General features: G+C 32.7%; 1 protein-coding gene across 1 annotated transcript; it reads left to right on the top strand.

Moving 5' to 3' along the window:
- The first annotated feature begins 34,932 nt into the window (after window positions 1-34,932).
- Lamtor2 (Late endosomal/lysosomal adaptor, MAPK and MTOR activator 2) lies at window positions 34,933-61,294 on the top strand. The gene is made up of 3 exons (XM_035354148.2): window positions 34,933-35,094; window positions 49,291-49,453; window positions 61,045-61,294. The coding sequence occupies exons 1-3, from the start codon at window positions 35,027-35,029 to the stop codon at window positions 61,192-61,194; spliced, it is 381 nt and encodes a 126-aa protein (XP_035210039.1). The 5' UTR covers window positions 34,933-35,026; the 3' UTR covers window positions 61,195-61,294.
- Window positions 61,295-72,089: the final 10,795 nt, after the last annotated feature.

Genomic DNA, 72,089 nt, shown 5'->3' with positions numbered 1-72,089 from the left:
AAACTTTTCATCTGCAGCAAAAGTTGACTTGGTTTATAATCTCCGAGACCTAATCCACTTATCAAACGCTGAATTCGCTTATTTTCACTTTCTTTGAAAACATTTAAAAGTCTTTATTTAGCCATAGAATATTTATTAGGCTTAGCGTCTTTAATAATGTCCCATATACACTGACTACCAATAAGTATTTGGACACCTATGCAAATGACGATATCTGCGGTCCTAAGGTACGTCACGGACTCCGCCGGTATATATCGTGTAGGAAACAGCATCGGCTTTAGTTGCATGCAAGATGCCTTGCAGTTCGGAGCTCTCTGATTTCGAGAAAGGTATAATTATCGGGTATCACAGATGTGGCCGATCCTTAAGGGACATATCTAGGCATCTGAAGTACCCAAAATCGACAGTGGCCTATGTAATTAAGAAGTGGAAGGTGAGCGGTGATTGTCGGAATGTGCCCAGAGTCGGCAGACCAACGAAACTGGGAGATAGAGACCGACGAGTGCTGTTCAGAGAAATTCGGAAGAACCGCACCCAACCGAGGGCCCTTACCCGCGAGGAGTTTCAACAGGCATCCGGGAGTATTGTTTCAATGAATACCATCCGTAAGGAAGCACATCTGCTTGTTTTCATGGTCGTGCTGCTGCCCATAAGCCTTTGATCACAAAGTCCAACCGCGCTGCTCGGTTAATGTGGTGCAAAGCATATCGAAATTTGACCGTAGATCAGTGGAAACGGGTTCTTTGGAGTGACGAATCAAGGTTCACCCTTTACTGTTCGGACGGCAGGGCCTGGGTCTGGCGTCTACCTGGAGAACGTCTGCTGCCAAAATGCATTGTGCCAACAGTCAAGTTCGGCGGAGGTTGAATTATGGTCTGGGGGTGTTTCTCCTGGTATGGGCTGGGACCCTTGGTCCCCATTCATGGTAACCTCAACTCCGATGCCTACTGCACTATTTTGGATGACAATGTGCTTCCTACGTTGTGGCAGTTTTACGGGTTGGACCCCTGTTACTTTCAGGACGACAATGCCAGTTGTCATGTTTTGACGTTAACCAAAGGTTGGTATGGTGCCAATGGATTTCATCAAATGGACTGGCCTGCCCAGAGTCCAGACCTGAAACCTATCGAGAACCTCTGAGACGAGTTGCATCGCCGAATTCAGGGGTGCACTACCCGTGCAAAATCGGTGAAGGAACTTCTATGTCTTCTCCAAGCCGAGTGGAAGAAAATACCACTAGCTGTCATAAGTATGCCTCGGAGGGTCCACACTGTAATTACCTCTTGTGGAGGCTCTACCAACTATTGATTTTGAATAAAGTTAGTTTTTCTTTTCTATCACAGGTGTCCAAATACTTATTTGTAGTCAGTGTATTTTCAACATACTTCGGTTCAAGCTGGGATATCAAATAGTTAAATTTAGTCTCTTCAGTCGTGATTTTATTTATTTCAAATTGGGCTTCCACTTGGAAAAACCAAATGTCGGGTTTTTCACGCCAAAACGGTAGAATTTTAATGCTTACTTTATTCGCTTCTGTTACTTTTTCTGTAGTCATGTTAAATAAACAAGTCGAACGCTCCTGAGTCACCAAATATAACAAATATAAACAGTACGCCTTTATGGATCTTCAGTTGGTACAATATAATACAATGCAAATAAATTCTTACTATAAAATAAAAAAATTACCATATCAACATCAAATATAATTTTTTATTCACCAGCTCAGTAGTCAAAAATCTCATCTTCTGTATTTTTAATAAACAAATCGAATTCTAAAGATTAAAAACTGTTACCAAAACGATAATACAATAATATGCAAAGTAAACATTTATAATTATTAAAGTATTATGAGTATTAAAATATTGTGAGTTACTTTCAAACTAATTATTTATATTTTATGCCGTTACAAACCCATTTTCCTTTCTAAACTTTCTAAACTTTTGAAAATCGCCAACGCTTAAAAAATGATAAACTACGCCAAGGTTACGCCCGACTTTTTTTTAAAAAAAGATTCACTACAGCGATTAGCGATTATCTAAAGTGATAATATTTGTAATGTGTGGGTTCCATGTAAGAGATTTAGTGAGGATCACCCCAAGAAAAGGGACCTGCTTGACGCAGGGAATGCTTTCTCCATACATCTGCAGGCAGACTGGAAATTTCTTTTTTGTTGTAAACAATATAGGATATGTTTTCTCAACATTAACCTTAATTCTCCACTTGACAAGCAAAGCCTCTAATGCCTGGATATGTTCTTGTAAGTGTTGTATAGCTGAACCAACAAATACTCTTTGTGTAAGGATCGCAGTGTCGTCTGCATACATTGCGAGTGTCGTGTTGGGTGTAGTGGGTATGTCGTTCAAATAAATGTTGAATAGAGTGGGGCCCAAAAGGGACCCTTGTGGTACGCCAGCCCTTATATGGCGGCTGCTGGATAATGTGCCAGAAACGTGAACGACAAAGTGTCTACCCGTTAGGTAGGATTTGATAGGAGTGATGTAGGAGTTAGGTAGGAGTGATGTAGCCTGGTAACCCCAGGTTGTATAACTTGTATGTGAGGGCATCTAGCCACACACGGTCGAAGGCCTTAGCAATGTCTAGAAACAGACCTCCAGTCACTCTGCTTCTTTGTAAGCCATCACTGATCATCTCCACAACTCTATAAACCTGGTGGGTGGTTGAGTGTTTCTGACGAAAACCGAATTGGTATGGAATGATGACCTTATGCTCCTCCAGATATTTATTCAATCTGCTCATTATAATTGCCTCCATTAGTTTACTGACAGAGCTCCGGAGACTGATGGGACGAAAGTACTCAGGTGCAGTGGCTGGTTTGTGAGGTTTCAAAATGATCAAAATTCTTGATCATCTGATTGGAAATACCATCCAACCCAGGGCTCTTTTTCCTTCTTAGCCTTTTGATGTAACTGCAGACCTCCGACGGCATGACTAAGATTATGTTGTCGGTGTATGAGCTTGTTGTGTAATTGTGATGAAACTCAGCAATAAGCTGATCTGTGTTGTTGTCTGAAATGTTGTTCATACAGAACTGAGATTCCTGATGCTGCGCTAGAAGTTCTGCCTTCTCAGCTTCAAGGTAGTGGATCCCTTGAGGCCCGTTAAGGGGCGGTATGGACTTGTAGCATTTTTTATACCTTTTCACAGCTTTCCATAATGAGCTATCCTCACAGGAAAGTGATCCCAGGTAGCTGGTCCAGTGATCTTGTGCAAGTTTGTTTGTTAGAGACTTGACTGCCTCACACAGTTGGTTGAAGTGCCGTTTGTCTTGTGGGTGCCTTGTTCTCTGGTATTGCCTTCTGGCTGCATTCCTTTGTTTTAACAATAGACGTAACTCTAATGGTTTGAAGGCTTTCTCAGGTTTAACCTCTATCCTTGCTTTCTCATAAGCAGATTGAACTTCGCAGGTGAATTCCTTAACCAAACTATCAATGCCATCCCCCGAATGTATCGTTGGAATCGTGTACTGAATGTTGGTTAGAGCTTTGGCAAAAATTTGCCAGTCGGTGCGAAAGGCTCTTCTGTCTGTTGTAGTAAAACTGAGGTCCAGAATAATTCTGACCGGATTATGATCAGATGACAATTCATCCAGCATAGAAACATCCAGCGGACTGCTGGTGTTTCTGAGCAGGAAGAAGTCAATTATTGCAGCTGACCCAGCAGCATACCGTGTTGGGGTTTTTGGAACTACTATATTAAATCTAGCCGAACCGGCTAAACTGTAAATTAATTTGCCTGTAGTATTTGAAGTGTAACAGTTCCACGCGCGGTGTCGTGTATTTAAGTCTCCACCTATGACAATATGTGTTCCAAGTGTCAGTAACGTCTCAAGGTCTGCCTGAACAGCAGCCACTGGTTTCATTGTTGGTATATAGATGGAAACAAACGTATATGTTATGTTAGTGTCTGTTGTGATGCAGATAGCTGTGGCCTCAACGACCGAAAGCTGTGGTATTGTTACATGATTATGGGGGATGCAGCGTTTGATAAGGAGCGCTGTTCTTCCTCCTCTTGGTCGTAAAGCATTGGCACTTCTATTAGATCTGTAGGTGCTATAATTCGCAACATTAATTGGTATTTTTGGGTCAAACATGTGTTCCTGTAGGAAAAGTAAGTCGGGGGCGTGCTCATTTACAAACTCCCTGAGTTCATTGATTTTACGATACAATCCGTTCGCATTCCAAGTAATTATGTTTAAATATCTATATACAGTACAATTCATAATTAAGCAGTTAAGAAGAACTGAAAACATCATCTAACACGTTAAACAAGATGAACAGTTTATCAATAGTGTTCTCCGTTGCCCTTAACTCAGGCATTACTGCGGAGATTTTTGCTAAAACAGTAACAAAGGAAGTTCCTTTGAACATGTCAAAAATTTCTTTAAACACTTTAAAAATATCCGTAAAAGCATTAACATTGCTGCTACTTGTAGACACATCAGTCCTGTTGTTATTTACAGTCCTAGTACTAACATGATTAACACTATTTACATTTTTTACATCTTGCTTTGCTACGGAAGCCGCAGCAGAATTAACAGTTGAACCTTTGGCAACACTGGCGTAGCTTCGGCCGGGGGCCACCATAGCAGACTGAGGCGCACTGGGTGCCTTGACATCAGCATTTTTAACATTATTTGTACTAGCTGACTTAACGCCAGCCGTGCGTCGTACTAGAAATTTAGGACAACCACGGTAATTTGCCGTGTGCCCTGATTGTAAACAATTACAGCAAACTGGCGCTTATAATTTTTTAACATTACACATTGAAGTTTTATGTGCATCGGCGCATTTTACGCAGCGGGGCTGCAATTTGCAATTCTCACTAGAGTGGTGGAAGTGTTGGCAGTTGTGACACTGCACAACACCTCCACGCACCTTGTATGGATGTACTTCTACATAAAAGCATAATATTTTATTTACATCATAACTGCTTTGTACCCCTGGTATGTTATCGAGGTGAGCCTGAAATAACGGCATTGGGGTCCTAGATCTATTTTTTCTCATTTGAACCTCTTTTCGTGGTTTATACTTCATATGCTCTAATTCTTCAAAAATGTCCTCAGGGGGACAATCTATTGGCAGTCCTCTTATGACTACTTTAACTGAAAAACATTTCGTACACTGACATATTTTTGGATAAAATCAAAATCAGAATTATCGTTTGCCGTTTTTTTTTTAATTTTTGCATTGTGGTGGCATTTAAAAAATCGTTTGCTTTAATTTTTTATTGTTTGCTTCATAATATTCTATTTATTATGGAAAAATGTGTTGCAGTCGTAAAGAAATTACAAACAGCATTCGAAAATTTATAATTTTTCACCATAGTAGTGGTAAATCAATTCGAAATATCGCTAAATCAGTTAATTTATCCTATTCTACAGTGCAGTATGTGATAAAACACTTTAAAGAAGAAAATCGGATTGAAAACAAGGTAAGAAAAGGTCTACCGAGAACGTTAACTAAACGTGATGAGAGATTTATGATTAGAAAATTTGTGAAAAACCCAAGTTTGAGTGCTGTAAAAGTTTCTGCAGAATTTAATGCAAAGTTTTCTATTTCAATTTCACCTGAAACTGTTCGACGAGGTCTCGGAAAAGCTGGATTACATGGGCGTTCTGCCCGTAAAAAATTTTTTGTTAACAGAAAAGCTTTCATTCGCAAAATCAATGATAAATACACCCGAAACGTACTGGAATAATGTCTTATTTGCTGACAAAAGCAAATTTAACATTTTTGGTTCCGATGGTCGAATAACCGTATGGTGAAAAAAAAAATGAGGAACTTCATTCTAAGAACTTGGTTAGAACAGTTAAGCATGGCGGTGGAGGTGTTCTTGTGTGTGGGAGGGGGCATGACAGCATCAGGATTAGGTAATTTGTTATTTATTGATGGCATAATGAATCATTTCTTTATTTAAATGTTTTAAGAGACAATTTAAAATTATGAGCCCAAAATTTGAGCATTGGAAACGACTTTATTTTTAATCATGATAAAGATCCTAAGTATACGGCTCTCAACGTTTGCCTGTCTCTATAATTGTCCACAGGTTTTGAAAATACCCCCTCAGTAGCCAGATTTAAACCCCATACAATATATTTGGAAAGAGTTGGAGGTTAAAGTATGAAAACACAACATCAGAACGAAAAGCGAACTCAAATCAGCCATGATGGAAGAATGGATGAACAATGATAACAGAAATTACAAAAAAAAAAAAATTAGTAAAATCTATTTCCAGACGTTTAAAAGCTGTTGTGGATGCTAAAGGATATCCTACTAATATTAATTTAACGAAAAATTAAAATATTTACTAATATGTCAAGTTTTTTTGAAGTGTACAAAGACTTTGGTGAGATAAAATGTTTGCATTTTTTGATTATTAATTTCTTAAAAATAAAGTTTCGCTATATTTTAAAAATATTTCATGTAATTTTGTTGCGAATAGATTATAGATCTTAAAATTAAAATCTCATTTACAAAGTTTACTTTTAATTAATGGATAGAGCCCTATTTCAATGAAATTCATAAGTGTACGAACACTTTTGGGAGCCACCGTATATATATATATATACAGTCAAAAGTCGTTAATCCGGACTCGTCAGGACTTCGGCGATTCCGGATTATCGATTTTTCCGGATTATAGATCATCAGTTTAAATCTGGTAAGATGGCACGCAGAAATTATAAAATTAAGAATATGAAACTGTAATTTATGAAATAAAGAACAATTATGATCTAAAGGGTATCAAAATTTACAGAAAATTGCTTAATATTTATTTGTTTACTTTATTAAACATTTCTTTCAATGTAAGTTGTTTAAGTTGCTTCGTTTTATGTGATACTACTTTCTCTTTAATTCTATAAACAGACATAATTTCTTCTTCAGTTACAAAGTTCCACTGTTCAAGTCCTATAATTGCTGTGTCGAGAATACCGACTAATTTGTCAATCGAAATTTTTTCATTTTCAATAACCTCTGGGTCACTTTCTTCACGATCGGAAGCGAATTATAATGACGAGGAATGTGATTTAAATCATATCAAAGACGGAGTACATCGAGATGAAATACTACATTTAGTAAGGAATTATAAGCCAAATAAAATAAAAGCATCTGCCCTGAAGATAAGGATAGTGCTGACAGATCAACTTCCAATTCATTGCGCGCCGCGGCGTTCCTCTCCCCCCCCTCCGCAGAGCAGCGTGAAATTGATAAACAGATTTCGGAATGGTAAGAGAAGCAAATCACCTCTCTGTCACTTTCTTCATGCCTTTATCAATTTTTTGCAACAATTTCACTTTTTGTTTAATGGACTTCGAAACATTCTTTGGCTTTGTAGATCCTTTACATATTACTAAATAGATATCGGAAATTCTATTTGACATACTCGAAAGTTCAAGCTTACTTTTATAAAATTGCTCTAACAGTCTGCAAAAAATAATAAGCCGGATCCAATTCGAAGATTAAGGAACAACGCAATCTGCAACATTAACTGAATTAGATAATTTTAGCTTAGCTTATACCGTCCGTTATACATTAAACGCGCATGCGTAAACGTATTATGTGCATGCGCACACGCATATTCGCAGCCGTAAAGGTCTTACGCGCATGCGTCAAAGCGACGCATGCGCAGAAAGTTTGTAGCTTTGAGGTCCGGATTAGATCATTCCGGATTATGGGTGTCAGAATTAACGACTTTTGACAGTACATGGGGACATATCATGAGTGGCATTTATATTTAAAATATGTATTTAAGTTTTAAAGTAAAATTCAATCTGAGAAATATTTTATCATGTAAGAAATGTCAGTCAGAAGTAACATAATTAGGTAATAGTATATTTTGAAAGATCATGTTAAGTAATTATTACATTTATAAGTGTTAGGTTTATTTTAGATTTTAACATATACTTGAATAATTGATTATTACTATTCCTTTAATAACAGATTTAAATAAATTATAAATATATATTTTCTTACTTAGACACAAGTAATTATCAATTCAGTAACTTTTTCTTCATTAAGAGACTGTTAGTTTTCACACTTTAAAAAATTCTATAATTTATAATTTAATAACTTGCTCTAATAAGACATAAAAAGTATATTTTATAACTCATAATGATAGTGTTCCATTTAAAAACTGTTATTAGAAGTGTAGGTACTTTTTTCTGTTATATGGGCACTGCAAAAACACAGTGTTAAAATATGTGATAACTTGCTGAAGATAGCAACAATGTGATCAGCTAAGTCATCTTGGTTTTGAGTGAAGTGAGCCAAATATTCATGTGTTATTATTTGTTTATTACACTTTCTTATTTTCATTAAATAAATATAATTTACATAACGTACAGCTTAGGTTGTGCATTTTTCCAGTACTAACCGTACTCTTTACTTTTTTTTTTTTTTTAATCCTTGTTATGATTTTATTGTATTGTTGAAAACTGATGATATTACTTATTATTTTGCCTTTTTTACTTATGATTTGTAAGTCTCGTGTGATACATTGTGGTGCACGAGAATTTCTTTTTCTTTAAATAAAAATAAAATAAAATAAAATAAAATAATAATAATAATAAAAAAAAAAAAAACGTACTCTTTGTGCATTGGACTGCAATACATAAAGCATTTGTAATGAAATCTAGAAATTTTTCCTTTCGATGTAATTTCAAAACAGAAGATGCATTTCCACGTCCTCTATGAAAGCATGCAGAACCTATTTATCGGGCCCTGTTTCACATTCTCATTCTGAGCATATGCCACAGAAAGTGAAAAAATTATGCACGATGTTCCATCGATTTACTTTAATGCCTGCTGAACTTGTTTTTGGCTGTGCTAAGCAGCATTTCCGAAACAACAAAATGTTGTTCAGACCATGAACATCCTTGAAAAAGAAACTGTCACCGCAATTTTTTATATCCTGTATAGCATGGCTTAATACTGGCTGCTGTTAGAGATATACAAGTAGTACAAAGTCAAAGATCTAGAATATTCGTGACATTGGCAATTTCAGTTTTGGGATTTTGCTGCATACTAGATCTTAAGTTTAAATCCATAAAGATGTTAATTATAAAATTAAAAATATGAAATGGTGATTTATGAAATACTAAAATATGTATGACCTAAAGGGAATCAAAATGTACAAAAAAGAAAAGTTCATTTATTTGTTTCCTTTATTAAGCATTTATTTCAATGTAACTTGTTTAATTTTTTGTGCTAACACTTTCTCTTTAATTCTATAGATAGAAATTCTTGTTCAATAGCAAACTTGCCTGGGATTTACAAAAAAAAAAAAAAAAAAAAAAAAAAAAAAAAAAAAAGAGAGAGGAAGAAGTAGTGAAATTACTACAGAAAAAAGGGATTCCTCATAGCTGAAAATTTTGTAAAAATAATCCTGAAATGATGTGTTTTACCAATTACGATACACCAAAATAACGTTTCAATCTTAGATCTTGCCCAGAAAAAAGTCTCAGATCTCGCACTTGATTTGAAGGATCGCTTCTAAATTTCCTTAGAGCTGTAAATTTATGTACCATTGGTACCATGGACTGACCTCAGTTGAGTTTTTAATATGCAATGCAGTTGTTGATTGGAACAATTATATGTGGAAATTTTTTATCCATTTTATATCTAGGTATGTCTCATGCTTGTTTCTGAAGTCTGTTAATAAATATTATTTTATCAAATCCTAGTTGATTTCTCATTTAAACTACAACAGTGCACAATTCTAAATGTTGGAAATTATTTCTTACAAATTTTAATTCTTATGAAAATTGTTAAAAAATATATAGAAGCATTTATCATGCCAGCAAATTGGAGTCAATGGCAATTGTATCGTTATTGAACAGGTTAAGAGAATTCTTAATCGACATAAGATTTACAATATAGAAGCATTTACTGCAAGAGAAAAATTATTTCTAATGTGTTAGCTAAGTAATTTGACAATTGTAGTGTTTAAATATGAATTATATTAGCAAAATGACAATTTTATGTGCTACCTCTCTTGCAAGACATATACAGTCAAAAGTCTTTAATCCGGACTCGTCGGGACTTCGGCGATTCCGGATTATCGATTTTACCAGATTATAGATCATCAGTTTAAATCTAGTAAGATGACATGCAAAAATTATAAAATTAAAAATATGAAACCGTAATTTATGAAATAAAGAGCAATTATGATCTAAAGGGTATCAAAGTTTACAAAAGAAAAGCTTAATATTTATTTGTTTACTTTATCAGGTTCCGTGCTTCTCCTTACTTGCTTGGGGAACATTCAATGACCTGACTCGGAACAGGGAGCTTACTAAAGCTATGTTCAATAAATGTGGGAAGTAGACAAGATACACAGGAAGGGTATACGAAACCCTTTATTTTACACTCTTTAAAATAATTTCCGTACTTCGGAATACAGAGACCAACTACTTGTGGTCTGAACGTAAGAATATAAAAATATTTAACTAAACTCTAACTTAACTTTGGAATAATAAACGTGGAAGATTGGCCGTATATTAACAGAAAGGCCGTATGTAGTACAGAGAACTGTTAACACTACAATACGTTTAAAATTATCAAGAGGATTAAACCTCTGGCCTGGAAGGCAACGAGCAACCGAGTAAAACTTCTAAGGCAAGCGGGCTGCTTCTACTAAATCCTTCCTCTCTCTCTTGCTTGGCAAAAAGCCACAAGTTAAGTACTTGGCGTTCGCAAGACAAATTTGCATAAATAAGTTAAAGCTTTTAATTCTGGCCGGAAGTAGAAAATAAGAAGTGATAGTAAAGATTTAAAATAAAATAAACGTTAGTAAAACTTAAGATCCTTACATACCTCACGCCAGAGTTAATTAATTTGAAACTGAGGTCTAACACGACCTTGTTGAAAAATTTTAGCTCTAGAATCTAACGCGAGGCCAATCTTTTACAAACAGTTCTCACTAGAAACTAGAAATTTAAAAAAAAATCGCTTTTTACATTATCAACTCCATGGACAATTACTTTTCATCTGTACTGCATCTAAACAGGAGTTTCTAGTTGAAATCTGGTTCCTTCCAGAGATCTGGAAGGAAAACTAGTTTAATGAAATGTTACACAATTAAATGGCAAGTAACATGAATATTTATATTTCTCTTAGATTCTTATTTCATTCATGACTTTATTTAATTCTCTCCCCGTGCTCTCTGACATGTGTTGTAAAAGAAAACACCAAACAAGAATGTGTTTATGTACAAGTGTTCAACACTACCGCCTGCAATCAAAACACTAACGTGTTAAAATTCAACATAACAAGACCTCATAACACACCTTATATTCATCTCTAAACCCTGAGGTACTATTCTGAAAGTGGCTAACTCTGAAGTGTAGCGTCAGAGAGCCTAACTACATTCATTCAACCTTTAACACATATTCACAATAATTTTCTCTTTTTTACAGTCACAAGAATAAGTTTAAAATTTTTGGCATTACTTTCACTTTTAACATATCACAGTATTTCTTAACGCTTAAAATAACAGTTCACATTGTATATAAGAACATATTAACATGCCGTTAATTTTACGCAATTTAAAACATACATTAGTAGTACATTGTTAACTTCTATTCTTTTCCAAGCAAGTGCCAATTCTTCTACATTGAAATACTACATTTCAAAAGTCTTTCAGACTAAAACTTCTTTCTTGCCAGAATCTTTTAAATAGAATTTTATACAATAACTTTTACAATATTCAAGTATTTACACATTCCTATTATATATTAATTTTAGTTTTACTCGCGAGTAATTGAAAAACATAATACCAAAATAGGTAACCACTCATTTCTCGCCTTTTTGGCGATAAAGGTAGACCTCACATGAGGTAAAACTTCTTGAATCCTGCCACTTGCAGTAAGAATGAAAGATTAACTTAAGTTTGCAAAGTAACATAAAATTTTACTTATCTTTGTGATATTCGGACATTCTTTTCTGAGCCCAGTCTTGGAAAGTAGCGTAAATTCGTGTTTGATTTATCCTCCTTCGTGTGCGGGCTCGCCCTTCAGCGCCTTCCTCTAGAAGCTTTCTTTTTTTCCCAGTTCGGTCACCCTTGAATACCTTCTTTTTCGCCTCTGCCTGTGGTCTTGGCCGTTTGATGGCAGCTGGTCTTGGCGGAACCGGGAAACTTGTTTCGTGTTCCTGCTTGGACCTCGTTGCTGGCCGTTCAAATTTCCCTTGTAACTTTTCCTCCGCCGCTGGTGGCCCTTCCGCAGTTCGGCGACATTTGCTGCGGAGAGTCCTGTCGGATGAGTAGATCTTCCGTTTTAGAGCCGGGTTATAGTTGCCGTCATTTCTCCTGGCTCTCTTTGCATTCGTCGTCCTTCTCCTTTCTTCATTCTGGGGGTGGTCGTGTTCTCTCTTTTCTGGTCGGTGGAACGGCTTCTTTTTCTTGTTACCTTCAATTTTCCCGCGGGGAAACTTTCTTTTCACTTGCTCCTGCCTCTTAATGGCTTGCCCTTGTACTTGTCGTTGTTCCACCTCTGGAGCTTGTGCCTGCGGTGTCTGCCGTGCCGGATCCTGCAAAAGATCTTTAAATATTTGCATTTTATTACGGTCATAGTATGGTTTTATCTGGTCAATGTTTGCGAAACATGTTTCACCATTCCTGGCTTTTAACACCACTACAGCCTGAGTTATTTTTTCTATGACATATGGTCCTTCAAATCGTGGAAAAAATTTGGCGGTTTTATCTTCTGGTGCTGAAGAAAGTGAATGCTTAATTTTTAGTACTTCATCTCTTACTTTATAAGTTACTCCTCGTCGTTTCAAATCGTAATAAAGTTTTTGTTTTCTCTGTGCTACTTCAGTGTTCTTTTTTGCTTCTTTAATTAATTTTTCTATATCACCCATTTTAAATTCTGGGGCTCTTTGTTGAACATAAAATAATTTATCTAACGCCGTTATAATATTTCTGCTTAAAATAACTCAGCAGGAGTTTTGCCCGTTGTATCATGTTTTGCGGTCCTAAGGGCGAAAGCTAATTCATTGACATACTTATCCCAGTTCAGAAGTCAAACAACAAAAATCAGCGTTATATTTACCAAATTTTCACAGGACTAGTTTCGATGGTTTTACCGAACCACCATCTTCAGCTGCAAAACCGCAAATGAACCAGATAGGAAATAATGATTAGATAAGAAAAGAAAGCCTGGACAAGAATAAGCAAGTGGCGCCATCTGTTGGTAAAACCAGAACTAAAACATAATTTCTTTAAAGGCCGAAGGCAAATTTGGATTGGAATTAGGATCGTTAACTAGAACAGAAAGATTTTTATGAATGTGAAATGCCTCTAGAAAATCCAGTTCTCCAATGGAAGATGTTTTTTGAATAATTTTGGCAGCAGAAAAACTGAAAGTGTGGTTTTCGGACCAACAATGTTGAGCAACAGAAGACTTCTGTGTTTCCTTTTTTCTAACATATGCCTCATGTTCCTTGACGCGAAATTTTAAGGCTCTCTTAGTTTGGCCAATGTAAATTAAACCACACTGGCAAGGAATCCTATAAATACCCCAGGAATTCATATCCGGAATGGGGTCCTTGAGTATGGAACTCGGAATTTTATTGATGAGAGAATAAACAACCCGAAAGTTAAATTTCTGCAAAATATGTGCAACTTTATAGCTAATTGATGGAAAGAAGGGAATGACAACAGAATTTTTATAATCTCCTAAAACAAGAGTGTGCCTTTTAGTGTGTTGAGATGAGAATTTTTTAACTGCTTGATTAACAATGTTGGGTGGAAAGCCCCTGTCAATAGCTATTGCTTTTAAATAATTTAGTTCTTCATCAAGGGCTAGTTTGGAGGAGCAAACTTGAAGAGCACGGAAAACATAGGAATAAAATGAAGCTAACTTTTGTTTAGTCGGATGACATGATTTAAAGTGTGGTGGAAGGCAAACCGATGAAGGTTTACGGTAAACCGTAGTACTGAAGTTGGATGTGTTACGTGTGACCAGAATGTCGAGAAACGGAAGAGAATTGCAAGTCTCAAGTTCAAAAGTGAACTGAATAGCAGGATCAATAGAATTCATTGTTGAAAGAACTTTATTTAAATCATCTTTATTACCTTCAAACAGAGTAAAAGTATCGTCTACGTAGCGGAACCATGCCGAGAAGTTTAAAGTTTCAAACAATTTTGATTCATAATAATGCATGTAGATATCAGCCAGGATGGGACTGAGGGGGCTTCCCATGGCTAATCCCTCAGTTTGCTTGTAATATTTATTTTGGAAAACAAAATGTGTTTGTTTCAAACAGAGTTGAGTGAGAGAAATTAGCTCATCAATTTCGATGCAAGAGAAATGAAATTCGCGAAGTCTGGTTTCTAGACATCTTAATGCGGATAATATTATTTCAAAGGCCGACAAAGGTGGCCAGATAGTCGTCATGGATAGGAACACTTACATCGATGGTGTCACTAAACTCTTAAACGAAGGACCATATAATCCGATCCCTAAGGATCCTTCACCTTCGGACTTGTCAAAAATAAAAACTGAGATCAAATCTTCGCAAATCATTTCAGGCAACTTAAAACATTCACTTATGCCATCTGTTGCGAATTGTGCCAGATTATATGCTCTTCCCAAAATTCATAAAAGTGGTATTCCTTTCCGTCCTATTGTATCAAATTTAGGTACTGCCTCGTATCCATTAGCTAAATATTTAGTTTCTAGATTTTCAACTCTATTAGACAATAACATTTACACCATAAAAAATTCAATAGAGTTTGTAAAAAAAGTTAAAAACATTTCTCCTAGTAATTTACTCATGGTTTCTTTTGATGTAAAATCATTATTCACCAATGTCCCAGTGGAGGGTGCATTAAGATGTCTAGAAACCAGACTTCGCGAATTTCATTTCTCTTGCATCGAAATTGATGAGCTAATTTCTCTCACTCAACTCTGTTTGAAACAAACACATTTTGTTTTCCAAAATAAATATTACAAGCAAACTGAGGGATTAGCCATGGGAAGCCCCCTCAGTCCCATCCTGGCTGATATCTACATGCATTATTATGAATCAAAATTATTTGAAACTTTAAACTTCTCGGCATGGTTCCGCTACGTAGACGATACTTTTACTCTGTTTGAAGGTAATAAAGATGATTTAAATAAAGTTCTTTCAACAATGAATTCTATTGATCCTGCTATTCAGTTCACTTTTGAACTTGAGACTTGCAATTCTCTTCCGTTTCTCGACATTCTGGTCACACGTAACACATCCAACTTCAGTACTACGGTTTACCGTAAACCTTCATCGGTTTGCCTTCCACCACACTTTAAATCATGTCATCCGACTAAACAAAAGTTAGCTTCATTTTATTCCTATGTTTTCCGCGCTCTTCAAGTTTGCTCCTCCAAACTAGCCCTTGATGAAGAACTAAATTATTTAAAAGCAATAGCTATTGACAGGGGCTTTCCACCCAACATTGTTAATCAAGCAGTTAAAAAATTTTCATCTCAACACACTAAAAGGCACACTCTTGTTTTAGGAGATTATAAAAATTCTGTTGTCATTCCCTTCTTTCCATCAATTAGCTATAAAGTTGCACATATTTTGCAGAAATTTAACTTTCGGGTTGTTTATTCTCCCATCAATAAAATTCCGAGTTCCATACTCAAGGACCCCATTCCGGATATGAATTCCTGGGGTATTTATAGGATTCCTTGCCAGTGTGGTTTAATTTACATTGGCCAAACTAAGAGAGCCTTAAAATTTCGCGTCAAGGAACATGAGGCATATGTTAGAAAAAAGGAAACACAGAAGTCTTCTGTTGCTCAACATTGTTGGTCCGAAAACCACACTTTCAGTTTTTCTGCTGCCAAAATTATTCAAAAAACATCTTCCATTGGAGAACTGGATTTTCTAGAGGCATTTCACATTCATAAAAATCTTTCTGTTCTAGTTAACGATCCTAATTCCAATCCAAATTTACCTTCGGCCTTTAAAGAAATTATGTTTTAGTTCTGGTTTTACCAACAGATGGCGCCACTTGCTTATTCTTGTCCAGGCTTTCTTATCTTATCTAATCATTATTTCCTATCTGGTTCATTTGCGGTTTTGCAGCTGAAGATGGTGGTTTGGTAAAACCATCGAAACTAGTCCTGTGAAAATTTGGTAAATATAACGCTGATTTTTGTTGTTTGACTTCTGAATTAGTATTTATTCGGCGTGTTATTGTGTCTTAATTATAGTTATCCCAGCTTTTATGAAAATTTTTAACATAACTATGGATAATTTTCACTATATTTCTATTGACCCTTTCCGCTATATTTGATTGCTGCCGATACGGGACCATTTTTAAACGACGTATGCCCAGTTTTTGGCACGTCTTCAAATATATTACTTACAATTTGAGGACCATTATACGATATAACTTTTAGGGGCGCCCGTATTTTAAAATATATTTATTTAAAATAGAATCAGTAACTAATTTCGCGGAGGCGCGTTTTAAGGGAACAATTTCGGTCCACTTACTAAAATGATCAACCATAACAAGGAGATAGCGACTTTTATTTAACTGACTTTTTGGGAAAGGGCCCAATAAATCGATGCCAATTATTTCATTTGGAAATTCGGATTTAATACTATTTAGAAACCCGGCCGGGCGGAAATTAATATAATTAACTGCTTGACATGTTGGGCAGGACTGGAGATACGCCCTTGTTAACGTTTGCAGTTCAGGAAAATACACTGCTTCGCATACGCGTGGATAGTTTTTCGAATACCGGCATGAGAAGCTAAAGGGCTGTCGTGTAACTCCCGCAGGATATTTAATCTAAGACTAGCTGGGATAACAGGTCGAAATTCGTTGTTGGAATTTGTAGTTTTTGTATAAAATAATAGACCATCTATTAGTTCGTAATGGGCCGCCCTATTTCTTATCGCCACAATATCTTGGTGGCTAAAATTTTCAGGATCCTCTAAATACTCATAAATGTTTCTAAATTGAGGATCCTTACCCAGTTCGGTTATTACAGTTTCTCGGGAATTTATTGTACATGCTGTGAGCATTGCCACATTTACAGTATTACCTTCTTTATCTATTTTTATTCTAGATAGGGCATCTGCTACAATATTTTCCTTTCCGGGGGTGTGCTTGATTACCAGATTATACTCTTGTAACTTGAGTGCCCATCTTATTAACCTTGGGGATAAGTTTTTCCCTGAGTACAATCTAGTTACCGCAGCATGATCCGAATACACTGTTATTGGCGCCCTTCCAAAATAGACTCGGAACTTTTGCACTGCTAACAGAACTGCAAGTGCCTCTCTCTCGGTCGCGGAATAATTTCTTTGTGTTTGATTCAAAGTTCGACTAAAAAATGCCAGGGGCTACTGATTTTGCGAAAGTACCGCTCCTACCGCATAATCCGAAGCATCCGCTGAAATTTCTAAATTTTCATCCTTTTCAGGAAATTTCAAAACCGGGGCTTGCGTTAATGCTTGCTTTAATTTTTCGAAAGCACTATTGGCTTCGGACGTCCACGAGAATCTTTCCTTTTTCCTTTTTAATTTTAACAATGGTTCAGCAATAGCTGCAAAATCTTTTATAAAGGACCTATAATATGAACAAAGTCCTAGAAAAGAAGAGAGCTTCTTCGCCGTATTTGGCGGCGGATACTTTTGCACAGCGATTATTTTTGATTCGTCTGTCTCGATTCCTTTCTGAGATATTTTGTAACCTAAGTATTTTAATTCGGAGGCTGCAAATTTGCACTTTTCGACATTAACATTTAGACCGGCCTCATTTAATAATGAAAATACCTGTTTTAAATCCTGTACATGTTGGTCCAGATTATCAATAGTAATAATGATATCGTCTAAATAGATAAATGTGGACTTTCCAAGAACACGCCTTAGCACAATGTCCATACATCGCTGAAATGTTGCCGGTGCCCCTGAAAGGCCAAACGGCATACGCAGGAATGCATAAGTGCCAGACTTGGTTATAAAAGCAGTCTTAGGCACGTCTTCCGGTCTAACCCCTATTTGAAAATAACCAGTCGTTAAGTCTAAAGTCGTCATGTATTTGGTAGACGTTATGTTCCTTAGAAATTTTTCAATAATAGGTAACGGATATACCGGATATTTAGTCATGGAGTTTAATTTACGATAGTCAATCGCAAAACGCCACCTTTTTGGATGTGTTCCTGGAAGTCATTGTTTTTCTTACATAAAACAACCGGGCTAGCATAAGTACTTGAGATGGGCGTTATGATCTTTTTACGTAACATATCTCTAATGTGCCACTCTATAATTTTTTTCTTTATTCTTATCATACCGGTATGGTTTGTGGCGAACTTGCAGTGAATCTCCGGTGTCGATACTATGGTTAGTAACTCGAGTAAATCCTGGAATATCACTAAATAACGAAGCAAATTCACTTACCACTTGTCGGATTTTTTGTTGCTCTTCCTTAGGCAGGTGGTCAAGGTTTAACATTGGTGGTTCTGTTTTCTCTTCTCGAACTGGTTTCATCGTCAGCTTAAGGGACGCTTCGTTAAAATCCAATGTTGCTTCTGCCTCTGAAAGAAAATCTATTCCTAAGATGATATGTGCTTGCAGATTCTTTACTATAAAAAACGTAATCTTTACTTGTTCGTCCTTGATACGAACGTATAGCGGTAATTTACATATACACTTGCATCTTTCTCCCTGCGCAGCTAACACTGTCGTATTATCCAAATTATATATTTGTTTTATTTATATATTTGTTATTTTGTTTTGAAGTATTTTCGGGGAAAAAAAAAAAAAAAAAAAAAAAAAAAAAAAAAACTTCTGCCACACAGGAACACTGCGCGCCTGTATCCAGGAGTGCGGTGGCTGGGATGTTATTCACCAACACTTCAATCTTTGGAAGAGTCAAATTTTTCACCATTACTGTATTTAACTTGAAGGAAGAGGGGTTTTCTTGGCCTTCGGATTTCCGCACCCTCCCGTCAGCAGAAATCCGTTTCAGTTTAAATCTTGTTTTTTCCTTTCCATGCTTTCCTTCTTTTTCCATTGGTCTTCAGACTTTTTTCCTGGATTGCTATTGAACTGTCGACGTTCGCCGGCTGTTTTTGAATACTCGGGTTTCCTTGCCCACTGATTCGCTTTGCTTCCGTAGCCGTGTGCTTGACATTGCTGTGGTCTTGGCGCACCAAATTGGTTTCGTTGCTCATATTGGCGTCTTCTTTCAGTGTCCGCCGTTCTTCTACTTTCAAACTGGATTGCTAGCTCAAATAACTTTTCCAGTGTAGTCGGATTCCTTAATTCAATAAAGTCTTGTACTTGGGGAAGTAACCTCGGCAAAATCACTTGAATTATCTCAGGATCCAGACGGCTTCCATACAAGAGTTTGAAGACGTGAATTTTTCTTAAAATAAAGGTGGAAAGATTTTCGATTCGTTGCTGATATATGCTGAAAAGTTTCGTTTTTAATTTTGCACGATCCCTTACGACAGGGAAGGCTTTTACTAGGGCAGTCTTGAAATTTTCGTAAGTATAGGTGGGACTTCCCGCTTGACCCAAGAGACTTCTGCCTATACATTTGAACCAATTAAGCGCTTGGCCGCTCAAAGCGCTGGTAGCTAAGGTGACTTTCTGGAACTCGTGCACGGGATACATCATGAAGTGGTCCTCCAATTTTTCCAAAAAACTGGTTACCGGTGAGTTTCCATTAAATGTTGCTTCTGGTTTCATCGATGCGCGGATGGTCTGGACGATGTAACCAAATCCTTCCAGGGCGGCAGCTGGCATTTCTGGATTCTGAGCCGCTTCTGCAGGCAGCACAGGTTCTTCTTGAAACTCGGCCATGGTTAATTCTTCTTCGTCGGGGGCCACTATCAGGTTCAGTGTTCCTCCTTACTTGCTTGGGGAACATTCAATGATCTGACTCGGAACAGGGAGCTTACTAAAGCTATGTTCAATAAATGTGGGAAGTAGACAAGATACACAGGAAGGGTATACGAAACCCTTTATTTTTCTCTCTTTACAATGATTTCCGTACTTCGGAATACAGAGACCAACTACTTGTGGTCTGAACGTAAGAATATAAAAATATTTAACTAAACTCTAACTTAACTTTGGAATAATAAACGTGGAAGTTTGGCCGTATATTAACAGAAAGGCCGTATGTAGTACAGAGAACTGTTAACACTACAATACGTTTAAAATTATCAAGAGGATTAAACCTCTGGCCTGGAAGGCAACCAGCAACTGAGTAAAACTTCTAAGGTAAGCGGCCTGCTTCGACTAACTGCTTCCTCTCTCTCGCTTGGCAAAAAGCCACAACTTAAATACTTGGTGTTCGCCAGACAAACTTTGCATAAATACGTTAACGCTTATAATTCTGGCCGGAAGTAGAAAATAAGAAGCGATAGTAAAGATTTAAAATAAAATAAACGTTAGTAAAACTTAAGATCCTTACAACTTTATTAAACATTTCTTTCAACGCACGCATGCGTAAAGCATACATTACGCATAGTCGAAATTAGAAAATTGCAACCAGAAAACTATTTGATTTGTATTCGTGATATTTATAATGACGAGGGATTTGATTTAAATCATATCAAAGACTGAGTACATCGAGATGAAATACTACATTTAGTAAGGAATTATAAGCGGAATAAAATAAAAATATCTGCTCTGAAGATAAGGATAGTGCTGACAGATCAACTTCCAGTTCATTTCCCCCACCCAACCCCCGCGCGCAGAGCACATGGAGGTAGGAAGTAAGAAGGAGTCGCCCTAAACAAGTTTCTCCGTACCCTGCTCTGAAGCACCGGCGATCCCTACGTGGTGACCAAAACATTGGGTCATTTACCATTGAGTTTATTTTGTAATTACGTCGCAAATATACATATAAATGTATATATTTTCTTTTTCTACAACACTTCAGAGTCCTAAGTATGTGAAAACAACATATTCTTAAACAACATTTCATTCTGAACGGAATTAAATGCTATACTTTTCTCAGAATGGTTTAATTTGAATGAAATATTTTCACAAGTTTTCGTTAATTACATTAGAAAAAAAAAATTAAGGTAATTCGATTTTATTCGGTTAAGGTACAAAAATTAAGATCAAAGTTTATTGTATTATTAATATTAAAATTATGCATTATTTCTTTTCTATTTATAGAGCTTCTTCCTAAAATACTTTCTTAAATATGACATGATTTTTTGGCTTCTTTTAAATCGAAAAATGTAAGTCAATTTATAATTAATGCTCTATTCGGTTCATTTTAAATTAGAGAATTATTAGGAAAATAGTATTTGACTTTCTCTGAACATTTCTGAAAGAGAATAAAATAAGTTTTTTTTTTTTTAGTATTATTTAAAACTTGTAACTGAGTTATTATAAAATATAAAGGGAATAATTCTTTTAATTATACTTATCAGATTTTTTTTTTACCCTTCATTTCAACAATACATATTTCAAAACTCTTTATTACGTTCTTAAGTGCGCATCTCATAGCATTTGCTTTACAATACCTTTTAACAGATTGCTTTCCAATACGAACAATTCTTGCTTAAATAGTTTTATAACGTATTTGTCAACAGGATTTCAATTAATGTTTACAATTCAATATTAAGGTTATTATATATTTAGATAACATTTATAATCATTATAAATTAGATACATTTAATCATTAGATTTCTTCACAGTACTATCACAGTTGTTTATAAGTGAATAAATTCTTCATTTCAAATACATTTATAAATAATTTAATGAATATTTAAGTATTTTTTCAAAGGCAGATACATGCTTTTTGCAAGCACATGCATAAATACCCATACATATTTCCTATTTATCATTTCCGGCATGTGCAAATCTTTAATTTCTGTGCATTCACTATATTTTTCGTGTAAAGTAATTTACACTAATTTAGCATACACCCGAAAGTTTTACATAAAATATATATATGAATATAATTTGAATGAAAATTATAAGTATTATTTTTAATACCCACTCAAAGGTCAGTTTTTCTTCAAAATTCCACCACGATGGCATCTCTCTCTTTAGGCAGATAGCCCTTGCATGCGTTACTCTATTTAATAAAAACTTAATCTGACCTATGTGCCTAATTACAAATATTTTAACATACATAATTTTATTTAATTTATTACATACATAATTTTGTTATAACATTTAGCCATCAAGTTTCAAACTTTTCAAATCTTCTAGAAAATAAATTTTGGCAGATCTCTTTTAGCAATTTTCTTAAAATCTATATTTTTGTAGTGCAACAGCTTAGAATTTTATAAAACAAATTCATAATCAAAATCGCTGTTGTTAGTTATCGAAAAATAACCAAGATGTGATTTTTGCGTTAATGTCAGTAAATTATACAAATTGTTATTATCCATCACACTATGAATGTTTCTTTCATGCGAGAGTGTCCCTTTTTCGATTTCTATGGAACTGTCGTGTGTCGAAATACTGTCAGAGTCAAGCGAGCTTCTGAATGTAAACAAAAAACACCCCGTCTGTTGACCCAAGCTTCAAAGCAGTGCTTCACTTCTAGCGCGGAATGGCCCCTCCACCCTTTCCTACCTCCATGGCAGAGCAGCGTGAAATTGATAAACACATTTCGGAATGGTTAGAGAAACAAAAGATATGCCTTTATCCATTTTTTTCAGCAATTCCATTTTTTGATTGATGGACATCGAAACATGCTTTCCCTTTGTAGATCCTTTTGCAGCTCCAGCATCGGAAATTCTATTTGACATAATCGTAAGTTCCAACTTACTTTTATAAAATTGCTCTAACAGTCTGCAAAATAATAAGCCAGATCCAATTAGAAGATTAAGGAACAACGGAATCTACAACATTAACTGAATTAGATAATTTTAGCTTAGCTTATACCGTCCGTTATACATTAAACGCGCATGCGTACACACATACATATGTGCATGCGTAAACGTATTACATGAATGCGTTTACGCATGCGCAGAAAGTTTGTAGCTTTGAGGTCCGGATTAACGACTTTTGACTCTATCTCATTTTAAAAGCATGAAAATATTTTAAGACTTGTTTTTAATATTTTTTTCCTTCTTATTATACAGCAAGGATAAGTTTCGCGTATTGTTGCTATTTTAGGTTATGTGTTATTAATATGCACTACGCACTTACAAGAAATAACTATCTTGAAATTTAAAGTTTGAAAATTATGGAAATTATTTTAATAGTGTCAAGCTGATATAATTACAGAACAAATTTTAAATTTTAATTAAAATCAGATTTTTTAATACATAATGAAAGCAATCTTTCATTGAACATTTATAAACTAAATGGTATATATCAAAGAACTATTTACCATTAATTTAAATGGAAAAATGTTCTCGGATTAGAAAGAAAAAAAAAAAAAAAAAACAACAACAACTCTGATTCAAATTAAACAAATTAAAATTACTAAAATATAAATCGGTGTAATAAATATATAGTCTAATTAATAAGATATATATTATTAATTAGCCTTTAAAAGGCCAGCAAGTGCATTATAATTACAGGTGGTTGAGTAATGATTATGTTTGGTATCCTGAGTTGTCAAAGATCTGATAGTAAGAGATGCAATTTTTTTTTTTTTTTTTTTTTTTTTTTTTTTTTGCAGAGAGAAGAACGAGAATCATTTAGTAGTATCTTAACCATTTCTTGATTGTGTACTGTTCCTATGATTTCTATGCCTGTCTGCTCACAGCACTGGCAATTCAGGTTAATATTGTGTTATGGTTAGCATAAAATATTAAAATTAATATATTCAATAAACAAAATTTTGTTTTATACATGATGAAAGCATTTTGAAAAAATTGTGTTAGATCAGTATACTTTCTTAAAATTAAGGCATACATTTTTGCAGTCATTACATTAAATAAAAATATTAAATAATAATTTCACTTTTTCATTCTAGAATAATGAAAATTCATGCTTTCTTTTATAACCCTTAGTTCTTTCTGAGAGTAAATTTAAGACCTTTGTAAAAGAGAAGTGGCATAAAGGATTTAGTTATTATAGTCATATAATTCGGGAATAATAAATTTCCAAGAGTGGGCTTTCTACTAAAATACAGAACTTGCCGTTGTTCAGATATAATTTCATTTTTTCTTTCAAATTATTGAGGTCACATAAGAGATTTTTGAAGAATGAATAAAAGAAAAATTGAGAACCACATATATTTTTGTTTTGATGCACTGTATTCATATGATAAATCTGTATTTATTTTGAAAAGTTTAGAATGAGAATTAAAGGGGTGCAGGTTGGTGGCATTTAAATTTCTCTTCCCTTTGTGGCATTTGTGTATAAGCAGAGCTTATATTGCGTCGGAGCCTGGCTCCGCTACTTTTCAGTTTTCGGGTAAAATTATGATTTCAGCCGATGCCCTAAATAAAAGGTCTGTTTATGTGAGTATCGTTTGCTTCATTTTATTGTTGCAAACAGCGTAAATTCCTTTTGCTTTTCTTTCTTTAGTTTTGAACTTTATGTGTGGTAACAAGATAATTGATTGATAGAATTGTGTTTGTGATAGCCATGTAGAATGGCTCGCTTATTTTGTATCAATTATTTTGCATCGCTGACAAGTGTAATTTAATAAAAGTGTAGGAATACAGTCCATTTGTTGATTGATTATAGTTTGTGAAACAGATTAAGTGTAAAGAACACATATTGTTGGTCAAAAGTCTAGCCGGAGAGCTAGTGAAGATAGTGACTGTTCTAAGTGTATTCTAACAACGCAAATATGCAGATGGTTTGTGAAAATTATCCACTTTGTGAGGTAAGTGGATTTTGAACAAAAATTCGTTTAATTTGTTGTTAAATTTTAAGAACAATGTTGTAATACAACATAGAATTCGATTTCATTTTAATAATAGTGTTAAGTGATTTAAGAACAATTTCTGTTTTTGAATTGATCAATTATGAGTGAACTTATAACTTTTAAAACAAAAAGAGCGGTCTTACGCAGGAGTGTTACTAATTATGTAAAGAAAATTGAAACTATTTTAACTGCAGATGAAATTAATTTAATAGAACTAGAGGAATGTGTCGAATTATTGAAACAAAAAGAAACTGAGTTAAGGAAGCTTGATTCTGAAATCGAAAGTTTAATTACAGATACTAAAGAATTAGAAAACGAAATAGATAATGTTCAGGAGTACACAGATAAAATTTCTTTGTGGAAATTTAAAGGTGAAAAAATATTAAAAAATCAAAATAATAAAAATAATTCTAATAGTGTAATTTCAGAACAGGTTCTTGACAATATTAAATTACCCAAGTTAACATTCCCGACTTTTGGTGGTAATATTACAGAATGGATAGCTTTTAAAGATCTTTTCAGTGCTTGTGTAAGAAATAATACAAATTTATCTAATGCTCAAAAATTGCAGTATTTGAAGGCTTCGTTGAAAGGTGAAGCATATCGCATTATTCAAACCATTCAAATTTCGGATTGTAATTTTGAAATAGCATGGAATCTGTTAGAAGAAAGATATTCAAATAAGAGAGAACAAATTTTTGCATATATTAAACGTTTTTTAAGTTTACCAACTATTCAAAATGAATTAGCATTTGCTATTTTAAATTTAGTTGACAATATTAATGAAATAATTCGTTCTTTAGAAGTATTGAATCAAACCATTGATAATTTTGGTGACACTTTAATGACTTATTTAACTTCGCAAAAATTAGACCCTGCTACAAAATTATGGTGGGAACGTCAGTTAAAATGTAATGAAATTCCAAAACTTACGACTTTAATTGAATTCCTAAAAAACTATGCAAGAACACTTCAAAATAGCAAATCAACAAGTAATAAGGTACCTAAATCTGTGTTTCAAAATAAGAATAATGTTCTGGTTGCTACTTTGGGTTGTGGTTATTGTAAAGAAGATCATAGTTTAGCCAAATGTTCGAAATTTCTAAATTTATCGGTTCAGCAAAGGATAGATTTTGTAAAATCTAATCGTTACTGTTTTAATTGTTTATCTAATATGCACTTGCTCAAAAAATGCAAGAGTTTAAATACATGTCAACATTGCTTTAAGAAGCATCACAGTATTTTGCACATTGTAAATAATTCAAAGAATAAAACTCAGTTAAACAGTATATCTCCGCCTACGCAATCTATCCCTAAAAGAGATGAATTAACGAGTCCTAAGGACATTTCAGCCACAGTTTGTGCCTCTCATTATGATTCGAATGCAAAAGGTAATCAAACCAGTCACATTTTATTGTGTACTGCTTTAATAAAAGTTCAAAATTCTAAGCAACAATTTGTGAAGTGTAGATGTTTGTGTGACACTGGATCTCAGAGATCATTTATTTCAAGGGATTGTGTGAAGAAATTAGGATTACGAGTGAAAGATAATTCCATTTCTGTATCATGTTTAGGAGAATTTAATACTATAAGTAATGGGGAAGTCGATTTAGTATTCACTTCTCATTTTAAAAGTGATATTCGTGTATCAACATCAGCGTTTGTACTGGACAAGGTGACAGATAACATTCCCTATGTATCTTTGCCATCAACCATCTTCGATAACTTCAGTGATTTACAATTAGCTGATCCATTATTTTACAAGTCACAACTAGTTGACATTTTATTTGGAGTAAATGTATTTCTGCATTTAATGACGGGAGAAATTGTCAAACGTGGTCCTGATCTACCATTTGCTCTAAATTCGAGGTTGGGATGGATAATTTCGGGTACTACAAATTTTGAATCTACAAATTTTGAGCCGGTATATGTAAATCATTTGAATACAAACACAGATGAGTTAGTAAATTCTTTCTGGGAGTTAGAAAAGTTTCCAAATGTACAACCTTTAACAAATGAAGAAAAACTTTGTGAAGAACATTTTAAAAACTCGCATTTTAGAGACACATCAGGTCATTATTCAGTTGCATTACCATTCAAACATAATAGAGATATTCTAGGTGACTCCCGTGAAATGGCGTACAGAAGATTTCAATACTTGGAGAAGAGACTGTTATCTATGAAAGAAATTTACAACCAGTATATTCAGTTTATGAAAGAGTACTTTTCACTAGAACACGTAGAATTAGTGCCAGACACAGATTATGAATTAGAGAATAAACACTATTATATCCCACATCACTTTGTGTTGAAGGACTCTAGCTTAACAACAAAATTGAGAGTTGTTTTCGATGCGAGCGCTAAAACAACCACAGGTGTTTCTTTAAATGATACACTAATGATAGGCCCAAAAATACAAGATGACTTAATTTGTATTTTACTAAGATTTAGACTTCATAACATTGCAATAACCGCTGATATTAAAATGATGTACAGACAGATAAAGGTTCATGAAAAAGATAGAGATTTTCAGAGAATATTATGGAGAGATAGCCCATATAAGCAAATACAAGTTTGTCGTTTGAAAACAGTTACATATGGAACTGCAGCTGCTCCATATCTTGCAACCAAAGTTTTGAGTCAGTTAGCGATTGATGAAGGATTGAACTTTCCAAAGGCAAAGAATATAGTTTTAAGAGATTTTTATGTTAATGATATGTTAACTGGTGTAAAAGATAGTTCGGAAGGTATTGCATTGATAGACGAATTGCAACATCTGCTAAAAAGTGGTGGCTTTGAGCTTCACAAATGGTCGACAAGTGAACTGTCATTGTTAAAAACCTCTGGCTTAACAAACACAGATAGTGACAATGTTCATCATGTAATAAAAGACAAACCATTGAAAGTTCTGGGATTAGAATGGCATCCGGACAATGATGAATTCAAATGTAATGTCGGTGTAATAGAGTATCAAAGTGTTCCGACTAAAAGAATTATTTTGTCATTCGTAGCAAAACTATTCGATCCATTGGGGTGGATAGCTCCGTTTGTAATTCTCGTTAAAATGATCCTTCAGCAATTGTGGAAATTACAGTTATCATGGGATGATCCTGTAACAGAAGAGATTGATCGAAATTGGAGAAATCTATGTACAGAAATTAAATTTTTGAATTCTATAAATATACCTAGGAAAATTCTGCCACCTGATTATTTTCGATGTGAACTTCACGGATTTTGTGATGCGTCTGAAAGAGGTTATGCAGCAGTTATTTATATCAAAACTTGCAATAACTCTGACATTAATGTTAAACTCGTAACAGCTAAAACTCGTGTAGCACCATTAAAATCTATTACGATTCCAAGACTGGAATTATGTGCAGCAGTGTTATTGGCACGCTTAATTCAGTCTGTAAAAGCTGCATTAGTTATAAATTTTGATTTAGTGCAAGCTTGGAGTGATTCACAAATCGTGTTGTCATGGCTAAGGTCAGATCCTAAAAAATGGCAAGTATTCGTATCCAATAGAGTTTCAGAAATACAATCCATCTTACCACCTGAGAACTGGAGTCATGTTGATGGAAAGGAAAATCCAGCTGATTGTGCTTCACGTGGATTATTTCCTGCAGAACTATTATCTCATCAATTGTGGTGGAATGGTCCTTCTTGGTTAAAGTGCAGTGAGATTGCCTTATCTAAAAATATTCTTATAGATGAAGAGGCATTACCAGATGCACGTAAAACAGTCTCATTTGTAGTTTCTGAACCTGTACAGGAACTTTCTATTATATCAAATATATCTTCATTTCCAAAGTTACAACGCATATTTGCTTGGATATTAAGATTCATATCGAATTCTAAAGTAGCATATCTAGAAAGAAATACGTCTTTTTTATCTAGTAATGAAATTCGAGCTGCAACTTTCTGTATTGTCCGAATAATACAGCGATTTCACTTTTTTAAAGAAATTCAATGTTTGGAGTTGGGAAAGGACTTACCTACAAACAGCAACCTCCTTAGCTTGTGTCCAATTTTAGATGACAACAAAGTGTTACGTGTAGGAGGAAGACTGAAAAATGCGCAACTATCAGAAAATGAAAAACATGCAATCTTATTACCTTCAAAACACAATCTGACAGAAATCATAATTAGACACTTTCATGTCAAATATCTGCATGCAGCACCGGAACTTCTTCTATCTTTAATTAGACAGCAATTTTGGATCATAGCTGCTAGCTCTGCTATCCGAAAAGTAGTAAAATCTTGTATCACGTGTTGCAAACTTAGAGCTAAAACTGCAAGTCAAATAATGGCTGATCTACCGGAATCTAGAGTAACACAATCACGACCATTTCATCGAACTGGAATAGATTTTTCTGGACCGTTCATGATTAAACATCGTGCAGGACGTGGACAAAAATCATTTAAATATTACGTATGCTTATTTGTGTGTTTTGTAATCAAGGCAGTACATCTTGAAGTGGTAGAAGATTTGTCAACAAGGGCATTTTTAAGTGCATTGAAACGATTTATTGCAAGAAGAGGGAAACCATTTGAGATTTATAGTGACTGCGGTACTAACTTTAAAGGTGCAGACAAAGAAATCAGAAAATGTTTTTTGCAATGTAAGCAAAATCAAGAAATTCACAAATTTTTGTCTTTAGAGAAAATAAAATGGATATTCAACCCGCCATCATCTCCCCATTTTGGTGGACTATGGGAATCGGCAGTAAAGTCAATGAAATTACATCTAAAAAGGACTGTTGGTGATACTGTGCTGACCTATCCGGAATTTCAGACCTTGATAGCGCAGGTTGAGGCTTGTCTCAACTCTAGGCCATTGTGTCCAACATCGGCTGATCAAAATGATTTAACTGCATTAACACCTGGTCATTTCCTAATAGGAACGTCTTTAACTGCCATACCTGAACCAGACCTAAATTATAGTTCCTTCAATCACATTGACAGATGGCATGTGAGACAGTTTATTTTTCAGCACTTCTGGAAAAGATGCAGTCGAGAATACCTGTCTCAGCTTCAACAAAGACCTAAATGGCAAAAAAGTCAAAACAATTTAGAAGTCAATGACTTAGTCCTCATCAAAGAAGACAACCTTCCGCCTCTTAAATGGAGGTTAGGGAGAATAATTGCTGTTCATCCGGGCTCAGATCAAAGAGTCAGAGTTGCTAGTATTAAAACTGGTCATGGTGTCATAAAACGACCAATCGTGAAATTGTGTCCTCTTCCTATTCAGACTAAAAAACTATGAACTGCTTCGCATATAATATTTTGTATTATTTTTTCTTATGTTTATCTTTATTACAGACTAAGAAGTTTCAAAATGCTCCAACTGTTGAAATCCCCTGGGATTTCAACGAGGGCCAGGATGTTTATGTGAGTATCGTTTGCTTCATTTTATTGTTGCAAACAGCGTAAATTCCTTTTGCTTTTCTTTCTTTAGTTTTGAACTTTATGTGTGGCAACAAGATAATTGATTGATAGAATTGTGTTTGTGACAGCCATGTATAATGGCTCGCTTATTTTGTATCAATTATTTTGCATCGCTGACAAGTGTAATTTAATAAAAGTGTCGGAATACAGTCCATTTGTTGATCGATTATAGTTTGTGAAACATATTAATTTAATAGAAAACAAGGTCTCAGGCACTTTTTTTATGCAAGTGAACCACAATTTTAACAGAGAAATTTTGTTTTAATAGTAAACATGTCTTAAAAATCCGATTCTAACTTCTGAATGCGAGCCTGTCTTTCCATCGCACTCAAGCCTTGCACAGAGGTTGAGACTTTTGATTTTCCAGGATATGCAATGAATTTATGAGAGCGGATAAATTGTGTATTCCTCAAAGAACTAAAAGTGATACCCTGGTCGTGCACGTTCCATGCTAGTAACTTCCTTCTGCAGAGCTGTAGACTTTCTGAGTGATGTAACCAAACGGGAGGACCACTGTTGCCACTTGTACTGAGAAGTCTTATATTTATTCTCACGTTGTATTCAGGAAAAGTAATCAGGGAAAATTTCTGCTTGACGGCTAGAATTATATCGACAGGGCATCGCGATCAGGTAGTCTTGAACTCTTCCCTCTTTATCTTCAAAACTACACTTTTCAGTTAAATTTCTTTCTATACTCTCATACTCTTTCTAGAATTCTCACTATTCTCCTTAGTGGAGCTTTAATCGTTTTATCTTTTTTCCTTGGTGTGCTGCAAAAAGAGACTGATACTTGTCATCCCTTGGAATAGTACATTTTATGTATAATCAGGGCTTAAACTCAGACGGAGATTGGCTGAGCTGCTTCTTAATATCTAAGTGGAATTGTAATTCCGGAAAATGCCTCAAATAAGACGAGGTCAGATACTTTTTTTTTCTATTTAACGATTCAAAATTAATTTAATTAATTAAATTAGTTAATTTAACCAAATTAATTTATATTAATTTTAAAATTATTATTTAATTATTAGCTATTTTAATTATTTATTTTTTTTTCTTTCCTTCCTCACAGTCTTCCATAGGGCTCCGAAACTTCTAATTTTAGAAATTAAGCCCTGGTATATAGCATGGAACAATAAGTCCTCAAGAGTTAATAGGAACGGAAGAGGATAATCCAAAGAAATAATCTTTGGATCTATCTTCTGGTCATTGTTTCAAAATGAGATAGAGCTGGCCAAATTCATATTGTCACCTATAATGTGTCCAAGGTTTAAACTAATGACAGACATAACCAAGTGCACTCTTGGTCAATGATTTCGTAGACATTTTTGATGTTACTATCAGAGGAGTCTGTGATTATATTTAGAATTTAACTAATCAAAAGTTACTATGTGTTATTAATTACTTCAACATCCAATTAATTTATTATTAAATAATCAATTAGTTTAGTGATTTTTCCTTCTATCGTGTCTGAATAATTTTATATTCTGAAGCTGTCATTTCATACATATAGAAACTATAAATTTATTCATTATTCCATAATGTAATGGATGAATTAATATGCTTAACAACTGCAATCTATGGTGCTTTCAGCTTGTAGGGTTTATATTTATTTTAACTAACATTTATTTTAAGTTTAAACTATCTTTCCTGTCCAGCCTTACTTTGCCCTGGAACTGACAATGCCAGAGTATGTAAATTTTAGTAGAACGTGCAAGGATTCAAATTATCAGCGGAAGTATTCTGGGTTAAATAGAAAGGAAACGAGTTCGAAGTGTGCTTTCTTGCTTCACGAGTGTGGAGGTGGCTAGTTAGAAATTGAAGAACCACGCGTTTCGGCCTGTGTGCTTGCCTCGGCAAAGTGTTAATCTTTCAACGTGGTATTCAGAGTTTGCTGAATTATCAGCGGTATTTTAGAACGCGGGGAGGTTAGTTACGTTTAGAGAGCCTCGTAGTTAGTTACTTGTTAGTATCTCTTTTTAGTTTCTTATTTTTATTTTACCGCCGGGTCGGCGTAGTTTGTGAGTGTCAAGAGCACGCATTTGTAATTTCTAAAGTTGAATAAAAAGGGACTTAAACCCTTCTCAAGATTCTGTCTAATTTCCAGTTTCAGCAGTCACTACTTAGTTGCGTGCAGGTTGGAAGCGCGCAACATTACATTGGCGCCCGAACACTTGTCGAACTTAAATGGCCGAAAATCGGATGGAAGCCGCGGGACAACAACAAGAAATGGCAAACCAACTGGAAGGATTTGGATACCTGGTCCAGACGTTGAAAGCGTCAATCAAGCCAAACGTCAATTTCGACGGAAAAAATTCGGTTGCGAAATTTCTAGAAAACCTCGACAATCACTTTCAGCTCTACCCTGTGCCTGAAAGACAAAATGTTGCCATCGCCACATCTGCACTAAGAGGACAGGACGCGCTATGGTGGAAGAATATAGGCAAATTTTTATTAGGGGAATTTGGAGGCCAGACATATACATTTGAAAATTTCAAAAAATCGTTATTAAAGACCTTCCCCATAGTGAAAGATCGAGCAAGGCTAGAAGCCGAACTATATAGTTTCTATCAACGGGATATAGAAGAGTTGACGGACTTTATTCTGCGAAAAATTAAGCTGACGGATATGCTGTATGGGAAGAAAGCCGACGCGGAGATTATTGAAATAATCTTACCAAGATTGTTACCTGCTGTTCAAGACTACTTCGAAATTAGAAACCCAAGCACATTGCAGGAGCTCTTCGAATTGGCGGTTAAGTTTCAAAGTCGCAGAATAGCGGAAAAAGCTAGAGGGGCATCGTATTGTCAAACTACCAGAAGGCAATCTTCAAATGAGCAGACCAGAAATGCAAACCGCTCTTATGGGGGAAAGAGCTATCAAGCTAACTCATCGAACCTCGAAGGTCAAGGCCCAAAAAGGAAATTTGAAAACAAACGTCCGCGTATTCAGAAGGCAGAGGTTGAAAGGAAAGCTTTAAACCAGTAGAGGGGCCTGTGAAAGCGAGGGTCCAGATCCCGGAAGTTTTAAAAAACCCCTCAAAAAGACACTTAAATACGGTCACCGTAAAGAACTCCCATCTACCAATTATACAAGTCCTGGTTGGCGATGTACCAGTAGAAGCCCTCATCGATACAGGAGCAGAAGGTAATTTTATGAGCGATACATTCTTCAAAAAAAATTTTTATAGGTTACGATTATTTAAAAACAAAAACACAGAAATTATAGCGGCGCAGGGAAAAACCTGTCACTGCATCGGGAAATTATCATTAAACATACAGGTAAAAGAGGAAAGCCTCAAAGTATTAATTTTTGTAGTAAAACATTTGCAAAATCCTCTTATTTTAGGTATGGAGTTTTTAAGGGCCGCGAGGGCCAAATTGAATTTTCAGGACAGTTCTATTGTGCTGGAGATGGACCAGAGGGTGGTGGAACCTGTGGAACAACCGCTTAGCCATTTGAATGACCATGAAAGTCAAGCCATCCAACAAGTGGTGAGTACTTTTTCAAATTTGTTTTCAGAAAGGCCTGGTAGCTGTCATATAGTTACGCATGAGATACAGTTAACTGCCGACAAACCTTGTAGGACTTAACCGTATCGTTATGATGAACAAAAAGACCTAATCATCGAAGAACATATTCAGGAAATGTTAAAGAACAAAATAATAACGCCCATAAATAGTGAGTACGCGAGTCCAGTCGTACTATGTAGGAAAAAGAACGAGTTTCCTCCTTCGGATAAAAGGGCTTGGAGGTTTGCTATCGATTACAGAAAACTGAATAGTATTACTAAATTCCCAGTTTACCCTTTGCCGGTTATAGAAGAAATTATTAGAAACATTAAATCTACGAGACTTAGGAAAGCCAAGCTGGCGAAAATAAGGTCTCAAAGGACAATTTTTTGATTCCGAAACCAAAAATTCTTGGTACTTATCAAAAACATTCATCTTTGAAGGAGACATTTTTGAAGGAATTCGAAGATATGAATTAAATTTTAAAATGGCGCTGTAATGCACAAATTTTCAGCAACCTATCAGGGAGCTGATTACAGCTCATTAATGCACAAATATTCTATAACCAATCAGAGAGCTGATTATATCACGCCTAGAATTATTATTATTTTAATAGTCATACATAATAAAATCATTTTAAAAAAGAAATGTAAAATTAAATTGTATTTTAATATTTAACAGCCATAAATAATGTTTAAAACATTAGATTAAATTTTAATATTTATAAATTAATTGCTATTAATATTTATAAATATTAATAGCAATTAATTTATAAATATTAAAAGCAATTACTTTTAAAGTAAGGTGACGTCACTGATTACATCATCCACAGCATAAAATTTCATAAAATATGATAAAGAATAAAATTTTTATTTCAAATAAAAGTGCAAAATTAAATTGATTTTTAATATTTAGAAGCCATAAATAATATTTAAAACACGAAATTTATGCATAATAACACGCATTATTTTTTAAATAAAATGTCAACAAAGTATCGGTTACCATAAATAACTTATCCAGCAATGGGTTTACCATAAGTCGTATTACTCGCCAAAAGAAAAATTGCCAAAAACTTGCCAAATCCGTGCAACCGTCTACCAAAGTAGCACCTCTTCAACACGATAAATTTTCTAACTGCAACCGAAGTGTTTTGTCATGTGATTGTCTGTTTGTGGCTTTTAAAAGTGAAGTGTGTGATATGTTGTTTTGATTTTCTGGGTATTTAAAAATTTAAATTTGTGATGTTGAAACCGAAAGCGCTAACTCAAGTCCTTAGCCAGGCCAATACCGGAGGCGTTTCCAGTACATTGTAATCGCGGATGATTTTGATATTATAAATCTATATAGCGAAGTATTGTAATGTATTGCAAAATGTTGTAGTATGTTATGAATTTGGAAAGAGATTTAGCTTTATGCGTTTAGAATATCACTGTAATGTTAATGCAGTTACGAAGGATGTATTGTTATTTAGCAGCAATGTGAAGTTGCTATTGAGATGAACTTTAAATCTCTTCCCATAAATTCGTAATTTTGGGGAAAGTTTTAATTATTCAAAATTTTTGTAACAGTTATTTAAAAATATAACGGTCCTAAATTTTTTATCCTAAATTAAATTTTAGTGGGAAGACTAATTTAAGGATTTTGTTTCAAATATTTATTTAATAAAATTTATAGTTATGCAAAGTTTAGTATCTTCAAATAAATGCTTATAAATGGATAATTGTATGCCGTGACAAAATAAGTCATTGTATCTAAAAATGAAATGACCATTATTTAAGTTTTAAATGTTTCTGTACTTTACATGTTCAGTATTAAAAGAATAAAGGTGTTAGTGGTGAACTTAATAAAGGTGTTGCTTTGTAAAAACGGCCACTAAACTTAGTCATTTAAACTGGGAACATAATTACCCAGTCTGTAGTATGAAAATTTAAAATGACATATGTTAATGTAATGATTTTTTTAGTAATGCAGTACCAACGTTTTGTATCCAAATGTCGTTGTTTAAGATACAAGCTTATCTAATTTTCTGCTTTCCATTAAATAATTTGTTAATAGATGATCTAGAACAGAGGTTCTTAACCTTATTCCCTGTCTGGGCACATCTAAAAAACAGAAAATGCTGGCGGGTGCAGTAAAAAAAAAAAAAAAAAAAAAAATATATATATATATATATATATATTTAAATATATATATATTAAAAAATATATATATATATATACATTATATATATATATATATATAATGTTGTATGATCTTTATATATGTAATGTTTTCAGTTATTCCAACACATTGTGGGTGAATGGTAAGGCTATTCCATTACACATTCTGGCATATGGTTGACGAAGCTGGGATGATTGAAACATGGAGAAAAATGACGACTCAGGACTTTTCACTTTTAACAACAAGCATATCTTTATTTTAATTTATAGCAGATGACTTTTTCCAGATGGAGTTAATCAAATAACTTATTCAGTAACTGAACTATTAGATATGACTGATTTTAAACTTTAATACGTCATTACGTTCTAACAAAGAAAGAGGAGCATTGAGGAAGCGTTAGCAGAACGAAGGTGAGAGGGCATCTGGTGTAGGAGAACTTATGACGCAGCATTTATATGAGGAGGTTATGTAATAGGTGCGAACGTTCTAGAAGGTATTGGTTTAGGGGATGATCCTGAATTGCAGAAAATTAATTAAAGGTTGCTGCTTTGCAAAGAGCAAAGCCATCGTATTTTTTTAATATTTTACATCTCCCCCCCCCCCGTCAAAAGGAAAGGCCGGGGTGAGAAAAGCATTAGTACAGGAGTAAAGCAAAAGTATGAGATAAGACATGAAAACATCCAGGACATAGCGTACAAGCTTTAACTATGATCTATCATAGTTCATGACTTTCTCATATAAAATTTTGACTTTATAGTATATGAAATTTTGAACATTAAAACTATGAGTTATAAATAAATATACAATATATGACTAATTTTAAAACTATAACATAATAAATATGTAATACTGATAAATAAATAAGTTATAATTACAAAAGTCCTCAACTTTGTTAAAAATGCCCATTTTGTTTTTTGAAAGTCCTTTTCATAAAGAGTTCGAATAAAATGAAAATATCTGGTAAAATCTCTAAATGCCAGATAGTCCACAACTATGATGCATGTTGATAGTTCACAAATATGATGCATTTTTTTTTGCGCTGAATATGTTTTCATAATAATAAGCTTTGATTAGAAAATATGTTAAATTTTTCTTCCTTCAGATAAAACTTAGAAAAGAAATGGATTATACAATTTATGAATAATATATTATGTGCATTTTTCCCTCTCATTGTAGGCAATTAAAGATTGACATATTTTACACTTCAATATAAAATATTATAATTATTCAAAAAACAATTCAATATAAATAATACAATTATACACTAGAACATGAACACTTTGACTTTAAAACTATGGCATGTCCTCGCCAACAGATCAGCGTGATTACTTGCTGATGGTTGGGAGGTGCTAGGTACAAATATAAAAAAATCTCCGTTGCCTAATACAAGGTAACTGGTTTTTGGCATTGTACATTACCTCAAAGTGGTTTTAGAAAAATAAAAATCATATAAAATCAAAATTATAAGACAGATAACTTGTATAATCAAGTTAGTCTTTTCTATAATTTTGTAAATTACAAATAAATATTATCCTACAATAAGAAGAAAATTTTTGCTACAAAATAATTCAAATTATGTGAAAAATATAAAAGGTCAAGATCGGGAGAATAATTTGTCATAGTCGGGAAAATAACTTGTCATAGTTAGGGTTTAAGTCTAAATCAGGTATTAAAAGTCGTAATCAGGAAGATTTTTAGTAGAGAATTTTGAAAAAATTTATTTTAATTTTGAACAGAGATAGGAATTCTACTATTTCTGACAGTTAACTTAAACTCACTTGCTGGATTAAAAGGTCTTAATCTAGTTAAATGAACAATTTCTGATTTCTTTTTAGTTAAAGGATTAGATTTATCTATTTCATAAGGAACTTCAGAATATTGTTTTAAAATTTTATAAGGTCCTGAGAATGGAGGAGATAATTTACGTGTATTAGGGTATTGAAATTCTTCATACATTACTAAATCACCAATTTTAAAATTACTAGGTTTAAAATGAATATCATATCTTTCTTTATTTACAGTATGATAATCATCAGATCTCTTTTGAGCTATTTTTCTAGGTTCTTCTATTGACGGATACAATTCTTGATTTTGAATTAAGGAATCATAAGGTAATTTTCCATACATTAAATATGATGGAGGGAATTTTGTTACAGAATGAGGGGTATTATTATACTCTTCAGTTACTTGGGGTAATAATTTTGTCCATGCTATATTACCTTGATAAGAATTTAGTTTACATTTTAATCTAGTTATAATAGTTTGATTAACACGTTCAATTTTACCATTAGTTTGGGGTCTATTTGCAGTAGTTAGCAATTGTTTTACATTATGATTCCTTAAAAAGTGCTTAAATTTTGAATATGTAAAAGCAGCGTTCCTATCACTTAAAATCTTTTTAGGTACCTGAATTTGGAAAATTTGTTTTAAGCAATTTATATAAGTATCTGTAGTTACACTTTTAGAAGCAAAAGTCGAGATATATCTAGCTGCATGATCAATAATTATGTGAATATACTTTTTAGTAGAATTATAATAATTTAAACCACCTACAGTATCAATAGATAATATTTCAAAAGGTTCACTAACTGATGGTAAATTTTGCATTAAACCAAATTTCTTTTGTTTACTTTTCTTATTAAACTGACATACTTCACAATGTTTACAATAATTTCTAACTTCTTGAACAATTCCTGGCCAATAATATTGTGGAGATAATAAATTTAGCATAGATGATATGCCAATATGACCAAATTGTATATGGGCCTTTTCAAGTAATTTCGCACGTAGAGACATGGGTATCACAATTTTGTACAATCCCTGTTTTTTTTGATAGTTAAGACATCATTCATTTTCCTATACTTAGTATTACAAACATTATTTAAATTTTTATATTCTTTTATTTCTTCTAATGATAATAAATTAACTTGCAATCTTAAATGTTGACGCATAGGATTTCTAGAGAGCATGTCAGCTTCAACATTAGTAGATCCTTTTTTATATTTTATATCAAAATCATACATAGATAATTTTAAAGACCACATAAATAGACGACCTGTAGGGTGTTTTATATTTTTAAGCCAAACTAAAGCAGCATGATCAGTATGTACAGTAAAATGGTTACCATGTAAATAATAATAAAATTTATCAATTGCATCAATAATAGATAAACATTCCAGCTCAGTAATGGCATAATTTTGTTCATAAGATCTTAATTTTCTAGAACGAAAAGCAATTGGATGTAAACTACTATCAGGATGTTCTTGTTTTAAAAGAGCACCAACAGCTTCTTTGGATGCATCCACAAATACATGACAGGGATATTTAGGATTATACAAAGTTAAAATAGGTCTAGAAATCAATGCATCTTTTAATTTTTGAAAAGCTTTTTGACATTCATCAGTCCAATTATAAGGAGTATCTTTCTTAAGTAAATTAGTTAATGGGGCTCTAATTTTAGCATAATTTTGAATAAATTTATGATAAACATTAATACTTCCTAAAAATCTTTGTAATTCTTTGATACTTTTAGGGGGTTGCAATTTCTTAATAACCTCTATATTTGCATTTCTGGGCTGGTATTTACTTGCTTGAATTTCATATCCTAGAAAATTTATTTTTTCTTTAGCAAAATTACATTTAGATTGTTTTAATTTTATATTCTCTTTCTTACATATATCAAATATTATTTTAAGATGATTTAAATGTTCACCAACATTTGGAGAGAATACTATAATATCATCAAAATAATTTAAAGCAAATTGAAACTGATATTTGTTTAAAATTTCTCTAAGAGCTCGTTGGAAAACAGCTTTTTCCAACCAAAAGGTAATCTAGTAAACTCATACAGTCCAAAATTTGTAGTGAATGCCAATTTTTCATTATCCTTTTCATTTAATTTTATATGCCAATACCCTGATGCCAAATGCAATGTAGAAAAGATTTTTGCATTTGTTAATTGATCTAATACAGCATCAATTCTAGGAATAGGTTCAGAATCAGTTTTAGTAATTTGGTTAAGCTTCCTGAAATCAATACACAATCTGCTTCTGAACTGCTCATCTCGCTTATAAGCTAAAGTTACAGGAGCAGCATAAGAACTATAAGAAGGTTTAATAATTCCAGCTTTTAACAATTCATCTATTTGTTTTTACATTTCACTATTATCTTTAGGAGATGGTCTATAGGCTATCGGTAATTCAGAAGTTAATATAACTCTGGGAAGTTCAACTCTTATACAACCAACATCATATTTACTTTTTGCAAATATATGATTATAATCATTCAACAATTTCTGTAATTTACTATCAGAATTTTTACTATTTTCAAAATAATTACCACTATTTTTAGTATTAAGATCATTTTTACATACAAAATTTTCGCTCTTATCAAAATATTTACTAGATTGTTCAGCACTGATATCATTTTTACATACATAATTATTTTGGAAAAACTTCTCTACTTTAACATTTTTACTTACCTGTTTTCCAAGTTGATACACTTCATAATTATGAAAATTCAATTGTAATTTCAATAATGAAACACATGGTGATGAAAGCAATAAATAATTCAAATTTGAATCTACTACATAAAACATCACATTATTGTCTATTTTACCTACTTTACACTTTACTTTGATTATTTTCTCTATATGAACTTGACTAGATATTGAAAATATTTTATCAAGGGATTTCACTGAAATTTCTCTAAATTTATCACCAATTTTGTTAAAAATTTTTAACGGTAAAACGTTAATTTGCGATCCCGTATCAATAATACTGGGAATTTTTTCCTGTCCAGTTTGGACATTCACTTTAAAGTAATATCATTTTTTAACTTCTCTTTTAGGAACCGTGTTATAATTAATAGCAGGTAATTGTGGATATCGAATTGGCCGATACGCATACTGTAGAGGTCGGTATTGCACTTGTTGATAATTGAAAGGTCTCACACTACGAAAACTTTGATAAGGAGTGGCTTGCACTGGTCTGGGATAATAGCACCTCGGAACAGTTTGCCTTGGAGGAACAAATTGGTAATTACTATTTCCTAGACCATCCTACGGTATCTGAACTGGAAACAGTTTCCTAGCAAGAGTAATCCAGTCTTTCGGTGTTTCTATTTTTTGCACTGTTAACAGCATTCTTTGAGACTCAGGAAGTCCTTCCATAAGTGCTTCCACCATTGTGGAATCTGTTAGTTTAAAGCTGGCTCCTAATTCCAACTTATTGCGAAAATAAACATCAATATTATTAAATTTCTCGTATTTTAAAGACACAAAATCACTAAAAGTAACAGATTCCGATGTTGTGAAATATGTCTCGAAAATATCCTTGATGTTGTTCCAGTCTTTATCTAAACAATCACGTAAATAGAGGGCTAAAGCCTCTCCTCTAATACACTCCGAGAAAACAAATTTCTTTTCCTTTTCTGGAATGTTCTTTGCGGCACATTTCTCTTCAAACAATAGAAGATATTTGTCTATTGGAAAATTTGTACTTGTGCCATCAAAAATAGGGAATTGAAATTTCACTGTATCCACAATAGGTACGGATTCTTGCTTATAAGTTGACATTTTTGCCGTTTTTGAGCGTGTTAGCATTCCAATCACAAAATCTTGAATTTAAGAGTTCACATACACATCAATTTGAACACTAAAATCAATCACTTTAGAAGCACTTGATAAAACGCATAACTTTGGAGACGAGGGAAAGCACTTAATAATCGCCGGAAAAGAAGCAAAAGCATCACACGATCACACACTGTCCTTGACCAACTGTTGAATTTAGAAGCGCGTTAGAAATAAATCCAGGAGCTTTTTTTCCCACGTAGAGGAAATATCCTACCGGCTAATTAATAACTGTAATGTTTTCAGTTATTCAACACATCGTGGGCAAATGATGAGGCTATTCCATTACACGTTCTGGCATATGGTTGACGAAGCTGGGATGATTGAAACATGGAGAAAAATGACGACTCATGACTTTTCACTTTTAACATCAAGCATATCTTTATTTTAATTTATAGCAGATGACTTTTTCCAGATGGAGTTAATCAAATAACTTATTCAGTAACTGAACTATTAGATACGACTGTAAACTTTTTTACGTCATTACGTTCTAACAAAGAAAGAGGAGCATTGAGGAAGCGTTAGCAGAATGAAGACGAGAGAGCATCTGGTGTAGGAGATCTTATGACGCAGCATTTATATGAAAGGTTATGTAACAGAGTAGCTTCTAGAAAAATGTAGAAAAACTTATGATGCAGCATTTATATGAGGAGGTTATGTAATAGGTGCGAATGTTCTAGAAGGTATTGGTTTAGGGGATGACCCTGAATTGCAGAAAATTAATTGAAGGTTGCTGTTTCGCAAAGAGCAAAGCCATCGTATTTTTTTTATATTTTACATATATATATATATATTTACTATAACGATTCTTAATATTTCTTTATTTTATTTCAATCATAAGCATCATAAACAATACCCTACATTAAAAAAGTAACAAAAAATTCAAATAGTTGCACTTAATGTGATTTGCATATAGTATATAGTGGACAGTTGCGGGCGCAGAAAAGTAGCTTCGCGGGCACGGGGTAACAACTCCTGATCTAGAACATAGAAAAATATGTACCAAGCCATTTGTTTCAATAACTTAATTAAAAGAAATTTTTTCTTTATTTGATTACGTATATATTTCCTAAAGCACATCTGTTGTTTACATAATTTATGTAAATATGTGAAAAGAAATTTTTCTTTGCATTATCTAATTATACTGGTTTCATAAGTTTCCAGCTTTCAGTTCATTTCTGTTGTCCATCATTTTTAAATTGAACAAACACTAAAATGTAAACAATTAATGTATGTAAAATGAAAAGTAATTCGTAATTTTAAAAAAAGAAATCTGAAAGGTTTCAGATTTTAAATTACGTCCAAAGGGGCGGTTTTTTTAACCTTTTGTGTGTTACCTTTATTTATTAAATATCATATTCTTTGCACTTAAACCATAAAATTCAATTCAGCTGCAATATCACAAAATAATTTTAAAATGAACATATCTTTAAAATTTTCAATACAGAGTCTCGCGCGCTGGAGATGAAAATGTTTTTTCGTACAGTGTTGCCGTTACTCGCTTTGAAATAATTGAGTTTGTTAATCAAAAATTTGTTGAAGTGTTACAAAATATGAAATTGATGGTAAAAGTATAGTTTAGGGTACCCCTTGGCGATTTTTGGCGGTACATGGATACCGATTTTGTGCAAGTCTTTGACTCGTTATTTTGGCTTGCGAAGCAGCAATTTTTGCGAACAAAATCGTCGCTACACAAAGCCTAAATAACAAGACAAACAACTGTACAAACTCAGTATCCATGTACGCATCGACTTATTTTCACTTAAAAAAAATCCCCGAATTGCACAAGAATGGCATTGCGCACTCCTTTGACTTTATCCATGTACACGTCGATCTATTTTCACTTAAAAAAAAATCCAAAAATTGCACAAACTTGCATGCCGCACTCCCTTTACTTTGTCCATGTACACATCGATATATTTTCGCTTAAAAAGTCAAAGGAGCACCAAATTCTACAATATAGGCAAGCAAAAAATACATAATCTCAATAAAATACATTTTAAACCAAACAATAAAATAACATAAAATTATACATTTAAGCACTACCAAAAGCAAATATTCACTTACTATGATTTTCGAGTTCGCTTCGTACACCCAGAGCCACGTAAAAATCAAAATATCAATCATACTCAAATGACTTTTTTTTCAAACCAGGTACTTTTTCTGATCGAACGCTTCACATAGTGACCATCTGAACCTTTCTTCCTACAAACCCATTCAAATCCATCTAAGCGGTTTTTACATTCGACTAGACGCATATCTTTCCTACATACAGGACACTTATAATGGCTACTAAGTAAACTTTCATTTACAGACCAGTCAATTAAAGCTTTTTTCCTTTCGCTTCAAATTAATCTTACTACATTCGGCCATTCTACCGTCTAAAGAATCAAACCAACACACGCCACAAAATGCTTACAAAACATCCCATGATTCAAAATTTCCCAGAATCATGCACCCGATTACGTCACAATAGGGTTTCCATAACATTCAACGACTCAAGCTACCATAAATAAAACAACAACTTCGCCATAATAAAAGGGGTGCCTTAAAGTCTATTCTACCCGAAATTGATAATAAAACAAATTTCAGATTTCTAATTAGGACTTCCAGATGCCCATATTCGGTGGAAGATTACGTTATTCAAAATTTGGTGGCTCTAGGTACCGTTGTTTTATTACATTGCGTGAAACATACATACATTTATGCAGATTCTTCATTATTTAATTTCTTTAAATATAATTTATGAATATTTAATTTCTGAATTTTAAAATATGCACTTGTGGAATTTGCCAGCCATGGAAGAAAGTAATAAAATTTCTGCAGGTGTACAGAACTTTAATGCAAGATCTCTAAAGCAGGAGTTCTCAACCAGGGAGATTCATCTTAAGAATAATTTAAATTTTAATAAATGTATTGGAGAGCAGTGTATATAGTACAGTATAGTATTGGAGGTTTTTGGAGAGCCAAAAGTTAAGAAACAGCAAGTTTTCCAAAGCTCATCATTACGAAAATGGCAGTAATGTTTAAATTCACAGTTTGTATGTATGACAGTAATGAAGTTTAGGAAAATATATGCAAAAACAGTAGCTACCACTTTTATTTTATAGAAATGAATACTTATATAGGAGTTTGAGAAAAAATGCAAAATTTTTAATTTTTGTTCACAAGTATTGATCTTCAGTTGTTATTACAGTTTTGTAGGCAATATCCAGGAGAGTCTTATCAATGTCCAAGAGAAGTCGTTTGCCCAATTCATTGAGGTGGCAGGCAATCACATGGATGGAAATGGGGATGTCACAAGCTGATGCTGCTAGACATCGTAGTGTCTTCCGTAATGTGGTCCACCGACTATGAAATCGACTTGAATTCGAGGATTCTGTGATTATAAGACATGTTCCAAGTACAGTAAGACCCCGCTTAACGCGGGGGATACGTTGCATCGAAGCAGAGCGTAATGCGAAACAGCGCTAAGCGAGGCTATCTTAACATGTAAATAATGGGGTTAGGGGAAGACGGATAAAAAATGGTTACGCATTAAATTTAATAATGTTTTTTTTAATAAAAATGAAATCAAACATTTATTTCTTACAAAAATAAAAACAATATAAATGCATATACTTTTAAAAACAAATAAAATTCTCAGTCAGATCATTCAGTCTATTCTGGGTTTCCAATTTTCTGCCTTTTTGTTAAGAAGGCATTATGATAGATTGGCTTAATGGCATATTGCGTTCAATTTCGTCGTCAATCCATATAGACAGTCGTTTTTCCATTTCCTCTATAATGTTATTTCTAGAACGGGTAATTCTAGTTGCAGAGCTTGACGTAGTTGCAGTTGCCGATGACAGTATTTTTCTTTATTCTTAAGAATTGTCCTTATTGTTGAAGTTGCCAAAATCAATGCAGCGCTAATTTGAGATTGACGTTCACCAGAATCTAATCTTCTAATCACTTGCATTTGAGTTTCCAGTGAAATGCTTTCTGGTTGCTTTCTTTTCTTGTTTTTTATTATCACCCATGATAAAAACTAAAGATCATGATATTTGTCACTGTATTAATCGTTTTAGTATTATACAAATTTAAACTTACAATAATGTCAACAAATGTTTCAAATGATAAAAATGCATCCACCAAGCATGAAACACAACTACACTGTTTCGGATATGTTATTTGGAAACCTAGCGCTGCGCACAATTTCGGAGAATCCCCGGGTTGAAATAAAAGAGCGCTAAACGAAACAGCATTAAGCGGGGTCTTACTGTGCACCTAGAGTTACAACACCTGCGGGAGACCGTTATTTAGCTCTTTCAGCCCTAAGGAGAAGTAACATTACAGTGCCCCAGCTTGTGGCAGATCATTTAGTGACAATAGGAACAAGAAACTCAGCTACTACAGTGTGCATACGCCAGCACAATTTAAGTCTGTATGCAAGATGACCAGTTGTTTGTGTCTTCCCCTTGCCCTGAGAACACAGAGGTGCCTGTTTATGTTGGGCAAGAGAAGACATCTTCTGAACAAGTCAACAGTTCTTTTCACAGACGAGTCCAGATTTACATTGGAGCGTGATTCAGGTCGTCAGCTGATCTGAAGGGAACAACCCACCAGATAAAGCCAATTCCACATTGTGGAAAGACACAGAGAGGTGGTTGAATAATGGCTTTGACCGGTGTGAAATGATCCTTGATCAATAAGTCCGTCCATATGCCACTGCTATCGGTCTTGGATTTCTTCTGATGGACGAGAATGTGTAACCACACCAAGCTTGAGTTGATGAAGAATATCTTGAGAGTCATGATATGTAGCGGATGGAATGGCCAACTCAATCCCCAGACCTGAATCTGATAGAGCAACTTTGGGACTACCTCTGGAGACAGGTTGCTGTTTCTTTAAGTCCTTCTCCAAGGTCATTAGATGAGCTTGAACAAGGATTACTTTGTGTTTGGTCATTGCTTCCCATTTCACTGACCAACAATTTAATTGACTGCATGGAACGTCGCTGCTGCCAATGTATTGCAGCTAGAGATGGACACATTCCTTATTAAATCCTTTTTTTTTTTTTTTTTTTAATGTTACCACCCATTTTTCGTAAAAAAACTTTGATATACGGCTTCTCTAAGACTAGATTTCTCTGCCAAGAGTGCAATTTTTTGTTGAAAATCATGTTTGTGTTGAACTTTAGAAACATTCTATGTCACGTTCATTAAAGAAATGTTTAGTGAACATGTCCTGTAAATTTCTTGCTTCTATGTTGCCTCATTCTCAAACTAGACACAAAAAACATGCTGCTCCTTAACTTTTAGAGGACAGTGTATTTTTTAGTTTGGGATTAGAAGGGGAAATGATCATTTACGAATAGTGATAGGGACACATGGGCAAAGAAGGTTGATAAACACTGTTTTAAATGGAATAACAAGGAAATGTGTTTGGTAGATAGCTAGTGTTAAATGTTAGTACAATGTCAAGTCTAAAATTCTCTGATTTTTTTTAAAGCGAAAACAGCTACTCTGTTGTTAGGAAGAGGAATAGCGAAAAAAAAATTACAGAAGGATTTGGAAAAGAATATAAGTGTTTTATTTTTTTAATGTGTTATGGGCTAATCTTCCATAAGTGGGGTAAGTTTATGCTAAACTGTTTTTGATTGTGATGCGAGACTTCACATCGGCATGTCATTTTGCAATTGTTAATTACGAAAAGAAACAACAAAAAAATCTAATATCGCCAAATGAAAATGATGCTAAACACAATACAAGCATAAATTACTACAAACTAAAATATAAATTTAAAATAAACTACAAAAAAATTCAAATCACAAACCTGAAACTAAAAATTACAAAAGTACAAAATTAAATTATTTGAAAAATAATACATACCGAATGTCTCTTCACTCGCATAAAAAAAATATCATGTCTACAAAATAACTACATAATTAAAAATAAAAAGAAACTCTCTATACTTTAAGTACTAAAATATACAAGTTACTGTCGTTGTGGAATTCTACACACTGAACCACTTTCACTTGACACTTTAAACATTCTGCGTCTCTTGGTTGCCACATGCAAGAAATAAAACAACAACAAAATAACTGACCCAAAAAACATTAACTAAATAAAATTAAATGCACGTCATCTGAAATCCAACATTCTCTCACCAACAACAGCTTAAGCTCCTGCAAATATTTTTATTTTATTTATAAAATGTCTGGCCATTGACCATCAGATTATTAGGCAATGAGCTCTCCAATACTTCTTTACAATACAATCCAAACTGTTAAGTGCAGAGCACATGTCCAGATAAGCAACGTCCATGATTTGTCCAAAACACATAAAGGTGAGGAAGTCTGATTAAAACGAAACAAATGAGCACCAAGGCAGTCATGTCCAGTCAATAGTCTAAACTCAGCCATAGCAGTAGCAAGAGGAGAGTCCGAAACACAGTCAGCTTTCAATAGCACCTTCCATGATTTATTTTCAGAAGTACTGAAAGCAACATTATTATGAAAGGATTTCTTATATATCCTATTAATTAAGTTTAGCAGAGACAAAAGGTAGGTCTCTGGAAGACCTTTAGAGAATATCCGTACCTTTTTTTGCCAAATTGTCTGCCATGTTATTTCCCCAAAGACTGCAATGTGATGGCACCCACTGGAAAGCAATCTGTCTGAACTCTGCCGAACAGCTCCTTGCAGCTCTGAACATTAACACTTTGTTTTTCTAGGTTACTGACTAAGGCCTGAAGAGCAGAACTTGAGTTCGATAACATTACAGCCTTATCAAGAGGAGAGAAACGGGCAGAAAGCTGTTGAAGGGCTAAATGGATAGCCTCGACTTCACCGTCAAAATGGTTTGTATGAGAGCCAACATGTATTTATGTACATGTTGGCTCTCATACAAACCATTTTGGATAGGAAAACAGAAAACAACAACATCAACACCTTGGATGAAATCCAAAAGGGAACCATAAGTGTAGATATCTTTGCAAATATTACGCAGTAAAACTTGAAAAAATAAACACAATATTTCAAAACTAAATTAAAAAAAAAAATCTTCTGGCTATGCTAAACTTGCACTCATTACAATCACCAAAATAAAGCTCCATATTTGCAACAAGAAAACATACTGCCAGAAACCACAACCAAATCGAAATTGCACCAAATAAAAATTTTCACCAAGTTTTACACACACCCTGCTTATGGAAGATTAACTATATTATGTGATCCTTATTTAATAGACAAAATTTGTATTCTAAATTGCTAACGTATATTTCCTTTTTGTATGGTGATAAAATTTGTTGACTTATGATAAATATCAATTCTTTTGGAATCTTTTAAAAATAAAATCTTCTCATCGCCAAATTACATTAATATGTAATTTGGCGTAAGGTGATTACATTAATATGAAAGTACCAGGTACTGTTTAGAATTTATTTTAACTGATATATTTTTACTAATAATCTATAAGTCAAACAGCTATAACATAACAATATTCAGTTCTAATTTTCAATTTTATTCTTGGCATACAGTGTACTGCACTGAAAGTATATGTCTTCATTACTGACTGCTGGACTGAGGGTAGAAGAAATATTTATTCTATTATTTACATTTTCTCTTATCTCTTGCATGATGGTCTGGAAGTTATTGAATAATTGGGGTTCCACTGTATATTTACTAATAAAAAGACAATAATTATTTTAAATATGAAATTTATATTTTTTTAGGTTGCTCAATAGAGAAGGAACTTTGTTAGCATATTCAGGTTATGCTGGTAAAGATGCAAAATTGACTGCAGCGATTACTAGTAATATATGGATGGCTTATGAGAAAAGTGGATGTACTGCATACAGTTCTGAAGCCTTGAAATTCATCATCATTGATTGTGAGGTAGGAGCTCATTAATGTTACTATGTAGGGGGGAGCTCAAGTTACCTGACTAACACAGAAAGAACTTTGGTATCATATTCAGGTTATGTTGGCAAAGGTACAAAATTGACTGCTGCAATTACTAGTAATATAAGATTGGCTCATGAGGTGGATGTATTGCTTGCAGTTTTGAAGCCTTGAAATTCATCATCATTTTTTGTGAGGTAGATCATTGACACTACCAGGTGGGGAAGGCTTAACTCACCGTTATAGCTGAGTGTGATTTTACACTGTAAATAGGTTTCCTATAAAGTGTAAAAGGATAACCGTGTAAAAAACAAAAAATGTGAAAGCATGAAAAATAGATTATTTTCATACATGAATGCTCATTTTTGCTCCATTTGGTCAGATCATTTTTTTATTTTAAGAATATTTAAACTTCATATGCAGAACATAGCAATATGACATAAGGTTTACAGAGGCAAGTTAAAAAAATGCAGTAACATACTAGGAAATAAAAAAGAATAAAGTCGCAAATAAAACATAAGAAATAAATACCTGGAAGGAAGTGAATGCCATTTTCTCTTGAACAAACATATGAGAGGAGAGGAAACTTGATGTTTTAACTGGGAAATGAGTGCTTTTCTTCTCTCTTGAACTGTAGAACAAATTTTGACATTTTGCACTTTCGCAAAGTTACCAGAACACAAGTCTATATGAGATAATCCAAATCTCTTCAGATATGAATTAAAATTACCGTGCCCAGTTAGAAATTTGATAAATTTAAAATTCCAGATAAATTGTTTATTATTAAGTCTGTGAGGAATGGAAGAGAAAAATTAATTTAGTCCGAGAGACAGTAGTAAAATTTCTGTATAATTCATTCATTAATTCTGCTTGTGAATTGTTTTACTCCAACTTTGTTTCTTGAATGATGATTTAAGAAGTGTCATTTTGGTATTAACTTAACCTTCTCGCTGCGTAATTTTTTTATCAAAATAGGTTCAAAAATTGCGTACATTTTTAATTACATATTTCAAATCTACATATATTTTAGAGTTAAAATATACAAAAATGTTTTGTAAAAGAGATTTTTCAGTATAGAATTAGATCATAAAAAAGGTTGTCAGAAAATTTAAACTGAAGAATAATCATGTAAAAGAAAAATTTTGAAAATTAATCTCTGTTAAATTATGATTTATGATTTATTTTATAAAATATAATGGTTAAATTGTGATTCATGATTTATTTTATAAAATATAGTGGTGAAATGTATATACTAATGAAAATACACAAAATATTCACAAAACATTTATTAGAAATGAAGCCTAATGTGATAGACTTCAAAACAAGGCTCGAGGCATCCTACCTCACTATCTTTGCACCAAATACAGGTTTCTTTGTGAATTTTTTTGGCAGTTTAATTTTTTTTTTTTTTTTAGAAACAAACAGCATAATGTCTGCGAGTTTCTTTCTTGATGGAATTGGGGGATATATATCTAGCAAAATGTCAAGCAGTTTGTCTCATGTGATTAAGAATTGAACTACAGACGTCTTTGAGCTTCAAAAAGAGCGTGCAAAATAGCATATGTTTCGCAGAAATATGGACAACTAATGCTTTCTGTTATTGCAGATCTGAATAGATAATTAAACATAACAGAAAAGTCGAAATGAAACTATAAACAGGAAAAGAGCGGGTACCACAGTTAAATAAACGGAAAAAATGCATCCTTGCAGAAAACGTGGGTCGCGCAAATTTTGTTACTTCTAGGTTGCTTGTGGAAATCGCAAGATATGCAGCGAGAGGGTTAAAGGTTTGTTCCTCATTTTGCCAAACAGTCAGCCCTTTCATTTTCTAGATTGCTGATGTGACCACATACACATAAATAAGATAACATCATCATCTTTATTATTAAAATCTTAAAATCTTTAAGAATTTTGGTACTTTTCTGTTTTGGGGACCGACTTCAGAAATGTATGGATGTGTATATATGTACGTATGTATTATTGTTTCATGAAAATAAATTGAATTTAATTTAAAAAATTTAATTTAATTAAATTTAAACAAATTAAAATTTAATTTTTAACAAACACGTATAAAAGTAAAAAAGCAAATTTAAATCCTAAAAAAACTAAAATAATTTTTAAAAAAATTTTAAAAAAAGTGTGCAAACATATAAAAAAGATTTAATTCTCGAACTAATCTACAATATCATTTAAATTCAGAAGCATAAGCAAATCAAGTGCAAAATCAATCCATGAAAATAAATTCACTAATTTAGCAAATTAAAATTAAACTAAATAATTTTTTTAAAAATGCATAAATGAATGACCGTTGAGTAGGCAGGAGACAGACTTATCAAGGGGAAGTTGCCTCCAAACCTAACTCTCCAATCATTCAATTCGTGTTTCGTCATTCATGCAGGCAAGGGTAAAAGTCAAAACCAAAAGTAATACCAATAAAGTGGTACCCTTAGAAATTAACATTTAAGAATTAAATTTAAGAATAAAGTTCTAAAAGGAAAATACTAATGAAGTCTTTTGAGAAACAAGCAAGTAAAGTCAAGAATTAAATGAAACTTTTTTTTAAAAAATTAAATTTTAAAAAAAAATTAATTCTCTATAAAAAAATCTAGAAACCAATGTATTTTAGAAACCCTTGTCTACAGAAACCTCCCCGACACGAATATGCATATCAATAAAAAGAACTAGACATAATCCATATAAACCAATAAAAAACAAAAAGAACTAATTCACAATTTTTAAAAAACAAATATATATTTAAAAATATAATTTCATATTTAGAAAATACTTAAATACTACATAAAAAATTTTAATAAATACTTAAAGCAAGTAAATAGTAAGTTTTAATTCTAACTTACCTACTACAGTCAAAAGTCGTTAATCCGGACTCGTCGGGACTTCGGCGATTCCGGATTATCGATTTTTCCGGATTATAGATCATCAGTTTAAATCTGGTAAGATGGCATGCAGAAATTACAAAATTAAAAATATGAAACCGTAATTTATGAAATAAAGAACAATTATGATCTAAAGGGTATCAAAATTTACAAAAAGAAAAAGCTTAATATTTATTTGTTTACTTTATTAAACATTTCTTTCAATGTAAGTTGCTTCGTTTCATGTGATAATACTTTCTCTTTAATTCTATTCAACAGACATAATTTCTTGTTTAGTTACAAAGTTCCGCTGTTTAAGTCCTATAATTGCTGTGTTGAGAATACCAACTAATTTGTCAATCGAAATGTTTTCGTTTTCAATAACCTCTGGGTCACTTTCTTCACTATCGGAAGCGAATTATAATGACGAGGAACTTGATTTAAATCATATCAAAGACGGAGTACATCGAAATGAAATACTACACTTAGTACAGAATTATAAACCAAATAAAATAAAATCATCTGCCCTGAAGATAAGGATAGTGCTGACAGATCAACTTCCAATCCGCAGCGTGAAATTGATAAACAGATTTCGGATTTCAAAACATACTTTCGCTTTGTAGATACAAATTACATATTAGTAAATATATATTGGAAATTCTATTTGACATAATCTTTCTAATCTATCATAATCTAATAATGACGTTTCTGCCCCCCCCCTCTGCCGCAGAGCAGCGTGAAATTGATAAACAGATTTCTGATTTCAAAACATACTTTCGCTTTGTAGTAAATATATATCGGAAATTCTATTTGACATAATCGAAAGTTCAAGCTTACTTTTATAAAATTGCTCTAACAGTCTGCAAAAAATAATAAGCCGGATCCATTTCGAAGATTAAGGAACAACGCAATCTGCAACATTAACTGAATTAGATAACTTTAGCTTAGCATATAACTCCGTTACACATTAAACGCGCATGCGCACAAACATATTCACAGCCGTAAGGGTCTTACGCGCTCTCGTAAACGCCTGTGCGCATGCGTGAACGCGACGCATGCGCAGAAAGTTTGTAGCTTTGAGGTCAAGATTATAGATCATTCCGGATTATGGGTGTCCGAATTAACGACTTTTTACTGTATATGAGTGTTGGGGTCTGCAAAAGTGTTGTAAAAGAGAAGTAAGTGTGTTTGTCAAATTATATAGATGGCGCTTATGTAGGTAAAGTTGAGTGTCAAGCTGCTATCTTTGTTATAGTAAAAAAATTTTTTGTAAACATTAATATTAAAAATTAAAAATCCTAAAGGTAGTAATTAAGTAACTGAGCCAATCAAGAGATGTAAGTTTGCTTGAAGGAAAATAAAGTTAAGTGGTATTGTGAATAAAAAATGTAAACTGTTTGTAATGTGAAATCTGTTGTGTGTTCTGTTGAAAAATTGTGTAAAAATTGTAAAAAAATTGTAAAAAAATTGTAAAAAGTGAAAAATTTTTTGTGTGAAAATTGCAAATTGAAGTAATTAAGAAAAACTGAAATATTTTAAAATTAAAGTTTTAAAGTAAAATTTCCCAAAATTTTTGAAAAGAAGTATTAAAAAACCTCTAAAAAAATCTTCAGAAATCTCAAAAATTCCTGAGGAAGTTAATTAAAAGTTATATTTAATGAAAGAAAATATGAAAAGTTTAATGAACTTGATTTCAATTGGTATATCAAAACTTAACTAAATACTGGCTAAAGTATGGAAAATTAGAAGAAGATTAAAATCTTCACTCAATTTGGGCTATAATTGAGACTTTTGAAAAGATTTGGCCCTTTATTAGTAAAAGGAAAGAATCCAGTATTAAATAAATATACATATTTACAAAATATTTACAATAAAAATTTACAAGATAATTTCTCTACTCTTTTATATCCTTCATTACTCTCCAGCTAAGGTTTAAGGTAATGTTATCATATCCAAAAGAGCCAAAAAATTATAAAGTAAAGCTAAGGTCTGCCTTTTTAATATATAAATTAATAAATTTTGGTGGTACTTGGTTATCAACTTGAACATTGTAATTACATTGTAACATTGTAATTAGCTTTATTATTTCTTCCTTTAAATCGTCTATTTCAGTACATATATTTTTATTCTGATTATTTGGCTATGAAACATGTTTTCTATTACTTTTCTAGAGATATTAAAGTTCCAATTAATTAGTTTAATAGTATGAAATTGGAAATTCCTTCTTTTATCAAATAATTTAATTTTGCTGTGTTTAATAATTTGTAGGTCTATGAATTCAATAGTATCTTGATTCGTATTCGTTTTATTAAGTGTTAAACTATTTGGGTAAATTTTGAATTGCTCAAAAGTAGAATTATTATTGAAAGTTATAATATCATCTATGTATCTAAAAGTATGAGCAAATAGCTTTAATTCATTTTTATTTAAACTTAGTTGGAATTTATATTCAAAAGTAAAAAGAAATAGGTTACAAATTTGTGTAGAACTGTTTGCTCCCATAGGAATTCCTCTAACTTGCTGAAAGATCTTATTATTGAATTTAATGTAGTTATTAAATAATGCACAATTCAGATAAGTATTCCATCTTTCAATACAAAGGATGTCAAGTATGTCAGGAAAAAGTTGTGGGAGTTGCATTAAACTAGTAAAAATTTCTTCTAATGGTAGAGAAGTATAAAGGTTTTCAAAGTCATAGCAGTTAATGTTCTTGATTGTTAAACTTTTAAAACTGTTGAGAACTGGAGCATTATTATAAATAATACAACTATAATTGTGTTGTTTGTTAACAAGATGTTGGATTAAATTACAGATTTTTTAAAGTATAATTGCAAATATGTAATCTATATTCTTTTTATAATTATTTGTACCATTAGCAATAAATCTAAATTTGAGTGGTGATTTATGAAATTTTGGGAGAGCATATAGATTTGCTAATCTATTGTAGCTAGATGGTTGTGAAATTTGCAGTTTCTTATGAAATGCTTTTAGCTTTTTTGCAATAACATTTTCTTGAAGATTGGTGAGTTTGTAAGTAATGGCATTATTAAGTTCAGTTTTAATTAATGAAACATAAAAAAATTTTCATATTATGCTAAAGTTATTATTGGCTTTATCAATTTTGGTAATTATGAACTTTTGTTTTAAATCCTGTAAAAGAGGAATGAGAATATTCCACTGTAAATTGCTATTAAATTCAGTTCTTTGAATTTTTTGCTTGAATTCTTCTAATACTGCGTGTTTCCAAGCCATAAATGTAGAATTTGGAATATTTAATTTGAAACTAGTTTTAACTATAAATTCGTCTATATTTTTTACGAAACTTTTAAAACTGTGATGTTTGTTAATTTTTAGTACTGGTCTAAATTTGGTACCTTTTTCCATTAAAATTCTTAAATTTTGGTTTTGAACTATTGCTAAATTGCCTGTTATAATATGTTGATGAAATTTATCTATGAAATCTTTGTATTGAAGCTCTGTACAGTATCAATGGGCTGTAGAAGCTAATTCATGGTGGTTAATTAGCAATTTACTAAGAGGTTTTTGATACTTGAAAGCTGGTGAGATCTGTACTTTGGTAGCTGGAAAAAGTTGTTGACTTTTTCTGAAAATTTTGCTAAACTGAATATGATCATAGTTAGGATGAAGGAAATTGATTTTGAAGTAATATTTATTGTATTTGTTATTTGTAGAGAACTTATAATTGCAAAAGTCAATAATAAGGTCTTTGATAATATTGTGCCCTGTAAAATGTTGTTTTACAAATTTTATAAGTAATTTTAAGAAATTGTGCTTACAAGTATGCAACCAAGTAATTTTATTTTTAGTGAAATTATCAGTAAGAAAGTAATTATTTATATTATCGTTTAACTTTTTTGTATCTATTGTTGAAAGAAGTTTATTTTATGTTTATTACCTGCTCTGGTTCCTCGTAATGTTTTTTTACTGAATAATTTAAAATGGCTGTAAGTTGGAATTTCAGAATTTAATTTAATGTGTTGGTGGAATGTATTGAGTCCATAAGGGTAAAGTGTTTTGAATTTAAACATGTAGAGTGACTCTTGAAATAATCTAACTTTGTATTCAGGCACAATGTCCAAAATTTGAATATTAATTTTTTTGAAATCATGTATTTGAAAATGTTCTAATTCAGCTGTATTAAGTGTGCTAAAATTAGTTGTATGTATATATAGGTATGTATACACACATTTGTGCTGATACATACAAAAAATACACATGTGCATACATGCATATATTTTTTAATGCGGTCCGGATAACAGAAGAGTACCAGAATCTCATGAGAGGATATTTGTAAGAGAATTTAAGGTAGAAAGAGAATTAATGCAAATAAGGAAGTTGCAACTTAATGAACAAGGATTAGATATCCACTGAATTGATTCACTAATGCACAATAGTTCAGATTCATTGCATTTGTGGTAAATTCTAAAGAATTTGTTTTCCTGTTCAAAACTATGAGGGAAAATGACATAAGCTTGTCCAACTTGATTATTAACTTTACTGCCATCTATATAACATATAGCTAGGGAATTACTTTCAGCATAATTGTCTGGATATTGGAAATTGTTTAAAGCATTGAACATAGTTAAGTACAAAAAACATTCTAGAATGCTGGATTTTTCAAAATTAATTTAACAGAGATCACTAATAATGATAATCAAATTAAAGGACCTCTTCTTTAGTTTGATCTTTTAATGGTGAAATTTAAATTGAAGACCATAATACATGGCAAGTAATGAAATCTGTATGTTGAAAATTCAAGCTTGGAAATTAAGGCATTCATGAAGATGAAAAAATGCATTGAAGAGAAGATGCAAAGATAAAAAAGCAACTGATGAGGCAAATAATAGCAAAGACTGTTTGCAATATACCATGATTAAAAACTTTCTTGCGCCATGGGGCTCATTTATGGATTTATTATACCAAACAAGCTAAAGTTTCATCTTAGAAAGATTTTGCAGCAAAATATGAAAGTAAAAGCTATTTTGACAGATTATTTCTGATAAATTATATAACATGTGTCCACATAATTTGTTTAAAGGCCAGAAAATTATTTTTCATTTCCTTTTATTTTATTTACTTATTTTTCAAATTTATTCACTCATATTTAATTACTACCTAATTATTTCTTATATTACTAATTATGTTGCATTTTCTTTAGAGTGGTTTAAAATTTCCTATGTATGAAACAAATTAATTTCCTGACATAGCTGTCTTTTCTCACAGACTCTTCCTATCAATGGACAAAAACCCATAGTCAGTGAAGGTCTGCTATTGTCAGATTTAACAACTGTAAATGTATCTGATGATAATTGTCTGACATTTAAAATTTATGTTCATGCTAATTTTGAAGATAAATTAATATTTAAGGAAGGAGGGTTGTAAATTGAGGCTGGTAAAGTTATCAGTTAAAGCAAATTGCAAAATAAAGCAAATGCATAATTGTAAACTATGGTCATGTCTCATTACTCATACAAGCTGTATTCTTATATTTGCATTTCATATGTAGTTTTTAAGAGTATCAAATTGGTAAATTTTTACAAAACTGTATTAATATGATAAGAAATAGAAGAGTAAAGTCTTTACATGCAGCTTTATAAGTTCTACTGCTGTCCATAAATGTCAAATTTTGCAACTGTAAATTTCAGGATAAGAATGTTCTGTATTTGTCTTTCTATAATCAGTATATTTATTTAATTAAAATGATGTAATTTATTTATAATCAGTTGATAAGTGAAAAATTCTACTTTAAATAATAACAGTATAATGATATGATACTGTTAATTTGATACTTAACCATGGCTTCAAAAATAAATTCATATCAATTTTTTCTTGTCATGAATAGGAAATGTCTCTAGAAAACAATTCATAAAAATCTTTCAGTTCTAGTTAATGATCGCAATTCCAATCCATCTTTACCCTCATCTTTTAAGAAAAGTATACCATAGTTGTTTTCATTGTTCATCTGTAAATAGTGCCAGTAGCTTGACTTTCGTCCTGTCACCGTTATCGCCTGAGCACAGGCTTCTCTTTTGTTACTTGCCCTTCTGCAGCTGAAGAAGGTTCTATATTTAAATCTTCAAAACTGGTCTTGTTAAATTTAGAAATAATAAGCTGATTATTTTTGCCTTAGGACCTCATAATAGCTGTTATAGTTATAGATTCTTTACACTTAGTGTCATGATTAAAGTTTTTATTTTTACACTGTTAAAATTTTAAACTGGTATTAAATTAGAATGGAGTCCATTTTTGGCACTTAAGTGAGATCTTAATGCATTTGAATAATACCAGAGCCTCAAATAAAAAAACTTTTAGTACAGCCCTTCAGCAATCAAGTGGTTAAATTAATGAGCACTGATAGTTTGGAGCCAAACTCTAATCTCAGTAAACAGGATGGCTGCATAGGAATTTTTTTTAGTCTTTTTCCAGGTGTAATGAGAATATGACTCAATTGTCTTTAAAAAGTTTTCCATGAAGGCATCTCCCATGTGTGCTTTATCATATTTAAATAACTGAAGTAAGCTTCAACCCTTCTTGTATATTGAACGTTTAATGGTATGAAAATTACTTTTAATTTATTATTCATTCATTCACTTTTTATTTGTTTGATTATATTGTTTAATTTTTATATTTTCATTCGATCTTTTCTTATTTATCATTAACTCGTACATTTTTTTTTAAAAATTGTACTTTCTTTTATTTATTTTTGCTCACTTTTCTTGATAGTCTTCCATAGGGCTCTGGCATTTGTAATTTAAAATATTAAGCCTTAACTATTAAAAGTACTGATTGTAAAATTATTTAATAACAATATATCTCACTTCCCATGTAATAGTAACTTTAAGGATTGATTTCTTTTTGTTGCTAAAACTGAGATCGTGTGTTCTCTATTAGCATTTAGGGAAACCTCACTTAACCCTCTGAGCGTTATGAACGGCTTTATCTGGTCATCAGAAGTTTTGCTATTTTGCATATATTAGCTTATAATTTAAGCTATTTTGCTTTCTTAATTTCTTTAATGATGTAAATATTATCTTAATGAATGTAAGTTTATGAAAGTACAGACTAATACATACTCAATTAATAAATGCTGTTTAAATATCGGTCTTCATGATGGATCTAAAATCGTGCGCCGCTCAAAGGGTTAATGTAATTATTCCCTTAACTAATATATACTCAGCAAAATCATGTCAAGTGAATACAATAAGCAATAGGAATAATTTTAATTCATCCTCGGTTGCCATAATTTGAGGATGGAATTATTACATTGAAGGATAAAATCCTTACATTCAATAAAAATTAAATGCTTAAATTTTTTATGGCTAAACGTTTCATAGAGCTAATCTATTTTAAATAAAAATTAAAAATTTTTTCTTTGCAGTCTTATTGTGATTAAAAATTAGCTCAAATTCTTGTGCAATTAATCTATGATGTAGTTTTGGGCTAGAAACAAAATTAGTTACTACCTGTCAGGTTTAAATAACATCGGAGAATATAAGTGAGAATAATTTTTTCTTCTAAATAATGAGGGACCTTATAGAAAGGGAAAATGGATCTTTATTAAATGCTGGGGGGCAGCCATTTAATAAAATATGATACACAATGTAACAGATCGTATTAATAAAATGTTCAATTTCTAATACTAAACTCTCACTGGAAATGAAGAGTATTTTAAATATTTACTTATAAATGCTAGCAATTTAATGCTAAAAATTTGACATTAAAAATATCTTTTAACTTTTTTGACATTGCAGAAGATACCACACCACATACCATTTACATGCTGTAACAACTGTTACCGTTAAATGAGATGTAAAATCTTTAATTAATCTTACATGTGGCTCTTCAGATAGACAGTTTCCAAAGTGATGACAGTTTATATATTAAGAACTTTAATTTATCTCTCAAAACAAACTGAGTGATTTAAAAGTAACTATGTCCACCATTGGTCGAGTGGTTAAAACCACTGAATACTGGTAGTCTGACCTGGGTTCAAACCCATGAAAACGGCCTTCTGCATAATTGGTTTCTGTAGTTTTTCTCATGTGTAACATGAATACAAACCAGTTTCCCTTAAAAAGTTCTCAACAGTCATTTTACCCTTTAGGCCGATCTCATGTCCTTTGACATATTCAAATAGACTTAGAGGTAATAAATCTATTTCTTATTAATTTAAATCTTTGTTTTGTTTCTCAGTTTATCTAACTGATATAATTTAAAGTGCACTAGATAATTATAGACATTTATGTTTCTTGTATTTATGTATTTGCAACAAATGCCATGTGTAACATATCTTGAGGAGAATTGTTTGATTTTGCATGTTTTAACCCTTCTTAATTTAAACAAAATTCATTACATATTAATGGCAAACAATTTTATGTAATATTTGAAAAAAAATGTAATTGCATTGAAAGATTAGGCAATTTTTTAAGGTAAGAAATAGTGGAATTTCATATTGTCACACTAACTGATTATTATGCTTGCCAAATTAATATCAGATTTTTCTTGTATAAAATCTGAAAACTGTACATACAATGGTTTTCATTTAAGATGCGAAATGTAACTATGATTACCTATGACAGTTCTCATAATATAATAATAAATAAAAAAAAAAACCCTTAATTTAGTAGTTTTAGAGAATTTTGTTTGTTTCAAGTTATAGGCCTATATTTTTTAGATTTTTCTTAATTTCAGGAAGGTTATGTAGCTGTAACTGGAGTAGCAAATTTATTGCTATGCCTCCAAGCAGATGCTAATGTGGATCTTGGAATGTTGAAAGCAAAGGCAGAAGCCCTGGCAAAATATCTAGAAGTACCTTTAATGCAAGTTTCAGCATCTTCATAAATATATATATATATATGTATACAGACAATACATATAATTTAAAAATGAAATGGTTATAAATGCAATTTGTTATTTTGTAATAAATATTTTGTAAATATTCTGTTTGTCAACTTTAATATTTTTGCAACATCTTTTAATTTTAATATTTCATTTCTTATCTGTTACGTAATCCAATCTGTTATAACTGTTACTTGAATGCGGTAGACATATAAATTTATTTCGTGTAGCAACTTTTCAGATTTTATATTGATTTATATAGATTCATATGGATAATGCAGCAACAAATTCAAAAAAGTTACGGTAGCTATTAAGAGGAACATTAACTGCCTTGGAACATGTTCTTGCAAATCCTTTCATTGGTGAAAATTGTGAAAATAAGGTAGTGTGTCTGTTTAAGTTATATATACTCCCATCTCTGATTCTAGCATTACACGGATGGACCCTACACCTCCATATTAGGTGGGAAGCGGGAAAATCAACAAAAGGGATTCCTCGTTGGGTTCTCGTAAACCACACACAATGGGATCTCACTTCACTGTGGTGAAAATTTTTTTTAACTATCTCTTAGCACTTCTCGCCGAACTGGTAACCCAAGGTCACCACTTCCAGGTGCTCGAAGACCACGTAGGCGGGGAAACTTATTGAAAAACCTGTCTTCTGACCATCATGTTACCTACTCGTATGGTGTAAATCATGACCGTCTGGAACAGCATAGGCTGCCCTTTCGTGGCTGTAGGAACTGGGCCTGTGTTATTGTGCCGACAGGGCCATTACCTTCGTAGTAAAATACTGAGCTAGTATATGCAACACTAGGGAGTAAGGTAGGGTGTGATATCAAGAGAAAAGTTGATGCAGCAGTTGATTAATTGCTGATTTTGTTTGTAGGTTGTCTCACGTCTGATGGCAGCAGCCTTGCAGAATGCATGCATTGGGAGAAGAGTACAAGCTACTGACAGGAGAAGGTGGTATTATTTTTGTGGTAGCCACATGAAATAATTACTTGTCTCTATCATTATGAAATAACATAGGTGATTACATCAGTTAGGAATATGTTGACATGCATTTGATTAGCACAGCAGATGCACTATGAGTATACCTAAAGTGGTAATATGCCCAATACACCACACCACATTACTCCTCATCCCACTACTTTGCCAAAATTAATTGGCAAAGTCACTGTTGGCTGTGCAGTGATGTCTTGCACTTCGAGCAATACCTATAATAGTTTTCTTTATGGCTTTGTATTCTGCATTACAGGTCCAGTTTTAAACATGCTGTGAAGTAATGTTTTCTTATTTACCATTGTAACTTCTTTGACTCCTTCAGCATCAAACCTTGCATAAGTATTTTTGCGATTTTTACAGACTAAAGAGTGTTGATAACATATTCCATGATAATTATTGTTTTTCTTAATGTCTGCTACATCCCTTTGAGTTTATCATCATATTAACAGAATATCCCATATTCTAATATAAATGGTTAACAATTTAGTCTTCTGTTTGGTTTACCTTCTGAATAACATTCCTAAGTATTTATCTAAAGGCATTGTGTACGATACCAGAATAACAGGAATGAAGTAATCAACATGTGATTTTCTTATACAGCAGAATTTTAGTAATCCTTAATTTGTGAGTGTCATAATTTGCAGTAACTTTTGGGTATAAACAAAGTTTAAATTTTTGGGAAATTCAAAAGTAAAATTTATTATATTAATGAACTATAACATATTTTGCTTGAAGAAGCAGATTTTTTTTTTTTTTTTTTTTACTAAAGTTATTTGGCCTTTTCTCTGCATGGTTCAGCATTTTACTTTTATGGTAAATACAGATCATCAGTCTATAATTTTTTTATGTTAAATAAATCATTACTTTTCGTTGCATATTCCATTGTTTTTCAAAGTTAAATTTGAGTTTATATGATTAACATCTAAAGAATATATTTATCTATAGCTTTTCAGGCTGTAAGTTCCAAATACATAGCTGGTTTGTTTACTTTCTGTACAATTGCTAAGCTTGTTTACTTTGATGGTAAATAAGAATGCATTCCTAAAAATTGCAGTTATAGAGAATTTTCTTGCATTAAAATTGGAAACAAAGTAATAAGGTGCTAAAGAATGGAGAAATTTTCTTCTAGTGAATTCAAATTTTCATTTCTAGCACTTCACATTAATTGTTAAGTGTTAATCCATTTGCTTGTGGCACAGTAGAAAGACATATTTTCAGAATTAGCACAGGGATTTAATTTAAAGGAAATCATCTTACTGGAGGATTTGCAAACAATGTATTTATTTGTATCTTTTCCTCCCAAAAAATTACTTTGAAAATAATTATATATATATATATATGTGTGTGTGTGTGTGTGTTTTGTAAAAAAATACTTCCATGTGTTTTTAACTGAAGAAGTCTTCAGAGATTTTCCTATCATTTATCCCTTTTCTGTTTGTCTGACATCTTATTATATAACGTATTAAAAAGAAAAATCTTGCATAAAATTGCAACATGTGGGAAATAAATGTTGATTAAATAATTCTTATTGTATTAATATTTTTTGATTAGTTGTTTTTGTACAACGAATCCAAATTTTAATGGTTAAATAAAGAGAAAACTATAAATAAAATGAGGAAGATTTGACCTATAAACTTCAAAATCAGTCTGAACAATCTTGATCCCAGGTTATGCAATTTACCAGAATTTTATATTTTTAGACCTGACCTTTTTCTCATGCTTTATTGAATATCAGAAACATATTTAGGGGTTTGAATAAGTTCTTGCACTTTTACAACAGTTGACATGACCAAAACTGTTCATGTGTATGCATAGGCAAGCTTGAAATGTTATCTTGTTGAAATGTAAATAATTCATAGTGTTAAATTTCATAGTTGTGTGTGTGTAAATACATACCGTAATTTCCGGAAGAAAGGGCGCATCAGCGTAAACGGCGCACTCGAGAAAAATGGCAGGAAAAAAATTAAAATTGCACAGAAACACCGCATCAGCGTAAACGCTGCAATAGATTAAATTGCGCGTGACATCGTCGTGGGCCGTATAGATGCAAAATCTCAACCTAAGTCCTGATATATGACATACCAGTTAAGAAAAATGCATGAAATGAAACCATAACTCAAAAATAAATTAAAGGTAAGAAATGTCGAAAATATATTTACCTTCACGTATATACTTATATTTACCCACTAAAGAAGTCCATATTTGTAATACTCAGACTGTGTTATAAAAAATGTTGCAATAACGAAATATTAAATTTGGATGACAAAAGGAAATTTTAAATTTTACTTACAGAAGGAATTACAGCAAACTATACATCATATGAAGACATCAAAATCTGATTCTTCATTATCTGAATTAAAAAGATTTAGTGAAACCTGATCTAAGTCTTCCAGATCGTAACATTCATCCTCTTGGTTTACAGTCTCTTTATCTAAGGATATAATTTCAGCTTCTTTGAACCCTGCTATTATTGACGATGTTTTTACCGATTTCCACGCACTTCCTACCCACTTTGCAACTTCTTCATAAGATGCTCTACGCATTTTACCGCTTTTGGTATACTTATGCAATCCTTCACTCATCCAACACTCCCACCGCTTTCGGACTTCAGCTTTGAAGGATTTATTACCTGACAAATCTAACGGTTGTAAGATTTTTGTCAAACCACCAGGAAATATTGCTTCAGTTGTAGACAATTTTTGACATCTGGTTTTCACTGACTCAAGTAAATGAGCACGCATGGAATCCATTATCAATAACCCTTTTGGTTGGAAAAAAAAATTCCATACGACACTGCCAAACTTTTTGTAGCCACTCATGCATGATTGTTTCGCACATCCAGCCGTTCTCGTTCGCACAAATAATTACGTCATTAGGAAAATCTCCCTTCGGAATAGTCTTTCGTTTGAAAATGATCATCGGCTTTAGCTTGTCACCGTTTGCGGCACAAGCTAACACACATGTAAATGACGTTCTTTCATGCCCCGTCGTAAGCACAGATACAGTTTTTGCACCAGTTTCATCAACAGTTCTGTTTGCAGGAGAGTCGAAAGCTAACGGCGTTTCATTCATATTTATTATCTGTGATCGAAGAAGTTTTTTTTTTTTTTTTTTTTTTTTTTTTGTCAATAATAGCTGTCACATATTTTAGAAAAGATGACTTTTTATCCTGCCAGTCCATTGGTAATTGTTGCCTGACTGTTGTTCTAGTACGCACAGAAATATTTTTTTTTTTTTCATAAATCTGCTACACCTCCTTTGAAATCATTTATGTTCATTCCTTTTGCTATAAATTTTGCTTGTAAGCGAATTTTTACAGTCGAAATTGCCATTCCCTTTCCTCGTTGCTTCTTATCCAGTTTGCAAGGTCGTCCTCTAGATTCGTCCACCTTACAGTACCAATTCTTTTGGCTTGTTTTTGTTGTGGCATATTTTTAAGAAGTTCTTTTTCAGTTTTCCAACGTCGAATACATCTCTCGACTTCAAACTCTCGAGCTGCTGCTCGATTTCCAGTGAAATTACATTAAGCTTAAAACCAGCAGTATAGCTTCTGTGCCGTTTAGGTGACATTTTCAAAAATTTTTCACTCCCTTCTTACTTAAAAACTATCCAACAAGTACTTGTACCCAAACTGATGGGATCTGTATCTGGCAGAATGCCAAGAAAAATCGATTCATGCTGAAGGGGAAATACGTCAGAGTTCGTTATTGCGAGGCAGGTGGAGTCGTGTCCGCCTTTGAAAAAATTGCAGAAAAGGCAGGGGTGGGGAAAGGATGGGTCCTGGAAGATTCATCGAATGGTAGAGGAAAGAGACTATTCAAACTGATGACAATGTTGATTTGAAAGGGGGAAGAATGTTATTGTTCTGAGATCTCATTTAGGGTGAATAAGGCATGTAGGTCCGTTCAAGGAAAATACTGAGATTTATGGCCGCTATGTGGTGTTGTAAACAGCATGCAAAGATTGCTTTAGATGCTTTAGAGATGTAATGATTTTGATGTTAAAGATAAAAGCTCTCTGACAGGCTGAAAATGTTTGAAGAAGAATTGAAGATGATCACGACTGATGCCAGAAACTAGCTGAACTTGCAGAATCATTAGAAGTTGATCATACAACACTTTCGAAACATTTGAAAGTATCAGGAATGATTCAGAAGCAATGTCATGTTAGTTGAAGCTGAGAAGAGACAAAATACAGTCTCTTTTCACATGTAAACAAACAGCTGCTTCAGTGGTAGAAAAGGAAAGGTTTTTCGTAGCATATTATGAGGGTGATTAAAAATGGGTGTACTACAATTACCGCCAAGTATAGGAAATCACGGGATAAGCCCAGCTGTGCATCAACATTGTCAGCAAAGCCGAATATGCATGGTTCCAAGTTTCTGCTCTGCATTTTGTAGGATCAGCTGGATGTAGTTTATTATAAAATACTCAAACTGAATGAAATCATCATAGGAGATTACTATCCACATCAATTAATAGGCTTGAGCTGGGTATTGAAGGAAAATTTCCACTTTACATGTTGACATGCAACAAAGTAATTTTGCAGCATGATAAAAAAAAAAAAAAAAAAAAAAAAAACTCAGCCACATGTTGCAAACCTGGTGAAAATCTTCTTGGAAATGCTTAAATGGGGAGTCCTACTCCACCTGCTGTATTGATCAGCTATTGCTTGTTCCGAATATTATTTGTACTGATTGATAGTATCGATTCCGAATATTACTTGTACTGATGATTTTGGCCTGCTTGAGCAGCACTTCCATTCTTATGAAGATGCTGAAAAACTGATTGACTGTTGGTTGACCTAAAAAAATGTGTCATTTTTCTGATGTGAAATACAAATACTGCCAGAAAGATGGGAAAAGTAGTGGCTAGCAATGAGATTTAGTGACATGTTTTTTGCTGATTTTTTATAAATAAAGGATTAATTTTCATTAAAAAAACAGCAAAAATTTATTCAGCAAATCGTTATTTAAAAAAAATTCATTTGCAGTATATATCTCAGTTATTTAAAGAAACGGTTTTCCCTTATATTTAAGTAGATGATGATAAAGTATTGGCTTGAAGGAATATGGTTTGTCATGAATTTGTTAGTTTAACCCTGTCAGGATGACAGGCACAAATGCGGATCTACTTCTTACTACTTGGTTTCTTTCGCAAACATCTCTCTAGGGCCGCAGGATTTTTCCTTTCTAAGCTCAAATCAACAAAATTGCGGAAAGATGAATGCATTGTTCAGTAATGTTCTCTGTAGAGTATATGTGTGGTGTAAGCTTTATATATATTTTTTATTTACAAACTTCATATATGTAAGTTTGTTTAAATATTTTTTTCCCTCATTAATTGTTTTCAGTATTTACTTAAATGTGAGTGACTTTTGACATTATACATTTGTCAACTAAACATTTTACTTAAAATTAATTTTTAATGTGATAAATTTTAAAGCAGAGATCTATGCACAGCCCAATATTAGTCTTTGCATTCATAATAGTACATTTGCCTTTTTGGAGAATTTTTGTGGGAGTGTGAACAAACAAAGCATCACCATCGCGCTTTCGTAGAACTTTCATTTGAATAAAGTATTTCCTGCCTATCTTTGAAAGCAGTTAAGTTTAGTTTCTGTTTTTGCAAAACCAACATTTCACTGCTTTTCATTCTAGGCACAGAAAATTTTCAGTCGTTCCTTTCCTTCTTATTACAGTCCCCTGAGTATTTATTTGAAGTCTAAAGAGTTCATCTACCAATGAGGAAGACATGAAAAAACAATCGATATATAACCCTTTCAGTCTCAATGGGTTATATAAGTCCCAGTAGGTGTTTAAAGAAGCCTAGAGGGAATTACATGCATCAATTTACTACGTAGTTGATGTCCCACTGGTAGTAGGTATCATTTCTAACATCCCCACTACAAAATTGTCATGCATATCTTCTTATGGAGGCTTAGTGACAGTCGATTTCTGTCAATGTCATTTGTGATAGTTACCAAGAGTCCATAAAAAAATCAAGTAAGTTGAAACAAACAAATAAATTGGGACTGAAAGGGGTAAACGGTACCCTTGACCAGGAAACTCTTCAAGTGCCTTTTAACTCTGTTTCTTTTCCCATGCAAACAATAAAGTTACAGATTTAGATTCACATAATTTGTTATAAATTTTTGATGCTTTTTGACTTGTAATCCTTAAAACATACACAAAGTATAATTATCATACACATGCAAGCACACCTAAAACATATCACACATACACACTCAAAACATATGCAAAGTATTATTCTCGATTAGAAACAGGACTGCTAACCCAAATACCCAATGCTGTAGAAAAAAAAGTTGGGGGGAGAAAGAAGAAAAAATACCTCCCATAGCAATTGATCAATAAATAGCACTTGCATACTTAAAAAAATATGAGTGCTGTACCAAAAAAAAAAAAAAAAAAAAAAAGTAACTTTTATCAATAAATAATGTATGTGTGCATTTAAAGAGTCCTGTCAGAAACCTTGAGAGTTGAGAACACACCTTTTGCCTTATGTGTGCAAGTGTGTGCGAGTTATCTGTCTCATTTTGAGTAGAAGGTCAAATCTGCATATATTGCAAATCCTGTGCACATATAATGACATTGAGTTTCTAGAACATTCCCCCAAACTGTGACACGAATGTGTGATGGCGGGGGTGAACGAGAAAACTGTCACACCGGTGTGCAGCTGGGAAGTTTGTGTTTCATGCTGGTATATTTGTGTGTCAGTCAATGCAGAAGGGTTAACCTTGTTGTAATCTAAATGCCTGTGACACCTTGCATATGAACAACTGAGAGATGGCCAGTTATTTCCTTTGAAAAATATATATTTGCAAGAGGTAAATGTCCCTTAGAATTAGGTGTTTGCTTGCGTGCCTATTTTTTAAACATAGCTTGTGTGTGATGATTTTTTTTAAGGTAAGCTGCTTTGTAAAAAACTTTCAGTGATGTGAATTAAGAGCTTTAGACCTCTTTGTTGGGTTAATAGGAAGGGGATAGGAAGTTGTTACTTAACTCGCATGAAATTTTGGTCATTATGGTATTTTTTATGTTACAACATTTGAAAACTCTTGGTATTTAAAGCACTAATTCTATTTTGCAGCTTTCTTCATGCAAAATATTAACCGCTTTATACCTTTAAAAATATCTTTGCTAATTATTTTTTCAAAATCATTGCTTTTAATAATTGAGTATATCAGAACAGTTGCTATTAAAATGAAACACATTTTCTAAAACCATCATGTGGTCCTAAAAATTAATATTTGCTACTAGTCTTTCTACTTATGTATATGTTTATACTACATATGAAATTTCTCTAGTATAGATGAGGGTTATGTTTTTCCATGGGAAAAAAAAAAAAAAAAAAAAAACAATGATAGTCATGCTTTAATAATATATGTTGAGTGTAAGAATTATCAACATTTTTTGATGCAGAAAAATTAGTCCTTTAACCCCAATCATTTCTATATTGGCTATAAAAATATCATTGCTGAAATGGTGAGAACTAGTGTTGATTCTGTCTTGCGTACTGCATTCAATCAAATCTCATCTCTAATAAAAATCTAATCTATATAAGTTCTAAGGGTAAACACTGTAAAATTATTAAAAGAATTACAGTAAAAGCTCAATTATCTGGAAAGCTTTGAAAATGCCTAATTTTGGATACATGAAAATTCTAGATAGTTGAGCACATAAAAAATAGAATTTACATTAAAAAAGCTATATAAATTAGTGGGAAAATTTTCCATCCTAAAATTGTAAAAATGATCATCTTATTTGTTCTCAACTTAAATATCAAAAGCCTATATTTAAAATTAAGATTTTTTAGGGGGGGGAGAAGATATTTCAATCTTATAAAATCCAATGTATTTCGTAAGCCTCTTCCAGTCATGAAATTTGGTGAAACCTGAAAGTTGGCAGAGATGTTGCCATTCATTTCAGCAGTTTAGATGAACATGTTATTTAGTTATATAATAGAGATACAATTTATGAATATAGCATATAAAAATTTAAATTGTTTATCAAAATTTTTCAAGTTACATCACCATTGTTTATTTGTTTTCTAAGTCAGGTACGTAGCTTTATTTTTATGTTTAACCAAAACAAACATCTTATGATTAGGTTATGATGTGATGCTTATCAATTATTGGTGGAGAATCACACTGTTTGGCAACAATGTTGTTGTATTAACAGTATTATGAGCTATATAATAGCATTATAAATCTCTCATTAACTATTTTTTGGGGAAAAATTCAATAAATCCAAAAAATAAATATTCCAGTTACTTGAATGCCAAGATACCCAGGCTTTAGCTGTACTAAATAATAAAATAATTCAATATCTTCATCACACAGCTAGAAGGCAGTTAACTGATCTGTTTTCTCTAACTGATCCATAATGCTCAAATGACATTGTCAGATTTGCAAAGTTCTTGAAGTACTTAATTTTCAAACTAATCAGTATTTGCAATTAATGATCAAAATTTTGTACTTTCTAACTTCTACCAACAGTGCCTTGTATAGAAAAGCTTACAATTAAGTAGTGTCAAGTCGTAATTCATTGAATTGTACAAGTTTAATAGAAGTTTCTTCTCTTCTCCTTCTCTGTGCTTTTGAATATTCTTTCCTTCAGAGTTCCTTACATGTACTCATATAAACATCTTGGAGTATCTTGGATTCTTTGATAGTACAAGATATTTTGAGATATTAGTTATTTTCTGTTACTGCATATTAATTGCACAGAAAAAAGTTTTATTAAAGTTAGAGGTGTTGCTGCCTCTAACTTTTAAACTAAATTGTAAAAACGTCCTGAGAATACAATAAATATTGATTGTATCATATAAAATGCATTCTTAAGTTATGTTTGAAAGGAAAACATACATGGATAAAATATAACTAAGTTGAGGCCTTTTTTAACTGCTCTTACAAAGTTTGTAGTTGGGTGTTTTTTGCAGCCTGAGTTATCAATTATGCAAAAGTTAAGAGCTTTTTACTGTGAATTTTATCTTTCTATATGTTTCTGATAGCATTTTCCCTTAAAGGTATACAGTAAAAGCTTGACTATCAGGAAATAACGAATTCCAGATACTATATGAAAATTCCGAATATATAAAAAGTAGAATTCGCTCAAATGAATGAGAATAATTTCCACTCTAAAGTTATAAAAAAGATCTTATTTGTTAATAACAACAATAATTTTTTTTAAACTGACCCTTGAAAGATTTAGATTGCAGTTTTTTTGTTTATATGTTAAATTTCTAAGATTCCTATTTAAATGCAAAAAACATTCATTCATCCAACATACACTACTAATTGTACAAGCATATAAACGATAATAATCAGCAATTGTGGAATCATCAAGCATAAATATTTGGGAATTGCTCGCTTACTTTTTTTTGCCACCATTTCTTATATTCAGTATCTCAGAAAAGTGAATTGGACACCTTTTTCCTTTCGAGAATAATGCCAAAAGTTTCAAATCCATATATTACTAGCATATGTTTTTTCTATGTTAAATATTTCTTTTAAATATAAAACTTTGAGCTTAAAATGTTGTATTTTTCCTTTAGAACATGAAAAACATGTCACAAAGTCAGTGAACACTTAGTCTGCAAACAGTATTTTTTAATTTATGATATTTTACATTGAAGCAACAGTTAGTGACTAAAAAGTCATCTTCTAGCAAGGTAGAGCAGGCATTCTTAATAAGTCAAATAAAATGCGATTTCAAAAATATAGAAGTGAAAGCTAAAATTATGCGTAAACAATTCTATTACAAACATAATTTACATAAGAGATTCTGAACTAAATATTTCTGTTTTAAATAAGCTGTACTATTATTATTAACCTCGAGCATCTTTAAAAGGATACTCAAATACCAACATA

This window comes from Stegodyphus dumicola, chromosome 1, assembly GCF_044657685.1.
Source record: "Stegodyphus dumicola isolate Sdum_Otavi_A_Nest chromosome 1, ASM4465768v1".
NCBI lineage: Eukaryota > Metazoa > Arthropoda > Arachnida > Araneae > Eresidae > Stegodyphus > Stegodyphus dumicola.
The sequence above is the reverse complement of the archived record's forward strand: the minus strand, read 5'-3'. Positions and strand labels throughout refer to the sequence as shown.

Coding starts and splice junctions, on each gene's coding strand:
- Lamtor2 (XM_035354148.2), top strand. CDS start 35,027: ATGTTGAAACCGAAAGCGCTAACTCAAGTCCTTAGCCAGGCCAATACC. Junction 35,095..49,290: donor GGAGGCGTTTCCAGTACATT/GTAATCGCGGAT, acceptor ATATTTTTTTAG/GTTGCTCAATAGAGAAGGAA. Junction 49,454..61,044: donor TCATCATCATTGATTGTGAG/GTAGGAGCTCAT, acceptor TCTTAATTTCAG/GAAGGTTATGTAGCTGTAAC.